Source organism: Pseudopodoces humilis, chromosome 3, assembly GCF_049639895.1.
Source record: "Pseudopodoces humilis isolate 2021_Gansu_Grassland_sample_001 chromosome 3, ASM4963989v1, whole genome shotgun sequence".
Taxonomy (NCBI): Eukaryota; Metazoa; Chordata; class Aves; order Passeriformes; family Paridae; genus Pseudopodoces; species Pseudopodoces humilis.
The window spans coordinates 54728570-54789517 of record NC_142202.1 but is presented as its reverse complement, the minus strand read 5'-3'; the positions used below and the strand labels follow the sequence as shown (position 1 = coordinate 54789517).

Below are 60948 nucleotides of genomic sequence, written 5' to 3'. Positions count from 1 at the left end.
CCTCTTGCACTTCCTCTTCCCCTCCCTGTCCTTTGACATCTTCCCAGTTACAGTGTGCTGGTTCCCAACACAGCGAAAGCCCTCATGCCGTTGACGTGGCTTAGTATTAAAAATACTAATCTATATATGTCACACATTTATGTCACATATTTATGTCACATGGATGCCTGCATCGCATTGAAAGTCAATGTGATTTAGTCTCTTAACTCAATTCCTTTTGAAATGTTACCTTTGATAATCCCATGTATTTGATGAAAAGTCCAGTTCTAAATATAATTTTGATAACCTAGACAACTAAATGTTATGATTCTCAGCAGCTGTAACATCATTTAGACACGTTAGCACATGTGGGTTTTATAGCCATATTCATCTGATCATCCTCTCCCAGCCTAACACACACTGAAATCTTACTCTTATCTATTTCAGAAAGCAAAATATCTGAACAAGAGCATCAAGGAATGCAAACAAAACATAAAGAATTTGCGAAAGCACTGGCATGGACAATGTGCCAAGTTAGTCATTTTGCTAAATGTGAAAATAACTTTCAAATACTATAGATTCATAGTCATCTTAAGAATAGTCTATGCTTTTTCCTACTCCTAAGGTGAAGGGGTCTGCTCAGTCTGGCCATGGTTTTTATGTTAATATTTTCATATTTATATTCTTCCAGACATCTGTGCACAAAAATCATTCTCCTTAAAAAAATGGCGTAGTTCACACTGTCGGTGCTGTCTTTGGGCTTTGATACTTGGATATTCAAGTCCTTTACTGAAGGCTATGTAAGACTGAGCTGACAAAAGCACCTTTTCTAGAGCTTCTACACAGGGATATACAAGGAGTAACTATGTGAAGATAATTAAAGGATGTTTTTTTGCAAAAAGCACTTTTGCAAGATAAGGTCATTCTGTATTTAAATATCTTAGATAATCTCTAGGTTTAGGGAGATTTTTACTTTAATTGTTCATTTTTTCCCTTCCCATATCACAGTTTAATCATGTGCTCCATCCTTTTAAAGTGACTGGGTGGAATTTTAAGTGGCAGCATACTAAAAAAGTAATTCAGCTGTGGAGCTGCTATAATTCTGATGGTTTGGGTTCAACCCTACATGTGAGCATTAATTAGCTTCAGTTCATGAAGCAGGCTTTCAATGACTGAATTTCTAGATTGATATTGTCTTTTAGAATAGTTTTCATTCCTCATCTTAACAGTATGCTCCAGTGCTTTGTGGTGCTGGCAGCTAGTGGAGTTGAACTTACACAGTAAGGTATGAATTGCATTTCTCCCCCTAAATTTATTTTATTAAAAAGGAATTTTGTATATGCATAGATCCCTTTCCTCTGATGAGCCTTGGATCTTTGTACACTAGTTAACACCAATCAAAAGAAATAGGATGAAATCAGCATAATAAAATGCCTTCTGTTCTATTCTTCCTATCACAACTGCAAATGTTCATAAATGTTTCCTGATTACTTCTGCAGAGGGTGAAGTGTTCAAAATCCTTCCTTCCCTAGCATTAATATAATAGGAAATACTAGAGAATAGAATGAGAAAGAATGAATTTACTCTTATAAACAGTATTATCACACACAGCTTTAATATACCTTTAAGTTGGTCAATAACCAAATACATTAGTCTGGGTGACTGTGGAGCCAGTAAGTGAAGTGATAAAGAATCACAATGAAGGCTTCGTATCTGGTTATGTTAGAATTTATTTTTAGCTGTTAATGGAGGATAGACATAAGAAATAACCCGGTACCCCTTTGCAGTCTTAGAAAATTCTCAAAGTACAGGCAAGGTGACAGAAATCAGAAAGGAAACAGATGTGGTGTTGTTTCAAATGGTCATAAAGACAGTGGGTGCATCCCAGGAAGCTGAAGCAGGACGTTGCTTATGTACCTAGCTTTATTATTTTTATTGTATGTTCTTGACAATAATTGTTTAAAGAGGAGCTTTAATACTTGAAAATTTTCTGATCTGCCCTCCCTGGAAATGAAATCTTGGCTTTCCTTACAGTGCAATGCTGTGCTGTCTAGTATTTAGTTGGATCCTGTTATGGGAGGTAACAAGCATTTTCCTGTGTTCTTTGCTCAGAGTAGGATCAGGCTTGAGTCCAGCATCAAAATCTATATTTAGATATTTAATAATATTTCTTAGTAATAACCCCAAACCTTGTTTCTTTTCTGATAAATTTTATTTTTTGTTTGTTTTAAATCTCCCATTTTAACACAGAATTCATTCATTGTCTGCCAGAGGATCTAGTTTACGTGTGCATGCCTTATATCATAGATAGGAGTAAGCAAGTATGACTCATCCTGGTCCTGAGAATCAAAACACTTGCCTTTCAAACCATGCAGCTCAATAACAATAGAACTGAAAATAATTCAAATCAGTTTTGTGTTCATTCAGAAAGCTCACAGATAATTTTAAGGGTCATGTCAAATATATGTAGTACAGTCTATAGGAGAGGGAGATTGCTGTAACACTTCAAGCTTTGTCCTGAAAGCCTGTTTAATCCTTGTCCTGACATTCCTTTGAGAGCTTGAGGCAACCACTTAGCATTTCTGTGACTCAGTTCCTCATCTAAAACTGGAATTAAAAAAAATTTCCACCTGACAATGACATTATGAGAAAACATACATTCAAAGCATTTTGAACTTAGACTTTTTTCATGGCCAATACGACAATCAGCATGTAGCAAAGCAATGGCTCTTTCATTATAAACAAGTCAGTTTAGAATTAATTTTCCTTTTCTTTGAAGTTCAGTGTTCAGTACTTGCAGTATATCATTCAGCACTGGTGTTGACTAAAATCCAAATTTTACTGTCCTAATTTTGACAAAAACTCTGGTTAATTTTGTTGTCTGGACTCCAAAGTTTTGATTCTGCAGAATCCTCTGCAGATACAGTTTCTTTTAGTTTTGCTAAAAGCTCTTTCAGTTCAGCACTTCTCAGCAGTAGACCATGTTTAAAGCATTTTCAGGCTCCTTTATGAAAGCACAGTGTTATTGAAGGATGATGGACTTGTTCAGATAGATGTAAGGTAGCCAGAATTTGTTATTATGCTTGATGTTTCTTACTATAGATACATCTTTGTAATGCCAAATACATACTAAAATAGTTGATGTACATTCCTGTCAGAGAAATTGGACTTGGGCATGTTTGTATTACACAAAGTCCAGTTCAGTCAAATCTATCTGTTCTCCCCATGATTTGTATTTGAAGTGATTTCAGTGTTGACCAGTATCACAGCATACATTTGTTTGTTTCATCCTCAAACCTTTGATACTAAATTCAAAGTCGTCCAACTGTGCCTCTTAACTATCTTCCTCTTGCCAGTGTGGTAAGGAATCTAAAAAAGAGTGATCTTAAATGGGTAACTCTGCATTGGTATGCATTCTGCATAGCCCTCTGAATTTTCTTAGCAGCACACAAACTCAGAAAATTACGTGGCTATTTTACCAATATTAATGAGCAAATAGTGGGCATTCTTCAATTTAAACATTTTTATCTAAATGTAATGTAATTGTATGATTAATGAGTGTGATATGTTGCAGGTTGGTTATGTGCCTGACACCTTTGGAATTTAAGTTTGTCTTTCATTTTTTAACCTTGATGAATTCCTAGAAACATGAGAACAAATACATTGTGCTTGTTTCAGTAAGAGGGAATTGTGTGTGTGATATCTAAAGCAGATAGGTATCTGCAAATTTCCTGTGTGCATCCATGCTGCAACTACCGTGTGTTAACTTGAGTTTGGGCACACATCCGTATCTTTGCTCACAAAGATCCCATTTAGTTCAGTTTTTTGACAGTAATGGTTTCTGCGAAGGTTTTTGTAGCCTTAGAAAGCAACAGGAGGAAAAATGTTGTTTTTGTGCAAAGAACCTGTCTCAAGCAAGGGCACAGGAGGCTCAGCATCTAAGGCATCTATCAGTGATACTGGGGAATGGTCAGCAGTACGCTGGAGATCAGGAATTCTGTCTCAGAGCTCAGGCCCTTGTCTGTTCCCTCTCCTCCTTATTTGCATAAATCCACAGAATAAAATGTTCAGATCTGCATATTCATAACATTTGGCCAAAATAAAAGAAGATAAAAGCTCTCACCAAGACCACTTTTTTTTTTTTTTTTTCCCTTAATAAGAGCTGTAAGACCATCAAAAACTAGGCCTTTTATTAGAGTGTGTAAGTGCAATCTTATCTGTGTACCTTAAGGCAAGCGTGACTGGAAGTTATCTTTCATATTCAGAATTACTGTACCAGAGGAATGGTCTCTAGACAAGTATCAAGACAGTCTGGTAGTGTAATAGCTGAATAATAGAGATCAGCCTTCAGGACCCAGCCTTGAGCCTGACATCAGTCCTCTGTGCACAAGCTTCAAAGGAAACCATATTTAGTCCTCTAGGACAGTAAGAAGATTGTTTGAAGTTACTAAAGCACATGTGTAAGTATTGGCAGGCTCAGGGCTTTTATCCTCAATGAATACAAATGTTTTACCATGTTAGAAGTCATTATTGTTTAGAAATAATGGATGCAAATATTTGAAGCAGATAGCCTTTGAAAAAATGTGCTGGTTTGAGTGGTTTGTTATACTACATAACTTTTGTTTCCTTCTGTGTATTCTGAAAGGATACTAATATATCTTTTAAAGAGTTTAGCTTTTTTTTGTCCTTTCTCGCTTTTGATAAAAAGTGTTTCCATGTCAACTAACACATTTGTTCCCATATATTAAGACCCATTGTGTAATTGAGATTTTTGTTCACTGCAAGATATGACTTGTTCAAGAACAAGTAGACTCCTGTTAAATAGACCTAACTGGTTAGAGTTTTAAAATACAAACCATCAGCCCACTCTCATTTGAACATATTCAGTAACATGTAAGTAGACATTCCTGGAAAATGTGGCTGCAGCTTTAATGAAATGGACACCCAGTTTTATTCTGCAGAAATGCAGAATTTCTCAAACAGTTAAGTGATCACACAAGAGGAGTCAGAGTTGCTGCTGCAGAATAGAGGATCTGACTGAGGTGGGAAAGCCTCAACTCAGCCAGGTTCCAGCACTAGGAACTAACTAGGTTAGGCCAGCCAGTCCTTAATAGGGTGTCCTCCACCTTGAAAGGGGTCACCAAGGTGGCTTCACGCCTGGTGCATGAATGCCTGAGAAGTGTCAGAAGATGCAATGAAATATTGCACCTTCCAGCCCATCACCTGCTATGCTGCTTTGACCCTCACAGGTCTGCATTCCTCACTGCTTGGTTGACTCTGCATGTTTCATTTAAGTTTTTTGTGTTTATAGAGAGAGATGGGTGGAAGCATTGTCAGTTTTTTCTTTTTCTTTTCTCTGTTCCTAAAGAAATTCAGGTAATTCTCCAGCAAGAAAAAAAAAAATCACTGAAATTGTTGACCAGTTGAGGTTATAAATCTACCGTATCATTTAGTTTATTACTTTTCTGAAGGCAACTAAGCTGCCTTTAAGGCAGTTCTTATGAAATCTCCTGCTAATCAGGAGTACTAAAACCTTTGAAAAGTTTGTCACTTTTTTGCAGTTAACAGTATTTCTGCTGAGGCATTTGATTATTCCTAAAAATAGGAAAGAAGCAGGAAAGTCCTTGTAATAATGTTGATATGGCACAGATATCCTATGATGGATTTTCTGTTAAGAGTGGCAGTTTCTCTTCAATATTTTAGTGTAAACTAAGGAAACAAATTTACTAAAATAATTTCTACTATGTACAATTTAGGAGAAGGGGGAGAGTGGGGAAAACCAGAACATATAAGCCCATGTATTTCAAGTTACAATTCCTAGTGAATAAACTTAAATTATCATAACAAAACTTCAATCACTATAATAGCACTCTTTTTATTGTAAGAGCCAAAGTAATTAATCTGTATATTTATGATCCTTGTCTATGATTAGTTTTCTGTCACAGGATGTGGTGAATCTGTGCTGTTATGACTATATTTTATTTAATAATATTTTCCTACACAGTGCTGAACACTTCCTGCTGAAGCAGCTGAATGGACAAATCCATGAAGATATCTTTCAATTTCCCTGACAGTGAATGATGTTTCCATATATAAACATAATAATAGAGTCGTTACATATGCACTCACATTATCATAGCTGCTGTGTGCTCAGTGTTATTCCAAACAAGGCAGGAAGCCAAATTTTCCTAGTTCCCTTTTTGATTCAAATTGTGTTTGTAATAAAGGGATTTTCATTCAGCCTAAATGCAGTTTCATCCTCATCCAACAAACCTCCCCCCTTTTTTTTTTATTATTATTATTATTTTTCCTTTATTCTAGGTCACTCAGTCTTGATGCAAGAGAAATTCTCCTCTGGTGGTGATAACAGCAGTGCTACTCAATGAACTATAACAAGGTCTCTAAATGCATCTCCTGTAGCATACCACAGTGATTTGCAAAAGTGGGAATAAATCAAAGCAGTGAAGAGATGCCATGTTGAGCCAGAAGCTAAATGTTACATCTTGTTGCATGAGGCTGGGGGGAGAACAGATCCTGTTTTTCTGGCAGCACAATATCTTTGTGCTTGTTACCTCCGATCCAACCCCATTAAGACAATCATTCAGAATCTGCAGGAAATTGTCACCTCTTTCTTTCATGCAATGGCAGCTGGTATTGGTGCCTACACACATTTCTCATTTCCTTCAAGATTTTCAACACACATAAAAAAAACAGAAGCTTAATTTATATTAGAAAATGTGTCAGCTTACCCTGAGGCTCAGCATGGGCACCAGGGGAAAAAATAAAAGATAAATGCCTCTAGGTGAACTGGCAGAGGCTCTAATTCTCTCCTCACTCTACTGCTAACACAGTATGCTCTGCATTAATCATTTCACATAGGCAGGCATTTAAAAAAAAACTTCAACTATTTTAAAACAAAGATGTGCTTCCCTAAACTTAACAATAATACAGCTGTATATTGTGGAACAATTTCAGTTCACACATACCATATCCCCTAGTAGAAGATGTATAAAATAATATTGGAGTCTTCTCTGTCATAATTTTTTATTGTTCTATTTATTTTGTCTATACAGTTATGTCCCCTCTAGTAAGCATTTTTTGTCTGTGGGTGAGGATACATATATAGTGTTGTCATCTGTTTGTCATTCAAATGCTGACATACACAGGATGTTTCCTATCTCTCATTTTTATCATGTGGCTGGATAAATGCATTATGTGATCCTAAAGAACTGTTACACCTCAGTCCAACTCAAATATGGGGCGCTTTTACTCTCTGTGCAGGGATAGAGGGAATTATTTTTTTCTCCCTTTTGTAGCTTATGGAAATGTTGTGTGATGGTGGGGAGTGGATGACCAACAATCAAATGAGGAGGTGGTGGACTTTAGCAACAAATGAAGTGTACAGGATGATGTGAACAGGAGAGATGACACAATCAAAAAAACAGGGCAGAAGGGGGCCTACTCCAAGGTATCCACACAAACTAGAAAGTGCAGAAAAGCAGGGTGGGGAAAGCTCTAACACCTCTTTTGGAAAACTCACATGACTGAATGCCTTTCTGAACTGCATGTATGCTAATACACAAGGCTTGGAGAGGACACAGGAGGAATTCAAAGCCTGGAAGTTTCCCATGCAGTGTGGTCTTAGAGAGAAGAGGGGTCCAGGGGAACTGGAGGATTTTTAAGAATCACCTTCCCTAGGTTTAAATATGATCCCTCTTGCTGTGGACTAAGCCAGTCAAAGGTAGTAGGAGATCCATATGGTTGAACAAATTCTCCTGACAGAATTGAAGCACAAAAGAAGGCTACAAGAGGTGGATGCAAGGACAGATGATGCAGGGAATATAGGGACAGTGAGTGTGCAGGGATGGGGTCAGGAAAGCCAAAGCCCATTGGGAGTTAAATCTGGTGAGGGAAGTGATGGGCAAGAAGAGCTGCTGTGCATGCATCAGTTGCAAAAGGAAAGCTAGGGAAATGTTGATTTGCTGCTGAATGGGGTGGGAAGCTTGGCATCCAAGGCAATGGAGAAAGGTAGAGGTACTCAATTCCTGTTCTGCCTCAGTCTTTACACATAAGGCTGACACTCGGAGATCCCTGGCTTCTCAGGCAAGTGGGAAGATCTGAAAAAAATCATGCATACCTTCAGTGAAGAAAGATCAGGTTAGGTATATTTTAAACAAGTCCATGGAAACTGATGGGATGCATCCACAAGTGCTGAGGGAATTTGCCATTCTATATTTTTGAATAGTTAAAGGAGGGTTCCTGAGGAATGAAAGAATGCTGATGTTGCTCCTCTTCACACAATCAGCTCTGAGCAAGAGGTTTGGAGTAGAAGCCAGTAGTGCCTTCCCACCTCAATCACTCTGTCATGAAACTTTTTTCCACAGTTGCATGTCTCATGAGATCCATTTGCTGAGTGCAAAAATTTCTGGAGTTCCCTTAGCCTATTAAACCTAAGTACATATTAGGCCATGGGACACACAGACACCATTCCCATGGAAACATCAGGTTTAAATGGTGCATAGCTTGGTAGGGCAAAACAAATTTGCTCCTCTGGAATTTGACAGAGTGTATAGAAATAGTATTGCTGTGGAACAAAAGGTAATGTGGATGTGGATGTGTGTGCAGTGGGAGTGTAAAATCAGAAAACCAGGAAGGAAATGCTTTCATGGGCATGATTTAAACAGCAGGAATGTATTGCCTGCAATCATACACAACAGCAAAGTACAGCTCCAAATGTCCATTTTACTCATGCCTTATTCTTCAAAGGTTATGGTTTGTGTATGTTTTCACACAGGTGTAGAGATATTTACAGTATCATTAAGTAAGCAATGAAAAAGCTAAGGAAAGGGTCCAGATCTTTAGCTGGCATGGGATGGCATTTTTCTACTGAAGTCAATACACCTTTTTTAATTTATACCTCTTAATATGTGGCCTGAATGCTGCAGAATGGGATGCAGAGGATAGGAGAAGATGGGGGGAAAAATACACAATCTGGTAATATCTCTTATACAGTTAAGAAGTACAGTCTAGAAACTTTCTTTGTTATAGTGAAACTGAACTCCTCTTGGATCAACTGATGAATATGAGTTGCATGTCTTCTGCAGGATCTTAGAGAGAGCCTTGGGTCCACAGAAGAATACACCAATACTGTTGCTGCAATCACAATAACAACAAAAAGCATGAGAGTAGCAGGGGAAATGGATATACTGTACTTTATTGCTGCCTCCAGCTTTGCATCTTTTCAAATCTCTTTTTGAGGAATACATTTGAAAAATCTTGTGTTACTGTATACTTTGTGTTATGTACTGTATAATTTGTGTTGCTATATGATAGTATAATAATTTTAATACTTTCATGTTTATTATGTAATTACATTATTTATTAGATTGCTGTATGAGAGGTTACAAAATATTTTAAATGGTAACTCTTTGGTTTTGATCTTCACAGCTTTTTCAATCAGAGAGGCAAACGTACAGCTTGTGCTGAAAATTTAAAGTGCTTTTTCTCCACCTGAGTTAATTTTTACCAAAAAAAAATATACAAAATTCTCAGTTACTTCTGAGTTTTCTTCTCCTCTCTCCCCCTACCCCCCCACCCCCCGTCTAACACTTTTCTGCCTACGGACAATTTTAAAATGGTTGATTTAATAACAGCAGTTGTAAATAGGTACTTCTTATAAAATAAGAACATGACGAATGTAACAAACAATTGTGTTCATATGTGTATGAGCATGTAGGGAGCTGATAACCTGGTTGCCTGCTAGAAACTGCCTAAAGGGTTTGCCTCCATGTACACTACACATATTGCTTTAAAACATATATGCAGACACAGATTCACACGTGTGCCGTGCTGCTGGGGAAAGCTCAATCTGAGAAATGCAGAGGAAGTGACAAGTGATAGCATGAGTTTAAAAAGGTTTGCTCCTGTAAAGAAGGGGCTGTAGATATGATTTTGGTTTGGTTCCCAAGCCATGGCCCCCAGTAGTTGTGTCTGTACTGCTCAAGTGCACCTGGTTTAACCTGAAGTGGTGTATTCCTGCTAATCTGCTAAAAGACACTATTGCAGCCAGGGAGAGCTCTGTCAACCCAGACACAGAGGCCCAAAATTTAGTCAGATCCTAAAAGCTGATTCTCACAGTAGAAACTCCTCTGTTTGACTCTTGAGTCTTCTATAAATCAAAACAAGAAAGAACAGGGTATTCTTTTCTCATAAGGAATCCTTATTTCATGCCAGTTTTTCTTTAAAAGGTTTAATATTGAGGATGAGCATGGGCATCTAGGTTTACAAAAAAAATTGGAGATTTTCCATCAGTTTAGGACTGGCTTTCTATGGAACTACCTCAAGATCCAGTATAGAAAGCTAACGCCCATATTCCCCTAGAGCAGCAGAAAAACATTTTTATCTCATCTGTACTTACAGTCACAAAAGTAACTAACAAAAAGTAATGTTTCAACTATAACTTTAAAAGCTCTGTTTATGTAGCAGAATCCCTATGAAAGGTCTTTCAAAAGTCATATTTTGTATTCTTGGCCTTTTCATGCTCTTAATCTTTCATATTTCCTGATTGTATTTATTTTGACCTCCATCAAGTGAATTCTCTATTACTGTTATTTTTGCAATTTTATGGTATTCTTGTAGCTTACTGTACTCTCTTTGATCTCCTCCCTTTCAGCTTTTTCTTGGGTCTTTTTCATCTTTTAAAAAAAGTTTTCTCCTTTTTCTTTTCATATCTCTGTCTCCCAAGTGCAAGCCTTTATTTTGCATTAGCAGGTAAATGTTTGGGAATCACAAAGTCTCAAAGATTCTGGAATTTTCAACTGCTGTACACAAAATATTTCACATTCTTGCTTCAAAGGCTTTCAGGAACAAAGAAGCTTTTCTCAGACCACTAGCAAATCCACCAAGTTCAAATGAACTGTCTTTGCCAGCAGAGATGAACTAATAACAGAACAGCATAGTCTTGCAAGAGCGGCCAAATATGTTAGGGGAACAAACATATCCTTGACATCATAAGAAAAAAAATCACAGTTTATCTCTTTAATAACCATCTTCAAGGGAAATTAATGCTACTTTGTCCTTTGTGCAGAACAGTAATTGGATTGTGTGTTTCAATTATATCTGGACAAAGGCCAGGATATTGAAATACTTCTAAATATTAGATTTTCTTGTCCAAAAATTAGATTTTATTGGCATTCTCTTTCCGAGATTTCTTCATTAAAATCTTCATTAAGCATAAATCTTCTTTCCACACAGCAAAAGAGAAGAAATTATTTTAAAAGGGTCATTTAGAAAGGTTTTCTCTCCCCTCCTCCCACTGTTCATGCTGAGAGAAGAGTTACCTAACAAGGTTAGAAACCAGCCTGCCTTACCTAGGATGGTTTTCAACTAGTTGCTTGAATTCATTGTCCCAGTTTGGCCTTCCATAACAGGTTTTCTGTCTCAAACCAGTAATTATATCCATCTTGTCATCACAATGTAGGGCTATGTGAGTAGCCTAAAGGCAAATTTACAAGATAACAATTATAGAGTCAAAAATACATATTCCAAGTAAGAGGCAAAAACAATAATGTTTCTTTGCTGGGAAAGATGGAATGAGGGAAGCAAAACTGTGTAATTATCAAATGAGAGGAGAGGAGGGAGAGGGAGAGGGAGAGGGAGAGGGAAGGAGATGAGTATTTGAGAATTCACAGTTCACTAGCATTGCAAAAAGCATTTCCAAAAGTACCTAAGAGCCAAGCACAGAGCATTCTGGTGCTGATGGGAAACACAGTGGATATACCAGCTCAGCAGGGGTGAAAACAGGGGTCCAGCAGAGGACCACAAAGATGATGACAGGTCAGGAGCATCTCTCTTATGAGAAGAGACTGGGAGCTGGGCCTGTTTAGTCTTGAGAAGACTGAGAGGGGATCTCATTAATGCATGTAAATATCTCAAAGACATCTGTCAGGAGGATACTGCCAGACTATTTTCTTGGTATCCAGCGGCAGGATGAAGAGCAATGGCCATTAACTAAAACTCAAGAAGTTTCATCTCAACATGAGGAAGAATTTCTTTACACTGAGGGCAGCAGAGCACTGGAAGAGGCTGCCCAAGGATGTTGTGGAGCCTCTTTCTGCACACTTGGGCAAGTCCCTGTGTAACCTGCTCTAGGTGACCCTGCCTTGTCAAGGGAGGTTGGCCTGGAGGATCTCCAGAGGTCTCTTCCCCTAACTATTCTGTGACTCTGTAAAACCCTCACTGTTTTCTCAGAGGCTTTTCTCCTCAGGTAGAGGCAGGTGCAGAAAGTGGATCACCTCAGATGAACCAAGTGAGTTTCTCAGCTCCCAAGTGCCAGGAAAAAAATCCTGGTTTTCATGGGCATTTACTGTCCTTCAGCTCCTGTACTACACCCAATACCATACTATCTGAGTGCTTCCCAGGTGCATTTAAAAACAGAAACCACTGTCACTCCTAATTGTGCTGCTCTTGTGTAGGAGTAATATACTTGTTTCTACTATGGACTATCATCATTGCTGTCACTATCAAGAAATTAACAGAGGAAAGTAAGTTTAAAAATGGACTTTGCATTTAGTCCAGGCCCTAGCATGAACCAAATATCATTAACATCTTTTGCAGAAGTAGTTGCTGAAATTTAGATTCACTTCCTAGGAATAATATATATTTCTCCTTCTAATGAGTCTTCCATGTTCTTTACCAACACATTTATTCTAGTCAAACAAAGTTGTCACAAGAGGTCCTGTTTCTAAAAGCTTCTTCTTGTTAGTTTGAACCACTGTCATGAAGGATTTGGAATAGTCTGAGAAAGAACTTTAATTGTTTGGTAAGAGTGAGGGGTAGAAAACTGCAGAATTTTTGGATTGTTTGCAGCAAAATTGTCCCATTCAGAAGATGGGCTGTTCTCATTAAGTGGAAGTTTCCCAGGATTTTTGATGTGAGCCTTTGCAATAGCTCACAGTGTTAAGGTTGTGTAGGAGTCTCAGGGGTATTGCAGGGAGCTTGTCCAAGCAGAGGCAGAGCATGTGCTTTATCTGCTTGACCATCTGTTGCCAACATGGAATCTGCAAAGAGCTCAAAGCATTGAACAAGCATGTCTGAGGAGCAGACACGTGTCAGTAAAGGAGGGTGTACTAGAAGATTTAAAATGCCCGTGCTCCTCAGGTTCAACTTCACTTGACTATTGGCCAGCTATATGGTGAGACAGGGAGAGAACACAGAGAATGTTGTTTTGGTTTTTTGCTGGGGGAGAAGTAAAATATCATTCAAATACTACTGGTGCTGAAGCTCAAATTTTGATGAGTGATGAACAGGAATTTACTAAAGATAAGTAAGTCCTGCAAGATTAGGGAGCTTTATGTGTAAATGAAGGTGATGTTACTGAGCACAGTGCCCAAGTCAGAGTGGAAGAAATAACAACTGAAGAACATTCCTCTGACAGGAATCGAGAGAGATTATGGGTTGAAGAGAGGAAGAAGTCCCTTCAGAAAAGTGCAGGGTACATGAATGAAGAGAGACAGATGCCCCAGCGAGAACAGCTATCACCCTACCTAACTTCTGGCCTAATGTTTGCCCAAGAGGGAAGTAAGATGATAGTTGAAAGATGAGGGCAACTTTGTGGTTTTTTAGGTATTTTAGGTTCCCCAATAGCTTCTTTAACAGCAGGTTTTAGGTAATACCCTGTGATATTGCTAATGCAGAGCAGTAGTTTCTATAACTGCCATATACTTCACAATGGGAGTAGATTTTCCTGAATACAGCTTTATGCACATACCTCATTACTTGACAGAAACTCTAAGGAAAGCAGAAAGAAACAATGGGGGTTTTGTATCAGCAGAGGCAGAAAAGGAAAAGCTCTATGAAATCTGTATTTTTTTCATCTCTGCTAGGTAGTCCTTCATTCAACAGAGACGGCAGGAAATAAAACAGTAGAGCAAAGACTTCCCTGTTAGAATTTTTCTGGCAGGTGCCTACCTTATCACTGCATGATCTGAGTAATCCATTAAAAAGGGAAGAGAGAGAGAGAGAGAGAGAGAGAGAGAGAGAGAGAAAATCAACATATTTGTGTTTAGATAAAGACTAAAGAGTTGAATAATGTTGACCCAGTCTAAGAATTAAGTGCCTGAGGTGGTATGATCCAATGAAATTATGAGAAGGCAAGTTTAAAGTCAATCAGAGAAAATGTCTTTTCAAACAACATGAATTAGACCATGGAGTTGGTTGCCAAAATGTTCCAAGTGCAGTACTTTTCAAAAATGCACCAGATATATATATATATATACATAAATGTGAGCAACAGAAGTTATAGTCAATAATAAGAGTAAATGAAATCTACACTTTTTAGACAGCCCTCCACATTTCAGCACAAAAATGACAGAATCTAATGAAATACTGTTCCTAAGACATAGACAAAATATCCCTTGACAAGCTCCTGAAAGCTCTGTGCACGTTGCTCTGAGACACCTGGTAACCATTTTTGCCCAAGACAAGATGCAGGACTGGAGGAATCATTGAGTTGATTTCTCCATCCCTATTTTCCTAAATGTGAGATGTAAACAGACACCTTAGTGTCTTCATATTTACAGTTCTTTGTCTCTCCACTTCACCCATCATTTATTCAGCTGTTCCTGTTCCATATGTTACCATACTGGAAAAGCAAGGTACATTAACTCTAACTTGAAACAGTTTCATTATTACCTGACTTTCATCCCAGCCAGTAAGAAATATATGATAGCTTAGAAAATCATTTTTCCATTTTTCAGCCATTTTTGTTTCCAACTGGAACAGAAGATCAGCAAACCACTCAAATGCTGATGGGTCTCGACAAATCCAGTAAAAATAAACCTGTCAAATAAAGTAAAGATATTTAACAAAAAGCAAACTTTCAATAAAACTTCCTAATTACTGGCTCAACTCATTAACCATAACCATTCTCCACTCTAAATTCATGGTAAACATAATTAAACATAATTTTGACAATTTAAAATTTTGATTTTCGTCTTAAACAAAGAGTAAATATATTAATGTGCTGGTGAAAGTAGGCAATGAACAAGCTTCCCATATATCGCTGCCAGTGAATCACTGCTTTGACTTGTAATACCTAGCTCTTCACTTCTTGCAAATAATTTGATGATTATTTGAAATTTTTGATTTGTTTAATTTCAGTTTTATTCAGGGTCAAAGCAAGGAATTCCTTTTTGTCAAGACCTTATGCCATAAGGCTAACTCTTGATATTGCCAATAGGTAGTTATGTACTTCAAGTCATATGCCCTGTATAAAACAGGTGAGAAATAGTCCCTATTCCTTTCTTAAAAATGTATTTAATATTTAAATTGGAACATCTAGTTCCTAGAGAAACCTGAAACTAAATTTACAATTGCCAAAGGGGCAAAATTAACTGCTATCCCATGACCGGTTTTCTATTGTTTGAAACCCTCCTCTCTATCAAAAATTGGCATTTAACTAGTTTCACTTTTCAACTTTTTTTGTTTGTTGTCTGTTGGGTTGGAGAGCCTGTTATCAAAGTTTCATTCCACAGATAGAAATTAGAGGGTGGGATCAAGTCATCCTATAATCGTGTCTATGGCAGACCAAATGTTCCTGGGATCTGTCACTAAGAGGCATCCTTTAATCATTCCTATGGCTTATTTTTCCTACTTTACTGCAGCAAATCAAAAACACAGCAGAGTTTGTTGTTTGTTTTTTTATTTAAAAGAAAGAAGCTAATTTGTTAATATCCTGGCATAAGGTGATGCTTGCATAGGAAAAAAGTCTTTCAGACGAATGGTTAGTCATTGTCCATATGATGATGAGTTTCTATTTCAAGAGTCCTTCCTCTGGGATCTTCTGCTGGAACAATGGGAGCCTGCAAGAACCTTTTTCTGTGCAGTTTTTACAGCCAGCTGGCCCAGCAGATCATTGGGATCTGCTGCATGTGCATGATCTCTCGTGATCTGTTGTCTTAACTGCATCTTCTAACTAATTAGCTGTTTCTAGAAGGCTGTCCTATATAACCTCTTCTGTAGGAACGGTTTCTGATGACCATTTGCCGTTACCATGTCTGTGTACAAGCTAATAAAGTTTGCAACAGGAGCTTCCTCAGGACAGATGGAATTCCCGTGTCAGGATCTTATCAATGCACTGGAACTCAGTCACTCCTAGGCCCATCAGGAACTACCTTAGGGAGTCTTTAGCACCATCATGATTTCCTAGTTGGAAATGTCCTCCAGCAATGCTGTGCTGTGTAGAGGACTGGGGCCAGTCCATCCTGCTGGTTCCATCTCAGTGCCTTGTATGAAGCCGATACAGATGTGGAGACTACTCAGCTGTGAGTTCCTGTACTACCCAGGAATGATGAGGATATGAATGTCTGAAATTCCCAGGTTGTCTGCCCAGGCACTACCCTGATAGCAGTCTGAAGCACAATTACAAGATAAATCTGATTGCAATTCTTGTTAGTCAAATTCTGTAGCTGTTGCCACACACTCTACCATTATTTTGACCAGATGGTGCCAAACCTCAAATGGGCCCTTGAAGGCTGTAATTCATAATTTATCCAAAGAAGAAATTCACAAACGTGGAGGAAGTGTAAAAATACACAGTTTCAGATGTGAAAGGAACATCAGGAAGGACAATGTATAAGCTTATAAAAACTGGATGACTGGAACTTATTTCATTGTGACTGTGATTTTTATTTTGTTGCAAAATCCCCTAGCTTCCTCCAACCCATCTCCTTTTCTGCTCACCAGCCCCTCTGTCTTTTATTGTACTGCAATATCAAAGGTGATCTGGAAGGTATGTCCCCAAGGCAATCATTGTGGTGACTCCAATGTTTTGGAAATTGTAGCCCTTTTCTACAGGATCAGGGAGATAGAAATGTGTATTGGACACTTCTGAAATGAAAAAAACAGAGAAAAAAACTGGAAGGCTGTAAAGAGATTTCCCGAAGATTTCATATACTAGGTTGTCAGACTTCTGGTAAGGTGGTGGGAGAAAAATGTGGTAATACCATGCTTCAGTGGAGATTTGGTGAAAGACACTAACAGTAATTTGAGATGTTTCCTAGATCTGAGTGTACTGTAAGGGACCATCTGTGGTTTATGTAAGAAATATAAATGATGTATGATCCCAGAAACAGAGATAAGGCATTCAGGGTTAAGTAGGGTATTTTTACAACCCAGGAATAAGACTGTCTGTGGAACTTTAGTACTAAGCATCTTGGCTGTTTGCTTTTTCCCCTTCTGTTTCAATATTTTGCCTTAAATATGACCTCATTGCTGTATGGTGGGGGGTTGCCGCTGATTTACACTGGCATGGGTTATGAGGAAAAAGCAAGCCCACTGACTTTATAGAATTTCATATTTGTGGCCAACAACAGCAGTATTTTAAATTACCAAAACTTGGTAAGATTTATAGCCTTAACCTTTATGTAGCTTTCTGGTGTCTGAGTCCTAAAGTCCTCACTTGTTCTATATACTCAGAACCTCGAAAATCAGCCCACTGAGTGCTGTCAGTCTGTATCACACCCTAGCTGTTGATTTGTAGTGAGAAATTTCTTCCCCCAGACTTTACTTGATCATCTTATTTCTCAAGTTTTTTCAGCAGTTCATTTTATGGTAATGTATATTTAGTGCATGTGTGTGGAGAGGAGATATGTATTTCTAAACGAATAAAGAATTGTTCATGGGGTAGCAACTGGGAGCATGTGGGCAGGACTGGGAGATAAGCACATTCAGGGAAGGAGGAAGAAAAGCTAGCCAATGAGTTGAGACAATACAGTCTTTGAATTCGGGAACTGGATTCCAGAACATCAGACTATGGATCTTGAAGGAATGCTTTTAGCTGTTTGAAGGCCTGGCAGTCACAGTAACAGCCAGTCCAACTGGTTGGATCAAGCCACATCTGGCCCAGTCCCCTAAGGAAAGGATGCTGCTTTCTGAAGCTGCAAAAATTCCTTAAGCTCATCCCCCGGCACCCATTGCATTGCCTCTGATTTTCATGTTAGAGGTGGTAAACATTTGGTGATGGAGAAAGACTGTCATTATTAGAAGTATTTTTGGCTGTGATTATAATCTCAGAAAGAAAAGAGATAGTGAAGAAGATGGCCTGTGGGTAAAAAGAATTAGTTTCCTTTAGATCAAAGAGGACTTCTAGTCTAATATGATGAAATAAATGGTGTTTACAAAGAAGTCTTCCTTTCTTTACACTGGCTGCCCATAGCATTGCACAACACATTTAATATATAATTAAAATACAATAAATGCACCAAAAAAATTAATCCTGATTAAAACAGTAGAATAAAGTAGCTCTAGTGCATTTCTATAATTAAAGATTATTCTGAATCCTGTTTTTTTCTTGTAAGCCTTATACTATTAACTGACTGCAATTATTTAGGACCCTTAAAAATCTGGCTTAGATTTATGTTTCATTAGTCTCCACCCACCCTACTGCCATCAATTGCATTCATCAGCTTGATGGCTTGCCCAAGTAAACTGTCTTAAATTTTCCAATTGCTTTTTGTAAATTGAGTTAGATGCAGTATTGTTATTAATCAGATCAAAGCAGGGGTTTGAATAGTTGCTTATTTCTGTAATGCTCTGCTGCCTTGCAATTCATGGATACTTATCCTTCAGTTTCCCACACCCTGAATTTTGTACAATGGACAAGAGCAAGAGCTGTGTTACCTCTTTCCAGTAAGGTGAAAGAACATTCTTTGTAAATCAGCTTCCATCATGAGGAAAGTCATTAATAATTATCTGTTGATGAGCATCCATCTGTTTCTGAAGGCAGAGTTGGAGCTGCAGCTCTGGGCAAAGCCAGCTTTTCGTTAAAGGGGTGTCCAAGGAGAACACCCCACATCCCTGACTCTTGCTGCTCCTTCTTAGGCATGAATATCCCTGCAAAAACCTCTTATACCTGCAGGTGGGCACCTCCCTGCAAGCATCCAGTCCTTCCTGCTCTTGTGTAGACTACATTACCTGTGGGCTGTAGCACATTAAAAAAAATAAAAAAAATCCGAGGTCTTCCTCTGTGTAATTAATTCAGGGAGCCACTCCAGGGGAACACTCCAGGTAAGACACAGCAGTGTCTGCAGCCTGGGTTATGCAGGAGGTGAGGGTTTGGCAGCCTACAGGAGGCACTGACCTTGAGTTAGGGTGGCAGAAAACAGCCTTTCCTATAATACATAACAAGGTTCAAAATCATATTCCTAAATTTGAAGCAAAAAGCTTAAACTGTTATCAAAAAAGATCAGAAGGACGGTTACATTTGACAGAAGAAAGAGCCCAGGTTTTTAGGTCCTCAAGACAAGAGTTTTTTGCAGAAGGACTGGGGACTGGGGCAGAGATTTACCTCAGGGGGGGAAGTCGGTCTCAAAGCAAATGGAAGAGGCTGACTGTGTTTTCCTCTAAGTATGTAGCTGAACTTACTGCCACAACACGGTATGGTTGTCTACATGGATTCAAAAAGCTATTAGACAGCCTCATGGAAGAAAAAGCCGCAGAGATATTAAAGACAGAAGTACAGCTCTTGTATCAAGGTGTTACTGAGTTACAAGTCTCTCAATGGTGAGAAAACATCCTGTAGAAACCAATCACCACCTGATTTTTCTGGTCTGTGTACTTTTCTCTAGGTGTTCATGAAGAGCCACCATTGGAGACAGGATACGGGGCTAGATGGATACTTGGTGGTACTCAGTAGGACCTTTCTTATGTCTTTTGTAGGGAAGAGAAAGTAGATATTTGCTAACACTAGAATCTGTTGGATCAGTACAATTTTATCAATTTCAGTAACAATTGATCTGAAAAATGAGACCGCTAAAACCCAATCTTATTATGCATAACTAAAGCCAGTATAAACTTTCAGCCATAACTAGTAGTACATGCGAAAAATGATGGGGAAATGAGGGTTTAAGGCTATTTAATTGTGAAAAATCAATTAGATAAATGTGTACTGCTTTTGATTTGTTGGGTTTTTTAAATTATACAGCTGCAGACATTATGGAAACTATGAGTATTTATATCTCAACCATATGTGGGCAACACTAAGAAATATTAGTTCAATAACTGTAATGATAGCTGTACTCAAATCAAAATGAAGTTGTTAAAAAAAAGAAAAACCTCTTATTTATTTCCTTAATAGACATTTCTATGGTACTCATCATGGCAGAAAGAGAGTGCTGAATACTTTGAGGAAGATTAAATTATTTGTAATTATACCACAAGTGGAAGCTTTTAACCAATGGGAAAAAAAAAATAAAATGGAACTACCCTGATATTAATCTCTCTCACTGAGATGACTGCTAAATTTCTTTAAGTAATGCTGTGAACTTCCCCATGACCTTTCATCCACACTTTCAAAATATTTTACAAGCACTGATGAAATTTAGCCTCATAACACCTGTGAAAAATAAACATCACTATTCCCACTGCACCAATAAGGAAGCCAAGATATAAGGAAAAGACAAGTAGAAATCTTGATAATTTTGTATTTCACATGAATTCAGAAAAACTGAACTCTAGAGCAGAAAACCATGGCAGAATGTATGATGCATTTATCTTTGCAGGCACACTTACCCGAAATTCTCCTTAATTCTCCCTATGAACGAGCACCCTCAAGTATACTATTGATGCATAGTTAAATTCTGTTCTTTTGTCCTTAAGATAGCACCAATGACAATAACAACAATACTTTCACTTGTATACATGTAGAATATACATAACCTTCATATATAAAATTTGTATGCCATATGCGTAACTCTCCTTACTGTGTAAAGATTGTATATCCTTGCACAATCGTAGTGTTTGCAAATACACATTTTTCCTCAAATAACATGTATTTCCATTTTTATTTCCCTCCATTTTCAGTGCTTTTTATGCCTCAAAGATCCCCCCTGGCAATTTGAACCTGTCCTCAACTCCTCAGTTTCTAAAATCCCAGATGCTTTTTCAGTGGCAGCTTGTCATTAAGATGCCAGTTTTAACACTCTTTCATTTAAAAAGATCAGCCCCTTGGTCCTGCAATCAGCTCCATATGTATTGACCCTTTCAGAGATCTGTCCCCTCCAATACAATTTCAATGTTTGTCCCTAAGTGTGAAATGTAGAACAGTTCCTGATTCAGCTTTTACACTGGAAAATGGCCTAAAAGAAGCTTACCATAATGGATATGGAAGAGAATGTTTAGTGCTGATTTTTTTCTGTGCTACTGTCTCACCCACTTCACCTATTATCTTTTCTTCAGCTATCCTCCCCAGTGCTGCCTCACCTGCCATAAGCAGAAGGTGTATAACAGGTTAGAAAATTAAGAGTATTGGTGCCACCTTTACCTTATAGATCCAACCATATTTTTTCAACAAAATAATTAAAGTGGTTTGAGGGAGTAATATGTGTCTTGATAAATGCATCTCGGTATGTGCATCTCATCCAGAGCTTAAATGCCTTTTATACTCCTGTGCTGGTTAATATCCTGACTTTGCAATGTGAGAAAAACAGCAAATGGTTGCTGAATGCAGCCTTCTGGACCAGGACATGCTGCTGAAGGACCCTCATGAAACTTGTAGCTGGACAAAGAACAAGTGCTGCCCTCCACTTCTGATTGAAATGACATTGCAGGACTTATTTTTGTTAACAAGGAGCATAAGTTTCCCCTGTAGCTTTCTAATTATGTGTCCAGCTATGAAAGACATTCCACAGTTATCTCCAGTTGCTATTGAAATTCTGATCCTTCAGCTTTTACTAAAAACACTGCAGCTGAGGCTACCTTCTTACTCAGGGAATGACAGTGAGTTCAGGAGACTTCACCCCACAGCAGTTCCTAAGGCATCTGGAAAGGGAGTGGCTGCTTCTCAGAGCGAGTTAAAACACTCAAGTGAGCCGCTAGCTTTGAGTTGCCTCTCTCTCCTGGCTAAATAGGCTCACTTGTAGAACTTTTTAATGAAGCAATAAACTTTCCCACCTACCTTCTGCAGTGCCAGTACTGTGTTAGGATTGCAGCACTTGTACCAAATGGATTTTAAAATAGAGGCAAATGGTGTGACTCCGATTCCTGCCGCAATGCACACGCTGACTCGGTAGTGGAAGATGTCTGTGGTTGCAGATCCATATGGTCCGTCCACAGCCAGTCTACAGCAACAAGACATTTAGTCAAGAGGCAACAACACATAAAGTGACAGAAAGGTTAACATTTGTTGGGCTACACATTGTCAAAACTGAATTTCTGTTAAAATAAAGGAGAAAAGACGTGTCTAAGATGGCACATAAATTGCTTATACAAATACATTTAATTTTCAGTAGGTGCCATTTAATAGCAAAGTAACTGTCTTTTCTGAAATGAGACAACGAGAGCACCCATGTGGATTTGGGGCCTGGCCATCTATTTAAGCATGCAATTGCAATTTTCTGGCTTTCTGAAATGTGATTAGTCATATAATTGCATGTCCAAATTTAGCTGTGGAATTTGCATATTTAATTATGAATTACTGAAAAGCATCCTGTTTTAGAGCTTTATTTGTTATATTGTACATATCAAAGTAAAGAGGAACAGATTATATTAATCATTTTTAGAAGTTCTGTATTTGAGTTAAAGTAATAAAAGAGAAGACAAGAAAAAAGTCATCATATGCAAAGGAACTACTATTTTCTCAGCTCTTTCTGAGAAAGCAGTATTTAAGGAGCACATTTTTGACACAATACTGTACTTAGTATCTGATGTAAAGGCAGAATGTGTAAGGAGAAATGCTTGTTGATATTACTACCTCCTGTAATCAATGTTGCTGATGCCAAGAAATTCATTTTGGTCAAAATTAGAGATGAAAAAGTTTCTTGAATAATCAGATTCATTCCTTTAGCAACATGAAATGTAAATACACCCAGTACTTTGGAGTGCTCTTTCCAGCCCTATCTATGTACAACGTAGATGCTCAGAAGATGGTTTCACCAATACCCAGTCTTCAGGAAAAAAAAAAAAAAAAAAAGTTTTTTTTCTTCCTTTTAGATTTTCTGTTGTTTTGTGCTCTTTATTTAATGAATCATCCTTAAAATTTATCCTTAAATAGTACAAACAAATAGGCACACATAATTAAGTGTTTTAACAGGAAAAGAAAGGGGGATTCCTAAGCAATTCTACACACAAATATAGGGACACAACGTATCTCAGACCTTATTGTTACATTTTTAAAAGTCTCCTAGCAAACATTTTCCCTCTTATTTCAATATTTGAAATGCCCTGCAAGTGCAATGGCAAGCAAAATAGCTACTATGGCATAACTTCTGGAAATCTGACCCTAGACATAAAGATTTTTTTTTTCCCAATATATACAGTTATTTAGATTGTTGCCCAGCACAGTATTTTTTTCACTCAAAACTTCCAGTAAAATATGGTTAATTTATGGCATATATATATATGTATATATATATATATATATATATATATATATATATATATATATATAGCTTTCAGATAAGCTTTGTATGTAGTTCAGCGTTGAGGCTGGAAGCAATTTTCATTGTTGTCAGTAGATTGAGAAAAAATTGATCTGGGAGAAATTTCAAGGATTCTCTAGTCTGTTGCTGTGCTATAAGACAGGTTCAATTATTTCTGAATCATCCCTTGAAGAGATTTGTCTTGTCAGTCTGCTCCTAAATCCTCAGGTGATAGAGATCCCATCATTGGTTTGAATGCCTTACTCAGCCATAGCTATACAGCTTAGCCAAATACAAAGCCTCAGAGACGCCGGGAGGAGAGAGGAGAAGGAGAAACTGAGATATGTAACTCATTCATTTGATCTAGGTAGAGTGGATGAAAGTAGGAAGAGAGTAAACAAAGTGACAAAAAAGATATTACATTTAAATTTGCCAAAGAGAAGAAGAAAATAGGGTTATGGACTTTCTTGCTTTGATTTGGGTGGTCCATATTCTTTGTATCCATTTCATTGGAAAATAAATTAGATTTATGGGGAAGGCAGGAGAAATCTTTAACAGAATCATTAACAGATTCTATGATTATTTTTAGAATTTAAACATTTGCTGGTCACCGTGATGAGTGTGTAGTACTCCTGACTGTAAGAGCAGTTAAATTTTGGGGCAATATATTAAACCAGCAATTAAGTCAACCAAAATCCTGAAGAGGCATAACATGATCATTTTCACATGAATAGTTTATTCTATGGTTTTAGCTCCCAAATTTTTCAGAAATCACTGCTGTCTTTGCTACCTATATATATGTATGAACATCTTACTTTAATCCTCTTTAAGTAATTAAAAACTACATATTTTATTCTCAACCCTACCTTATTATTCAGTTCCTATGTCTTTTGTCTTTTGCACAGTTTCTGCTGTATGTTATTTTTCAATATAGTCACCAATTTGATGCGTAACTTTAGATATTGAAAACTCTGAAAAAGACCTGATTTTTGCTTTATTGCTAGTTTAACTATTGAAATATTTTTTTTTAATATATTGAAAGAAAGAAACAGAAGGATATCAATAAGCACCCTAACAAGATTAAAAAGAGGAGTGTTTATATATGACAGTACTGTTAATTTCAACCCCGCATTGTGGCAAGTAACATTTGATCATTTTTTCTCTTCCTCATTTTTTACACTTGCTGTCAATCACTTTGAACAATTTTTGCTCCAGTTCTGCTGAAAAGACATACTTCTCATTCCAGTTGCCTTTAACAAAGACACTGATTTCATTTCTAATTCTTATTACCTGATACAATGCAAGGACTGGACCAGACTTTCCTGTCTGCACCCACCCTTCAATAAACCTCTGCATCTCAGTGGTGTCTGTAATCTTTCCAGGGGGAAATCAGTCCCTCCAGTCCCAGGCCCTACACACTCCACCAGAATTTAAATGACCCTGTGCTGGGCTGTTCTTTGCTAAAGATCTCCCCTATTCCTGCAAGCAGTGCAGGGGTAGAGCTACGTGGTTTGAATCCATTCTGTGTAGAGCCAGGTCCTTGGCTGCAGCAAGTCAGGCTGGCTCCTCGACTTCAGAGGATCCCCCGCTAACTTGGAACAACAGAGAATCAACTTTTTGATCATATTAAGATTCCAAAAATGCATAATTTGAATACATATAACCTTTATAAAGTGGAGCAGGGTTTGGGAAATAGAGATGAGGTCAAAGGAGACTGTCAGAAAGAAGTAAAGTTTATGCAGATGTTTCAGGAACCATGAAATATCTAAGTAACTGAAAGGGAAAAACTGGAATTTTGGATGGTAAGGGATGGGTGCCATCAGAGCATAAGCACAGAGGCACAAATCTAGCAGATGTCTTCCAGTGTCATTTATTAAACAACCATCTTCCAAAATAGGTATCTTTATGTATAGATATACGTATTAGAGATCCAGATGGTAGCAATAGAGATAAGGATATTGATATGGACTTTAAATCTTGGATTAGTCATCACATCCTCTTGGTAGCTTCTGGCCCCAGCTCATGGCTATTTGTTTGTGGTGTTTGCTAGCATAATGTATTTATGAATCCAGAACTACAATCTAATAATGTATCATTGAAAAAACACATGCAAAATTAATTAAAGTTAAAATGTTAACATTTATTTTAAAATGTAGAAATAACATTTTAAAATATATAGTCTGTTATTCAAACCTTGGTAACATCCACAATTCCTTGAAAGCTTTTTCCTCTGCTCCAAAGGCCTTGAAAAGGGCTGCAGTCCAATCCCCGATGACCCGTATGTGGACGCTGAAGTAGTCTTCCTCGGGAGCTGAGGTGAGGGTGAAAGGGTGCCACTCCAGCTGTGAGACAGATGGGCACTGTAGAAATATATATTGGCCAGCTCCCATTTTAAAGCCATGTTTCTTCATGTGGAGCTCAAGGACTCCAGAGGAATGTGTTACCACCTAAAGAACGATATAGGGACCAATTTTATTTTCATTCAGAAGGGTAAATATTTGTTTTCATTAGGTCGCAGATATCCTAACCTGCAGTGTTGTTGCCCAATGGCTTCCGAGCATGTACAGTATGTATTGTGGGATAGCTTGACTTCTGAGTGTAAGACACAGAGGAAAGGCTTTAACAATTCAACAGTTTGTTAATTTTCTTGGTATAACCTGTGCAAAAGTATTTCTTAATTGATTAGAATAATTCCTTAGTTCCTAGTTTCACTCTCATGTAGCATTGTTAACTCTGTGGGATTACAAAGAAAAAAGCACAGTGAGCTCAATCCTAATACACTTTTATAAAGAGGTAATCTCAGTTAAGCAGCAGTTTTGTATGTCGCACATAATATACTGAGATTCTCAGATCACAGCCACTCCGTGAAATCAGCAGCAAGACTTATCCAACATCCTGTCCCCCTCACACAAGCTACACCTGTTCCTGATCCCTGGCTTGATGTGTGGACTCGGCTGCTCCAATAGCGACATCCTCAGTCTATTCTGGTGTGACTTAAATAGTCCCTTGGCGCAAGGCTGGGAGAAACTGTTACAGTGATATTAGGGAAGTTTCAACTATATATGCTAACTGATCAGATGATCAGAAGCCTCCAAATTTTAAAGTAAAAACTCTGTGCTGCTACTGAAGTCAAGGTAGTCTCTGGCATTAACTGCAGTGGAACATGGTTTTAGTTCATCAAAAAGACACCACAAACAGATGTTTGTGCTATGGTGGTGTAAAGTCTGGTACTTCATTAATCAAGTTTTGTCCCATATGGAATATTCTTATGGATTTGCAATTGGAATAAATGCAAAACGTAAAATCAATACTTGGCTTGAAAACATGGTAATGATTGAAAAGTTGCTGAAGCTAGGAGTGAAAAATGAGATTCCTAATATAGAGAAGTTACCTAAAAATGATAAAAAAGCCATTGACATAATGGGTTTTTTGTGCAGATATATGAGCTATGTTACATACCTTAGTAATGATGACTTCCTGTTGAAATCTCCAAAATCTAACAATTCGTTCGCAGATGTACAACACCACAGGACTTAACACCCACTTCCAAGCCTGTAGACAATTCCATATTAAAAAACAAGGTTTATTTGAATGTCTACAAAATACTTTGCTTTTCTGGTTTAAATCAGCAGGTAGCCTAAAATTAAATTACTTGATTTTCTCTGATTTTTGGTTTGTCTTTCTCCAGAGAGTATTTGTGTTGCTGCTGTAGCTGTTCTGGCTTTCTTGTGGAATAGACATATGGGACTCCCTCACAAACACACTCCAAAAGCAGTGCTAATATCTATCTGTACTCTGGCCAAGAAGAGTCCTTTAAAATCTTTTCCTATTAAAAAGCAAATGAATAGTCTGTTTAGGTGTTGTTACATATAGATGTCATTGGATCTGAAGTTGTAGAGATGCATACAGTTATACAATATTACCCATAGCCTTAGTTGTTTTTGGTTTGTTTTTTTTTAAAGTATTTCAAAGCAGTCAGATAGGAGTAGCTGTTATTGTCAGCTGTGAGCTTTCTGATGAGGCATGAGAAAACATTAAGTCCAAAATATTCAATTAGAGAAATGGGATACATTTCCATTTAATGCATTAGTCAACTATCTATCTATCTATCTATCTATCTATCTATCTATCTATCTATCTATATTTTTTTTATCTGGATACTGAGTTGGTCATACTTTAAGTATAGCAGATGATTGCTGTGCTTGCACTTGGTAATTGTATGTACTGATCACTGTAACAATCAGAGATACTGGGCTACCCAGGAATATGAGCTGATCATTTCACTGAGTTGCACTGATAGCTAAGATAATTAGATATAATTGAATCTTCATGATTTAAAAAGAATCCTATTTTTTTTTATTTTCCCCCACCCTGGAAGAGATACTGGTTTGTTTCCACTTTTTAATTACACTGACTACTCCACAATCATGTGGCTTTTAAAATCGCCGAAGAGTAACTTTACTTGCTGAAACGCAGCTCCACAAGCTGGGTAACAGGGGTTATAAAGTAACTTTTATGAGAAGCAGGACTTAAAATTATGTGGCTGCCTTAGAAAGTGCTAAGAGGATGGAGTGGCAACTTCCCAAGGTTAAGTCTTGAAAATTAAATTTAAAAAAACAAAACAAAGGAGCATGATTTTATTATGGGAAGAAACCAGCATAAGCCAGAAGATTGTCAGCTAAAGCAGAAACTCAACACATCCGTTGTCCCTAAATACTACAGGTGTCTCTGCGCAGTGGGTAATCTCATGTCTTGAATGCATTTGCATATATCAAGTCACAATAATGATGAGATCTGTTTTTCCTCCCTTCCATTTGTGCTACCTGTAAATAAAAGCATGTGACAGGAATGATAAGGTTGCAGGCTACCCTGTGCGAGAGCTCAGCTGGGATTTTAGATGTGCCATCACTCCAGGGCAATGGAGCATTCAATCCAAAATATCTCTTGGCTGGGTTGGGACAACGGGGCATCCACCAGGAGAGATGGGCTCCTAAGCTGCACGGCTCTTGGCTGGCTAATCAGGGCATCGGTATTCTTGCCCAAGTAGTGTTTCCTCCTGTAATGAGAATGGACTGAGATGGGGTGGTGGTGGCTCAGGCGAGGCTGTGAGGACAAAAGTCCGGACACCTCGGGTGGAGAAGTGCTCCATTGTCCTCAGAAGGAGCCCGGCTGGGCTGCTTCCTACCTGCTGAAATACAGAGCAGGGGAGCTGTGTGGCGTGACTGAGACAGGGGCTCTGTCGTGGTGGCCTCCCCAGGAGCTGTGGCCAGCGTGGTGTGCTCTCTGGTCACTTCACCATGTCCCAACCATGCACAGGGCTGTCCCCTCCCTGCTCCAAGGCTGTGCCACCTGCACCAGCCCCTGCCAGTGCTGCACAAACCTCACCGTGGCTTTTCAGCCTCTGAGTGAATCTGTGCTATTTGTCTGCGGTGTCTAGCAGGTATCACACTGTATCACATTACACATCCAGCAAGGCGCTGTTCCTATAGATGATCTATATGCCATATGGTATTATCACAATTCTTTTAAAGTAATGTGACTTTGCAAGTATGGCCCTGGGTAGGCAGGAATGTGTGACAAAATAGGTTTAACACAGAGAAGTGGAAGTTCTTTCCAGTTGGTTTTATGATAATGAATGTCAGGAAGCAAGCTTGTGTCTGTATTCATGGTGCGTAGCCACGTATTGATTTTTATGGTGACATTGTAGCTGAAATTTTTAGAGAGGCATTCATTTTCTCATTAATATGCAGGCTGGATAGTGGCTAACAATAGTTTAGTTTAAGAAAAATCTATGTCAGCCATTAAAAGAGCTACCAGCCACTGAATGCTAATTTTTCTCCTTTACTTTAGGATTTCCTTTGGTATGTTTTTTTTTTTTCTTTTTGGAAGAAACAACAGAAACTTGCATATGAGCAACCTAAATCTTGAGCTGAAAATGTTAAATGATTTTGTTTGTATGCAAGACATCTGACATACTATACAAGTCTGCTACTTAATTACCCCCTGTGGATTTGCAATCTTGTTCTAGCAAAACCACCCTTCCATGGGACATTTTTCCTGCCTTTTGCCTTTCCCTTTCATAATTCATTGTTTCAAATTCTCTCCTTTTTACCTAACTTAAGACATCAAGACTGGACACTATGAAGTGTGTGCCCCAAAGCAAGGACATGATTTTCTTTACAGTTCTGTTGTATTTTCTGTATCTCTACCCTCATAAGGTTTTCACTTGGAGGCTATATTTGTGCAATGAACACATCAAGGATATTTGTGATACTGAAATATTCAAAATAAATGTATACAACAGATCAGAGAGAGTATAATTTTGATATTCATACCCTTCAAAGAGAGTGTTAGTTAGTGTTCTCTAACTAAAGGATCTTCTAGAAATAAAAATTGCTGTTAATGACACCAAAATTGTATACAATACTCTTCACTTTTGCGTGCTGTACTGGTTACAGAGGAGGCTGGGATCACGGAACAGGAATGTGAAACTACTCTCCAAACATGACACTAAGTGCCAGTCACTGGCATATGATCCAGCCCCCTGCTCCCTAAGATATTTGGCCCCCCAAGAAAGGACATTAAGTTAAAAACAGAAGACAAACATTGCTCTTACCACAGGTTTGTTGCCAGAAAACTGTGGCAAAGGGCACTGAGTGGCGTTCTCCCATTCCCAGTAGTGATCTTTACAGTAAGTGACATTGTGGAGCAGCAGACTCTGGGGTGTCTGACCTCGGACAAACTGACTTAAAACAAAAATGTTCATCAATTATATGCTTTTTTCCAAGGTTTCTCTGTCTCTCTAGGTTTTGCAGTAGTAACTGAATGCCAGTTCTGAGATAAATGAAAGTCTGAGAACTGACCATTTCAAACCTGTTCTGCTCTCCTGTTCAAATTACCCTTCTGTTAGTTTTGCAGTGAATTTTTGACCAAAGGCGAGAAGTGTGTATTGGTATCCATCAGTGCAGCTGAAATGGAGAGAGCCCTTGCATAGAAAATGTACCTTTTGAAAATGTATGTGGCAAAATTTGATTTCCAGGTTCTTTGGAGTAGGCTCTTTGACCTCCTCAGTATTTGAGCATCTGGTAGTGTTTAGTAAAGTGATAAAATTTAATAGTGACAGACCTTCTCTTTCCTTTACTGCTTTCTAAATGTATTTTTAAAAGCTACTAATAAAGTTGGAGGAGTGTAATTAGATGTATACACTCTAAACATACTAAATTCTAGCTTCCTTACTTCAGAGAATATTAATGACGTGAATTTTTAAAAATATATCAATCCTTACTCTTCAGTTTAAATATGTTTCATCTGGTGTTGATTATGGGCAGAGAAGAAAGATTTTTATGGGAAAACCCTGTTTGCTTCATATTGTTTCTCTGAATTTTCCTTTGCATACTTAATTTGGCTCTGACGCCTGTTCAGACAGAAAGAAAAGGAGTTAGTTTTGGGTGAGGTTTGTTCAGCCACCCGGGAAGGAGGAAGAAGGGGGAGGTGAATGGAACCTTGGGGTTTGACTCTTTTTCATTAGCAGGGTGGTGGTAGGGTTGTTTTGGGGCAGGAGGAAGCTCTGTTGCAGTGCACTCCCAGCCTGGAGCCAGCAGAGTGCTCACTGAATGGTATTGATAGGGCTCTTCAGCTAGTGCCCCAGTTTCAGGGCAGTCTCTGGCTCAGTAGTGCTGGTCAGATGGCTAGACAGAGGGAGCTTACAAAGCTGAAGGTTTTAAAGGGTTCATTATAGTCGTTTGAAGTTAGATTCTAAAAGTTTTGCCAGAGAGGGAGGAGAGGGGGGCATTTTAATCTGGCCAGCATAAAGTTTATAGCATTTGCTTGCAACTCTGCCTCTGTAAAATGGGACTAATTAATTAAGCCAGCTTCAGGAACACTCAAAGCCAAACTGGATGTGGCATCTCTCAAACCACAAGGAAAGAGGTGGGGAAAGTAAAACACCACACACCATTGTACTGGCCTATTCCCTGCCTTATATTGACTCCATCCGTGTTGCTCCAGAGAACAGGCACATGGACATGCTGCTGTGGGCTAGGAAGTTCCACTCTGTCAAAGAATCGTGGTCTGTACATACATTAGTGGTGGGCAATAGGATCTGAATATTTTATGAAATAGAAATAGAAAGTCTATTATGGTCACAAGGACAGGCTGACAGGGTTTTTAGCAACACGGTCTAGTTGGAGGTGTCCCTTCCCATGGGAGACGGGTTGGAACTAGATGGTCATTAATGCTTTTTCCAACACAAACCGTGACTCTGTGATTCTGTGGTTCTGTGAACACCAAATGACTGTCCTTGGATCTGAAAAGCTTAACTATGTTTTGCAGCCATGTGCACACAAAGCTAGCCAGCAGGAAAAGATCTATGGAGCAAAGCTATCTTTGCTGAGGGCTCCTCACTGGACATGATTGAGGGCTACCTAGGGCTTAGGACTAGGTCTGGCTTGGTCCTGTGAATGGATCACTTGTTAGCTCTTGGAACACAGCAATGAGCTCCTGTCAGCGTATTTCCACCCCAAACACTGGGCTATGCAGCCCAGGGATTGTACCATGGTGTGAACAAAGTCCAGGGGGTGAGAAAGACCATGAGAATTATGTCAAAATTGTGCTCCCTGAATTAAAATGTAAATGTAAATTAACATCAATGCTACCACACAGAAATGGTAAAAGGAAGTGGAGGATAGCACACAAGGGAGAAACGGATGATGCCAGTGGAGCTGGAAACAGAAGATGAAATGTTTTCAACTCTAAGCACATTCCTGCTCTCATTCTTCATTGACAGAGGATTTATCAGTCGCTGAGCTTCTCAAGGAAGACCCCATGCATCTGCTGTCCCTCACTGTAAGAACCAGAATCCCCTACTGAGAGGACAGATCTTTCTTTTGTGCAGAGGAACAGAACAACAAACAGCAACCAGGCAGTCATCTCTGTCCATAAAAGCCCTCTGACTGGGCTAGTCATAAGCCTGAGTTGTTTGTTACTATAGTCATTTAAACCTGGTTTGTAGTATGGTACCTAGCACTACTACACAATATGTCTGTATGGTGAAGAAATTTGAGATTCTGATCCTTGCAGCGAAAGGTCAGAATCACTTTATATTTATGAAGGCAGAGGAGAATGGCCACAGAGATGCCTGCCATAGGGTAGATGACAGGCTGCAAGCTTCTCAAGCTTTTAAAAGGCATCCTCATGCAAAATGCCTTCCAAGTGCTAAGAGTGTAAGGCCTATCCCTTTCTAATTTGAACCCACAAAGGTTTGATTCCTGATCTGTAATGTCCTGTTCCCAAGCATGGAAGTTCAATCATTGATAGGGTACAGGTTGTAAGATGGTAGAAGAGTGGCTGAATAAACTGAAGGATGCTTTCATTCCTCAGAACAGTGATGTATTTTAATTTCAGAATGTTTTCATTTAGTTATCTCACCAATGATCCAGCAGTTTGTTAGTAGAAAAGCATGGCATTGTAGATTTGGATGGTGTTTCATCTCAAACTGTGTACATATATCCTGTAGAGTTTACACAAATACTTACCCCATACCATGGATTATTAAACCAGTGAAGAAAACCACAAAGAGGTGATGGGTGTACCAGAAAACCTCATAGCATGACCTTCTGATGAGTTCAGTGGATGAAGTCATGATCAGAATTAAAGCCACAGTTATCATAACTCCAGTTATTCCAGCTATTGTGGTTAGTACTTGTCCTGTTGTGTTCTAGAATAAGAAAACAGTAGTAGTAGTAGTAGTAGTAGTAGTAGTAGTAGTAGTAGTAGTAGTAGTTGTTGTTGTTGTTGTTGTTGTTGTTGTTATAACTGTTATTTTTATTACTATTTATGTTACTTTTATTATTGTTACTGTGGCTGCTATTACAGGTAAAGCCAAAATCTTCAGCATAGGAACAAAACCAGAACAAGACATGGAGGCGAGGGAATCCTCCATTTTACCACAGAACAGCATTGAAAGACATCCCTCTGCTCCATTTCTACTCAGGCTTATTCCAAACAGATATTTAAATATTTTCTGCCACTTGTTTCAGGAATTGAAAGGAGGAAATTAGACAGTCTCATTCGTTTGTGTATCAGTTTTAATTGCTTACACATTTAATGGAAATGTGTCATAAGTAAAGCAAAATTATTGGAGAAATGAGAAGATTAAACCTAGAAGTCTAATAAAGAAAACAGCACTAGAAACCAGTTTATGTGAGGGTGATAAAGTGTGGTGCTAAGACACCTGCAACCGTAAAGATGTGTAACTATTTTGTGCTTACTTTACTTCACTTCAAAGTTTGTGGGGCTGTAGCAGCCCTGGAATGGTACACAAAGCTGGCATACTCTCATTTGCCTAAAAAACATTTCTTGTTTACCTGTTCCTTACATTTATCTGGAGATGCACAGCATAAGGGTTTCTTTTTTAAATACATATTTATGTTAACATTTTTATACTTGTCAATGATGGAACATTAATATCCTGGGCTGGAAGATGTTCCTTCTTGTTCATGACTCACAGATGTCAGCACAGGTCTGGTATATCTGTCTGAACCCACCAAAATAAACTGAAGTGAGAGTGAAGATGTATTTTGAACACAACTGTCAGATGTTGATTGCACTTATAAAGCGCAAATCGTGAAGAACGACAGTAAAAATCTCACACACAAGATGAGAATCAAGCTAAATATGCCATCAGAGTGTAAATGAAGTCCCCATTTGGCCTACAAAGCATGTATGTATGTTTTTCCAGTGGTGATGCACAGGAATGAAGGAGCATAGCATATCTTCTGGATCCTGATTTGGTTACACAATTTAATACACTAGGAGAAAAAAAACCCCAACCCTCTATTATATTTGTAAAGTGCACTCATTTGATATGGAAATCCTAGAGGTGATAAAATTCCACAATGCCCTTTTTACAGTCACTTTTTACAGTATACTCATTCTTTCAAATACACTTGACAGCACACAGTACATTTTCAAATTGATACCTGTGAAGAGTGTGTTCAGATCCTATTACATATTAACAGGATTGATCTAGGTGATATTTTGAACATTTCCACTACAGTGGCTAGTTTGGATGTTGAGATGAAAAAAGGCAAAATGTCAAAGACACTTAGTACATTGCTTCAATGGCAGTAGGGGGAAACTGAAAAGAATGCCGGAATTGTTGATCTCAGAACTTTCTTCTCTGAAGTTAGAAACAATCTTTTGTTTGCTTCTCTTCATAATTTATTAATTCTGAGTTTAGGTACTGAGACATAAGCGAGTGATAAAAAAATATAAATATTAGAGGTTAGATTAAAACCTAGGCTATAAATTGTGGAGTGTATTGTTGTGAGAAATCTGATAAAGAATCTCAAAATATTCTAGCCTTCCTCCTCAAGGGTATTTAGGATCTTAATGCTAATTAGAGGCCTACCTCACAATTATATCACTATGGGAATGCTTAGTGGAGAAAAAAAAATGCTTACTGAAAGATGGTAAGCTCCTGTCCATATCTGGGAGCTTTGTTCTGCTCCTGCAGAGCACCTCACGGACATGAACGTGGTCTTTTGGTGTACTGAAAGACTGGGAAGCTTGGCTTGCTGTCCTGTTCTGATAAACCTGACTGCTTTGTCAATGCTAATGTGAAGACTTGCATTCATAGCACTGACTACATCAATTTGCTTGATTTTCTTCAAATTTGAAATTGTTTATTTGTTTATTTTGAAAGGTGAAAACCCTGTGCTATCTAAACTGAAAAGGAACTAAGGAAGAGCAGGACAAGCCTCTCAGCTTAAAAGCTCTGTTGAATCCTATCAGTGGTTGTCCAGACATCTTCTCACTTGGTTTCTTGTTTCAGTGGAGCACATCACTGTTCAAAGAGCACCAACTCATGGTGTTCAGGCAGTCCTTATTTCATGCTGACTGTGTGGGCATTTTCTAAAGAGCAGAACCATATGCATGGGAGTCTCACCGGGGCCATTTCAACCCTGGAATATGTAACTACAAAACAGGATACACAAGGAAACTTATGGCATTAATGTGATGTGTGCTATAATGGAATATGGGGAAAAAAAGCTGATTTTCCATGGTTTACATGCAACACAAAGAAAAACATGCTCAGCTTTTCTTTATGTTATGAAAATGATAAAGGAGAGCTTATGATGCTGTTGTGGGTTATCCGAGAAAGTGAGGCACAAGCCACTTTTTTCCAATTTATGGAAACATTTATGGGTTGAGGATCCTGTAGCTCTGCTAGGCTCTGAAGAGCACACAGCAGCTCTAGCTTCGCCCTGCACTGCTTCCTGTGTGCAGCAGCCCTCTGGGTAGTTTTGAAGGTGCTCTTGCCTGAGCAGCCACACTTCACATATAACGAGGCAGAATCAGTCCCCGGATTGGGAAGGTGCTGCACCACCGTGGGGAGAGACAAACAGCAAATGTGAAAGAAATATTGTGAAGTGCTACTGCTGTTTGGTTATTTTTCTTTCTGAAAATAAGTTGTTCCATGTATTGATAGTTTAGGTTTGGGGTTTTTAAAAATTCTTTGCAGGTTTATTTAATTGCCTACTCTTCACAACACTCCTTATCCTCCCCCCACCAGCTGTCTCCTGACAAACTAATTAAAATACTATAGACATTTCTTTGAGCTTAGTAACCTGAAAAATGCAGCTCTGAGTAAGTGTTTTCAGCTGAAATTGAGGTTAACCTTTGGCAGCACCTTCTCGCTCTGGTTAAAAGGCTTTGAAATACAGTTTTACTGACAATAGAATCCACAGAGGAAAACTTTTTAGATGAGGAAACCTAAAAAGTGACACCTTACTGTTTCATAGGTCCTGATGGGGTTCAAGTAGCTTTCATTTGGGCTCTTGCCAAGACCAGAAAGTTTATTCCGTAGCTCCCCAGCTTCTTTTGACTGGCTGGAATGATACCGCTCAATGTTGATGGAGTGGGCAACAATATGGATGGCTGCAGGAGAGAAAGAGTGGTGTGAAATTACAGGCACACTTGTATGTGTCCACAGTGCCAGAAGGAACTTCATTATGCACACTGTGAACTATTTGAAAAGCTCGGGCATAAATTGAGAGTTTTGCATGGATTAAGATGACGGTAAAAAGAGAATTTTATCAACTGCATGTCTAATATGAAGAGACTGCTTCACAGTGGAGAGGATAGGAACAGCTTCAGGGTCACCTCCCAGGTTTACAGTCAAGTGCCCTGCAGTCTCCAACGTCATTAAAGGAGGACCTCTTGAGAACTGATATAAAAGTGTACACCTCTGACTTTAAATTGTTCAAAAATAGGTAAACTGATTAAAATTCACATTTTAAATTAATATACTAGGATGTGCCATGCCCTTGCTACACAGGACACTGAGTTGACTGATTTAGGCATGGACCAGTTTGCAACTTGCACTAGAGATGCTTTCAAAATCTGTCCCCTAATAACAAGTGTCTGTAGCATTATTTTATGCAGGTGGAGCCTGAGGAAGCCACAGGAACTATGATTTAAGGGGAGAAGAGCAAATTGCAGGGTTAGATCTGATTTGTCCTGAGTATCATATATCACCTCTACTTCTGGCCTGTTCCCAAAAGGTATATGAAATGGTCAGTTTTGAAAAGTGCCTTAGATTGAAGTAAAAACTCCCCTGTAATTATTTTCTTGTGGGGAAAGAATATAATTTCAAGAGTGGAAAAGGAAGGACTTTGTTTTATTATTGGCTAACGTAGATAAAGTTGTAATCAAGCTAGGTGCACAGTTTCATTTTTCAATATGAGAGATTCTAAAATCCATTACATGGAAGTTGTAATTAATGCAAGATATTAAATGCCAAAGGATGAAAAAATGACAATGAAAGATAATTATATGTTTACAGCACAGTTATTTCTAGTTTTTATAATTAGCTTCCTGTTAGCATCTCTCCTTCAGTGGTTATCTGTTTCTGTCCCTGACCATTTAAAAAACCTTTCTAAAAGGTATTGTTTGTCATAAACCAAATATGATCTTCTTCCCTGAACAATATTCTCAAAAAAAATTTTTTTCTCCTCTCCTCTCCTCTCCTCTCCTCTCCTCTCCTCTCCTCTCCTCTCCTCTCCTCTCCTCTCCTCTCCTCTCCTCTCCTCTCCTCTCCTCTCCTCTCCTCTCCTCTCCTCTCCTCTCCTCTCCTCTCCTCTCCTCTCCTCTCCTCTCCTCTCCTCGAGTCTCCTCGAGTCTCCTCGAGTCTCCTCGAGTCTCCTCTCCTCTCCTCGAGTCTCCTCTCCTCTCCTCGAGTCTCCTCGAGTCTCCTCTCCTCGAGTCTCCTCTCCTCTCCTCGAGTCTCCTCTCCTCGAGTCTCCTCGAGTCTCCTCTCCTCGAGTCTCCTCGAGTCTCCTCTCCTCTCCTCTCCTCGAGTCTCCTCTCCTCGAGTCTCCTCTCCTCTCCTCGAGTCTCCTCTCCTCTCCTCGAGTCTCCTCTCCTCGAGTCTCCTCTCCTCTCCTCTCCTCGAGTCTCCTCGAGTCTCCTCGAGTCTCCTCTCCTCGAGTCTCCTCTCCTCGAGTCTCCTCTCCTCGAGTCTCCTCTCCTCGAGTCTCCTCTCCTCTCCTCGAGTCTCCTCTCCTCTCCTCGAGTCTCCTCGAGTCTCCTCTCCTCGAGTCTCCTCGAGTCTCCTCTCCTCGAGTCTCCTCGAGTCTCCTCTCCTCTCCTCTCCTCTCCTCTCCTCTCCTCTCCTCTCCTCTCCACTCCTCTCCTCTCCTCTCCTATTCTCTACTCTCCTCTCCACTCGTCTCCTCTCCTCTCCTCTCCTCTTCTCTCCTCTCCTCTCCTCTCCTCTCCTCTCCTCTCCTCTCCTCTCCTCTCCTCTCCTCTCCTCTCCTCGAGTCTCCTCGAGTCTCCTCGAGTCTCCTCTCCTCGAGTCTCCTCTCCTCTCCTCTCCTCTCCTCTCCTCTCCTCTTCTCTCCTCCCCTCTCCTCTCCTCTCCTCTCCTCTCCTCTCCTCTCCTCTCCTCTCCTCTCCTCTCCTCTCCTCTCCTCTCCTCTCCTCTCCTCTCCTCTCCTCTCCTCTCCTCTCCTCTCCTCTCCTCTCCTCTCCTCTCCTCTCCTCTCCTCTCCTCTCCTCTCCTCTCCTCGAGTCTCCTCGAGTCTCCTCGAGTCTCCTCGAGTCTCCTCGAGTCTCCTCTCCTCGAGTCTCCTCTCCTCGAGTCTCCTCTCCTCGAGTCTCCTCTCCTCTCCTCTCCTCTCCTCTCCTCTCCTCTCCTCTCCTCTCCTCTCCTCTCCTCTCCTCTCCTCTCCTCTCCTCTCCTCTCCTCTCCTCTCCTCTCCTCTCCTCTCCTCTCCTCTCCTCTCCTCTCCTCTCCTCTCCTCTCCTCTCCTCTCCTCTCCTCGAGTCTCCTCGAGTCTCCTCTCCTCTCCTCTCCTCTCCTCGAGTCTCCTCGAGTCTCCTCGAGTCTCCTCTCCTCGAGTCTCCTCTCCTCGAGTCTCCTCTCCTCGAGTCTCCTCTCCTCTCCTCGAGTCTCCTCTCCTCGAGTCTCCTCGAGTCTCCTCTCCTCGAGTCTCCTCGAGTCTCCTCTCCTCGAGTCTCCTCTCCTCGAGTCTCCTCTCCTCTCCTCGAGTCTCCTCTCCTCGAGTCTCCTCTCCTCTCCTCTCCTCTCCTCGAGTCTCCTCTCCTCTCCTCTCCTCTCCTCTCCTCTCCTCGAGTCTCCTCTCCTCGAGTCTCCTCTCCTCGAGTCTCCTCGAGTCTCCTCTCCTCGAGTCTCCTCGAGTCTCCTCTCCTCGAGTCTCCTCTCCTTTATTGCCTTTTTCTCCCCTTTTTTTTTAACTGTGACTATGTGGATGAAAGTAATGTCTTACTATACAAGTCACTGTTTAATCATAGATGTAAACACAGGATTAAATGCGTAAGGACCTTGGTATTGCTGGTCTTTTATGTGCCTACCCCCTTAGTGGGCTCCCTCACTCCACATGCTGGAGTCCAGCTCCTCTTCAGCTCCTGGGGACAGCTGTGTCCATGGGAACAAGAGTTGAGGTGATCCTTCTAGAGCAGTAGATGTGCTGTGGTTGGTTGATTGTTCACTCAAAATGTAATGTTAACTTAGGGACTCCCCCCGCCACTCCTTGACACCTGCTTCACCTCATTGCCTCACGCTTAGAAATTCACTGGGAGATGAAAGATATATTTTAAAATCCTTTTTACACTAAATTTAAAGTAAGGCTTTAAACCAAATCACATGTCCTAGTCACTGGGTTGACTGGTTATTCTCTTTTCAGCTGTCTCCTGATGAAGCCCTTAATAAAAATAATCCAATATTTATTGACATAGGCATCCCAAGTGAATATCCTGAGCACCCAAACTGCAAAATCAACCTCCCATTTCTCCTGAATCTTTGGCCCAGCAAATAATAAATTATTTATACAAGCTGGAATAGCTTCAGCAGGATGGAGACTGAATCCAAATGGGTATGAACTGCAGAGAGATAAAATGAGCCCGGAAATTAGAAGACAGATTCAAGCCGTCAAAGGAATGAGACTCTAAAATAACCTTTCTATAAATGGGGTAATGGGATCAAGCAATCTAAGCAGCTTTCAGCCAAAGGTTGGTCATTTTGTGAAATGGTGTGCATGACATGATTGTGAGCATCAGAGGGTACTGATGGTACAGTGGCCTTCCATGTCCTGCACGTGTTGTTGTGGATTAGGTGCTGCATGTGAAACAACTTTGCCAGCATCAGGTGAGAGATGCTTCCTGGAGCCTGTGCATGACAGTGTGCTCCCAGCAGCCCGGCAGTGCTGGGACACTGGAAGTGAGGTGACACCGGACCACAAGCAGTGAATGAGTTGTGTGGATTTAGACCGTCAAAACCCAAGAGCCCAAGAAGCTCTGAGCTGCATGGTTTAGGTGGCAGCTGTGTGGGGGCTGTGGCAATCTGTTCCCCAGTGCACAACTGATGTATAAGCAGTATATAAACACTGTTTATGTATTTAAGTGTAACAGCACATTTAAGTGCTGAGTGGGAGGGGGGAAATGTTCCTACAAGGGGCTTCTTTCAGAGCAGATGTGTTGGTCTGGTAAGGATGTCATCTGATCCAGCTGGAATGGAACCAAGTCACTGCTCGATGAGGACCTGATTTTTTTGACATCTGAAAGAGGTCGCTCGTAGCACAGGAGTGTGGGGTAACAGATTGCCATCTTCAGTAAGTCGTGGAGTTACATGCTGCACATTGCCTGGTATGGGCTAAGGGAAGGAGGAAAGAGGAAAGAAAACTTTCAGAGGATGGAAAGCCCTGACAATGAGTCTCTAAGTGGACTTCTAGTAAGCAGTTTTATTTTGGCACCTACTGGTGATTACTGTGATGTGGGCCTCTTGCCCTCTATACCCACAGGATGCTTTTTATAACTCTGGCATGATAGTCCCCATAGCCTAGGGACCAAGAGAGTTTCACTCAGTTAGGATCCATAGTGCTGTTTTACCAGAGCTTGCTTGCAGTCTGTCAGCTGCAGGTTTTGGATATCTTTGCTCATTTAGAATTGTGACATTGACTAATTGTGGAGGTTTGAATCTGTGTTCATAGCAAAAAACACTTTCTCCCTTTCACCTTCAAAACAGTAGATTTGTTTAAAGTGGTACTGCAGACTATAAAATATTCACAGAAAATGAAGACATTTCTGCTGTTTAGAAACCTACAAAATCTTATGCTTTCCCTAAAGTGCAGGATTCTACATGATTTGCACGAATTCTAGTCATGGCAGCAGTGACAGGATATATAATGCTATCTGGAAAATGCTGAGTGTTGAGAGTTAAATGGGGTGCTAGTTTTCTCCAACAGACAGAGGTCCACGTTCCCTAACAGAGTATTTCTAGTCTTGGACAGAAAAAAAATGGGTTGCATGGATATAGTTTTCCAAGAAGGTCTTGAGACTATAGTTGATGAGGAGTACTCATATTGCAACTTTCCCCTGGAAGAGGAGCTCCACTTCTGACAACCTAGCCTAGTAAGATTTGTCTGCAGGCTATTAGGGGACACTGACATTTCCATTTGCACATTGCTCTGCTCCCCCGCGTTTCTGTCAATGGAAACATCATCATACCTTCTTCTTTGAGATCTACCACACCTTCCCTTCTGGGTGACATTCTCTCCAGCTGTCATCTGACAGGTAGAGGATATTACAAGTGTAGAAGACTTCCAGAATGAACAGGAGGGTAGCTGTTGTTTTTCTTTTCTGCTGGCTAGGCTGTGGTAGTTGTTAATGTAAAGAGCATAATGATACATTGAAAAACATTACATTCAAACTAACGTTGTACTGAATATGTTGGTTTACCTGAGTCTCCCATGATCTTCTCTATTGCCTGGAGTGTTATTAGATTAATACTTCTGAGACCTAATTCCATTTTCAGTGTGGTTCATTTAATGTATAATAGTTGTAGCAGAATAAAAGGTCTGGCTGAACACATTGCCATTAACTAAAATATTTTACAGCCCTAAACTGCATTTTCTGAAGGCCTTTGCATCTGCAGTGCATAGAATTTACTAAGCAATTCCAAAATTAATATGCAGATTTCTGAAATCGCAGCTTACCACAGTTGGTAGTTCTTTCCTCCCACTTTTCTGAGTTAACCACAAGGACAAAGTTTAAGGAACTATGTCTCAGAATTTTTGGTTCAATTTTTTCCTCATTCTGCATGTGCAGAAATAACGTATGGAATAAATCACCCAATCTTAAACAAAGTTCTTTTTATAACAGTTCATGAAGACTGAAGGATTTTTGTTGTTTTTAATGACATCTGGAACCTCTGAAGCACTTAACTTACATTAATTTGTATTTGACCCTAAGATGTTCTATCTAGTCCACCTCTGAGATCAAATAAAAGGCTTTATTGGGAGGAGAGAGGGAGGAAAAGGATGGCTATTAGATCACGGTGTTTACTGTACATATCCTTAAATACAAAGAGATATAATTAAATTATCTTGAAAGTATGGTCAATTTAGCTACTCTTATTCAGCCAATTGTGCCTTCAGTGAAGCATGCACAGCTCTCATTGAACTAAACAGAAATTTCATGTGTTTATCTGAGGACAAGATTTCACTTTTTCTGCATGCCTGTACAGGATAATAATCAAATTGGAGCTTGCTGCTAGCAGTTAAACATTTTGATTAACCAGCCAATAATGATAAAGCCAAAGGGTCAAATCCTGGCCTTTCAGCCCACAATAAATAGAACAACTTTGCAGGCAGAGAACCCAGCCGTGGAGAATTCTGCCCCTGATCAAGGCTGGGATTCTTTTTTCCACCCACTGTCTTGTGCCATTCCTAGTTATTCAGACCCTCTAATTCAACTTCATGATGTCTTGTGGACTAAAAAGGCACAGGTTGTATAAGAATTAAAACAGTGACCACACATGTGCTTGCATTGTATTTTGTTTTTCAGAATGGTTATAAACATCAAAGAACATGACTTGGACCATTTTTATCTTAGCTGGAAGCACATGTTCTTCAATTTAAAATTGTTTCCTTCCTAGTACTTGCTCTAAGTCTGGATTTAAACAATCTGACTGAAAAAAACAAAACAAAACGTTTAATGGAAGTGTGATTTTCTGTGATTTTTGGAAGTAGAAAACTGAGGTATCAGCTAAACTTATTTTGAAGATAAGCATCTGCTTCCCTGAAAATTTAATCGCTTACACAAAATTGTGACTCAGGTCACCAAAGCCAATCACATAGTTTACCAAAAAGTGGTTGAAAATGGAAAGGTTTCCTAGTATTTTTAGCCATAGATTTTTCAGTGCTTGTCAGAAGCCAAGCATACCTGGCATCACCATACTTCCTTCTGCACTTTGCATGTTTTTAAAGAAGAACATATTGCTGGGATTTTTAAGGAGCAGGAATCACCATTTCAAGCAGCCTAACTCCAAACAACCTTGCTGTTCTTTCCCTAGTTTCCCTTACTTGCTTAAACTGTATTAATATCATAATTCAAAGACTGATGGAGCAAAATATCCATATGACCTTTCTGCAAACACCAAAACAATTCAAGTAGTTTCATCTTTAAGATAAGGCAAGCATATTAAAGTAAAAAAAAAAAAAAAGTCCCCCCAACACTCCCCACTTCAGAAAATGTATGAATGTGCTTTCTTGAGAGGGTAAAACCAGTAAAGTAAGAAGCAGGTTTTGTAGAAAATATTATTGCTATCTCTTGTAGTGTCTTTATGTTTCAGGCCACTGTGTCTCAACTAAATAGTCTCTTTTCCATTACAAAGCCAAGAATTATTTGCATTGATCAAACTGAGAGTGCATGAAACTCTGATTTTATTCTAGCAGAGTTACGGGTCTATAAGGAAGATTTATTAGTGGCTGAATAACTCCCAGACAGCTCTTATCACAGACAGGCATGCAGAACACAGGAAGCCCAACTAAGCAGAATTCCCTTTACTGAATTTTCAATGATGCCCTTGATTATAGATAGCATTGTTTACTCTCTCTCTTTCCTCCAACTTCCCTCTTCCACTAGTCTCTAATTATATCCCTTTATGGCCTGACCAATTAAAGCTTGCTTTTGAATTTGTATTAGAGCTGATGAAAAATTAAAGGTACAGATGTACTTTTTCCAAGGCCAGGCACACCTCAGCTGAGCTAGCTGCCTGTTAGAAGCCAGACAATACTAATGTTCCACTGACTATTTTTAGCACACTATTAAATAAATATGCTGGAATAACATCACCTGGCAAGCCAAGATGAATACATGTTACTTTAATAATAAAGGAGTTTACAATTTTATATTGTGAGGCTAAGCTTACTGATCTGATCTTCAAATTGGTTTAACTTCTTGCTGCCAGATTTAGTCTATTGATCATACAAGGGTGAGCATCCATTCAACTAACAATTACTAAATTGCAATAGACTAACAGGAGTTGACTGTGGTTTTGTGTAATAAAAGGCATTATAGGTAGTACTAGGATAAATAATGTGTCAGTTGAGAGGAAAATGGCATCTATTTACACATCATTTTAGCACTGTTAGATTTTATTAAAAAGGATTCAGTGTACTTGTGGCTATCACTCTGAAATGTTGCTTTTCTGTCACAATGTGTTCTGTAGATTTTTTTTTCTATGAACTTTAAATTGAATTTCAGGCAATTGAGTTTCTGGCCATTCTTTACGCAAGTCTGACTATACAGTGATGTAGTGTTTTTCCAAATATGATAAATGTTTCTCACTTGACTGTTAAGGAAGCAGGAATTCATAGGTTGTCACGCTTTGTTTATTAGACTTCCCAGTGTTGTGTTTTCTTTCTCAAATATCAACTATTTTTCCATTTTATATTTTAGAAAACAAAATCAACCAACCTAAATAACAACCCAAAAATGAACCCCTGATTTCTCCCTAAAGAGTGATTTAAATAAGAATTATATGATCATACTTTCTGTCATTTCACATTGGCTTGTGTGTTCTTTTCCTTGAAATTCATGAAACCATTAAAGTAATCACTCTTCTGATAGACTTGCACTTCACAGACTGTCCACATTAATGCACTAGCAAACATTTTAATATTAATGTAAAAACCAAAACCACAAAAGATTTGACTGTGCAGTTTTGGTTTCTTTTTGGATCATGACTTATTATACACCAAGTAAAGTTGGTTAATTTATATTCCTGGGTTGATTTATTAATTAAAGAAGCAATGTTGCACTCTGTAGGAACCTGTTCTGTGGCAAAACTGAACTCTGATGAATGAGTGGACATGACAGATAAGTAATTCATCATAATACACTGTAAGATGAATGTTTGCATCCTGTAGCCCTCCCCTCTGAATTCTTTAGCATGACATACAGGAGACAAACTTTAGCTATTGGTTCCTGTAGGCAATCCTGACTTTGCATTCTTGTCTCGCTGCATGAGGACATTAACAGCCTGTACACACAAAAGCAGCTCCCTCAAGCAGGCTGGAAAAGATACTGGGACCAGAATCTGCTCTGACAGCCTGGGGGTAGAACAGTTACCCTGCAATGTCTCATGCTTGCAAATAGTCCTGATTAATTCCTCTGTCTCCTTCCCATTTTCTAAGAGAACTATCCATCTGTCTGTCTATCTATCTATCTATCTATCTATCTATCTATCTATCTATCTATCTATCTATCTATCTATCTATCTACCTATCTATCATCTAATCTCAGATACCTCTCCATCTCTGTTTGCTCATGTCCTTCTTCACACTGGATTTTGTTCATTCCTCTCTGTACATCCTTTTTTCCTCAAGCTATCTCCTGTTCCCCTTGGGTCCTCTGAATTCCTACAAACTTCAGTCTTGTCCAGGTCCTTTTACTACTTAGAGTAGTAAAAGAACTTAGAGAACAGGAAGGTGCGATGTCTTTTTCCCAGCCACATGAATGAACAGCTCCATAAGTCACTAGGACCAACAGAATAGATAAATTTTGATCTCAAGTTGCTGTTTTTCCTTCAAGGGGGCTGTTAGTTTCTGGATCAGTCACCTACTCCAAATAAATATCTAGAAATACATTGTTTTTGAGACACCTGGCTCTCTCAAATTCAGATTAAACTTATTACCTGGTTGAAAAATTAGTGAAGATGTATTGGTGGGCAGATGTGTGGTGTGACTCATAAGCATGATTTCCTTACAGAATCAGACAGAAATGCTACGTCATCTCCCCAGACATCCCCAGGGATTCAATAAAAGTTATTTGCACTAAATTTTAAGAGCACACAAGCTGGTCAGATTAACTAAGTGACAACTGGTGTTTACTATTCAGATTGAAAGTTTATTTCCTTAACAGTCAAACTCTTCTCAAGCAAAAAAGATTACAAATGGTTAATCAGATGGGACTCCTACACACATTTAAAGCTGCAGTCAACAAATTATTGCACTAAAATATCACATCTCAGAGCTGATGGGGATTACAGCATTAGGCAGAATCACTGTGAAATTCGAAACAGTTCCAGGGCAAAGAAGAAGAAAATAAAACCAAAAAAGCTTACTTGCATTTAACGCTATTCCATAGGCAACCATCTTGTGAAATGTGATGTTTTTGTCAAGCTGTCTCCTCAGTGCTCCTCCACAGCACTTGGTGAAAAAGCAGAACTTGTTTTATATCATTCCTATTGGTGTTTACAACTCACATTTTGGAGAAGAGTTCAGTACATTTGAGAATGGAAAGCTGAAGGAATTCAGTGGAAGTTTTGCATTAGTTTTAGGACTCAGGTAACTTTCCTGAGTGGCACTCCAGGGTTTCTGAAGCTATTCATCCTATACAGGGGCTCAAAAAAGGGTTTGATAAAGCTCTGCTACACTTAACTGTGATTTGTGAGTGGTTTATCTGAGCTGACATTAACTCATTTGCTGGTATAGGGACACCAGGCTGGGCCACCACTGCTTTGTGAGCTTAGCACAGCAAAGCTGAAGCACTGGCAAAGCCAGCGTGCAATGAAAACATTTTCTCTGCTTTCAGGAAATGCACACCCCAGGAGGGTGAGGCTGTCTAGACCTCAGGTGGCTGCATGCTGATGTGTTACTGAGCCGTGCTGCCATTATTGGAAGGGCTTGGCAGTGGTGTGCTCGCAGCCAGCTGGGTGCCCCTGCGCAGAGCCAGCCTGGGGCCGGGGGCTGGCTGCACTGAGCCAAAACTAACACGCTCTGCTGTGACCCAGACAGCACTCACCGACAGAACTCAGCCTCTGAGTGGTGGTGTGGGTGTCTGGATTGCTCACACGACCTGGCATGGCACCATGCCAAAGATCCTGGCGTGTATCCATGTTGTTTGCCAGCTAATAAGTCTTCCAAAAATCTGGAGAACCACGGGGTGTGATGTCAATACACAGCCCCTCCTTGGAGAGGCACTGGATCCAGCCTGGTGCTGGCCATGCTGGAGAAGTCTTGTTGCTCTGTAGCAAGCTCCTCAAGAGCAGAATATTGTCCAGAACAAAATATTATCTGTGAGAAGAGCTCCAGTTCTCTGAGTTCTTAACATCTAAGTGGGCATGCATATATTCTGTGCTAATTCACAAAGTGATTCAGAAGGCCAGGACAACTTTTCTATTTTTTTTTTTGGTAAATGTTCAGCTCCTGAACTCAAACAATTACATAAGTTGATTCCCAGCCTAAATAATGCTTAACATCTGAGCCTAACAATCACGGAAAGAAAAATGGCAGAATTGAAATAAGAACCAGCTTATTATAAAATAACTGTATCTTACCATTTCTAAATTCCTGTTTTTCCTGGAGTCATGAGGTGATCAGTGATTTTTTTTACCCAAAGATGTGGCATTGGGATTGCTCTGACTATAATAATTCAGTGCAAGTTGAAGTTATACTTAATAGAGCTAAAGCCTTAAGTACTTCCTGTGCTGATTCCAAGGTTAATGTGAACGCCTCTGTTACAAAAACGCATTTACCACAAATGAGGACCTATATAGCAGCCACTCAGACAGAAGTGTTTAAACATGTTCATAACTATCCTTAGAACATTTTTATCTATCTGAACATTTTATTTCTCCAATTTTCACTTTGCAGCTACAGAGAATACACATGATGGATATGAATTTTCTCCATTTGGCCAAATGGCATTATTATGTCCTTTTTTTGTAGCTTCTCACTTTTCTCTTCATGACACCATGCTATGCAGCAGCTGCCAAAATCAGTGTTGCATTTAAAGCACTGTGTTAAACAAGTCATTTGTTTCCCTTCAGTCATGAATACTGACAATTTAAATGGTAATAACTAGGCAATAGTGTACAGGCTTCTCTATCAAAAATTAAAATTCCTTGGAAAATGTTTGATATGGATAATACTGCTGAACTACAGAAATAAAAAAGAGATGATAATATGGCTATTTGAGAAATGGTACTTACAATGCTTGCTCCTCTTAAGAATGAAATAAGGTTTCTACAGACTGGTAACAGGATTAGCATGCAGTTAAAATTAAGGCACGATGCAGAAGCTCTTGCCCAAGCCAGGGTTGACTGTACATAGAACAGCATAAAGAAATTAAATTACAAGCTTGGTATAGGAAGAGCAAAAGAAAGAAAATACTATATTAATATAATACTCTTATATGGGAAAATTACTGTTGAAGCATCAAAAGTTTTATGAAGGATGTAAATAAAATCAGACTACAAATGCATTCTTCTTGTGAAGCCCTTTAACAATCAAACTCATACTTACTCCCAACATAATCCGTGTATAAATGTAAGCATTGTCATCTTCATACCAGTGGAAGGTATCAATAAACAAATAGAAGTTCAGTCCCAGCCACACCAGCTACAAAGCAGAGAGGCTATGAATTAGTGATATTTACAGTATTTTTAAATGTATAAAAAACTGGTTATGGTTATAGTTTTAAGAGAAAATGAGAGATGTTCCAAAATCAGTGTGCAATGCACTTCTTGATCACAGATGATAGAAATCAAAAATGCCTGCTGGAATGAGGCTATATTTTGGCAAATTCAGGTTTACAGTCCTATCTCCAGATCCCCAGTAAAGGATATAAATGATGTTTACTGTGTCATGGTAAACTCACTTTTAAGCACAGGTCTTAACCTGGTCTCTAAAAAGGAAATGAATGCTAAAATTAAAAAATCACAGAAACGGAGGGAATTAAGAGCTAAGGAAATTCCTTTCTCTGCTCCCCATACACAGTTCATGAAATTGTTTGAAAATAAATCAGAATATAATTTCGATTAGAATTGCAAACCCCAGCTCCCTTTATCTGACGACTAAAGTACATTGACTTAAAAATAATTAAAAACACTAAGACTCTAAATTGTTTTTAAGACTAGTTATAAAAAGGCTGCTGAATATTTTATAGCAAGTTTTACATTAAGCTTGGGAGTATTACTGTAAGCAAACCATAAAATGTCTTTTAAACAAGCTTAAAATATTTATATATATCCAATTAGGTTTTTTAATGCTAAAAATACTCACTAATAACAGCACTGAGAGTTTTTCATTCAAAATCCAGCATGCCATCCTGAGTGTCTCTCCCTATGCTAGCAGCAGCTGACTCTTGCCTTTCAGTGTAACCTGAGTTCTCTGTCCATTCCTTGGGCTTTTCTACCAACTCCTTTTGTCTTTAGTTTTTAATAAGCACCTAGTGGGAGCATGAGTTCCCTCTAGGAATTTTCTAATTAAAGACTGCCTGACAAGAACAGATCACCTGAGTGACATGTCTCCTGATCGGTGTAAAAAAAATGCAGGTCATTGTCCAGTCCGTTTTCTCTGCAGAGTTATTTCTCAGCAAACGAGAGATGCTGTCATTAAATTGTCCTCTTGTACTAACATGTATTTGGGTGGGGTTTTTTTTTCCTTTTTTTTTGTGTCTTTTGAACTGGGCGCAACACTTCTTTATGATTCATATTTTAATTCAGTAGCAAACAGCAGCATCCCCACTGTGTAGGCAATAAGGGAGTGTGTCCTGGTGAGGGCGCTGCCTTTAGCCTTGGCTCCCCTTGCCAGAAGCTGTGCAAATTCTGCCTGTAGTTATCTCGTTCTTTCTCTGGTAAAACCATTTCCTTAAGGCTTTCCTGTATTGCCTGTGAAGGAGACCTTTCTGTGGCTAAATTACTGAAAATTTCTGGAAGTTGAAATGCTATCAAGCTCAGCTACTTTTTAAACCAGTGCTAATGGCCGTTAATATGAGTTAGCGGAACCGTGAGAATGTCGTTATGAATGCTTTGAATGCGAACATTTACAAGGGATTTGCTTTGAGCTTTATTTTTATTGGGTGGTTAAAATTAAATATTATTTAACAAACTTTATGACAAGCCATGTGCAGTAATTGGCCACTGTCCATTATGAAACTTGATACAGGCTGTCCCCACAACAGCCCCCTTTATAGTTGCTTTGGTAGTGCAGGGGCTAACATGATAGTGAGTCTTGCTGTATTTTTCAGAGGTCAAAAGATGAGGAAATAAGGGAGAAGGGAAAAGAATGTGCAGATGGTAAGGAGAAATACTAGTAAGGTCAGATGCCAATTTTAACTACTTAAAAAAAAAAAAAAGGAGGGAGAGAAAATCCACTATCTGGATTAGCTGTACTTCAAAGAGAAATGCAGCACTGCGATGTTCGGCTTTGAAGTTCAGCCGATCCAGACAGCAATTTTCTAAACTGAGTTAAAACTGGCATCTGAAATAGATTTTTTTTCAGAGTACAGCAGATTCATATGCTGGGGTAGGCTCCAAAATTTGTCTGGATCAGCAGCTGTACTTCAAAGCAGCACATCTCAGTACAGCATTTGACTTTGAAGTGCATGTGGTCCAGATGCCAGTCCTCTTAAAGGAGCCAATGAATCAACTGCACTTTAACTTTTGTCTGTTGAAACAGCTATGCTTTTTCTCATATATAATGGTAATGTGTGTGGTCTCGAGTGTGGCATCTATCAATAAAAACATAAAGTTAACAGAAAAGCTCTTTATTGCTTCATTTTGTACAAAGGAACCGGTAAACATCATTTTATTATACTGATTTGCAGTTCTCTCTGCCAACTCCTAACACAAACTATTCAGACGAGACTCAAGAAAGGACATTTTATTGATTAAAGATGTAATGGTATTCCATTTTGTTATTGTTTTATCATTATCATGAGCTACAACTGTCCTAAAGAAAGACATACAGAAGGATTAAAAGGGGTTCATTTGAGCAGTTGGGTAGAAAGCAGTACTGGCCATGCTGAGTTCCTATGCATGAGACAAGCAATTCTGTCATTAGCTTAAAAGGTCAGTTTTTGCATGGAAAGAGGTTTACGAGGTGCTGAATTCTTCCATGTAAGTATCTCAGCATTAATGTCAATGTTTGTATCAATTACTGCTACAGACCTCCATCACAGTTAGTTCTATTCTGTTTGACAGCAGCCTCTATCTGAGGTTGTTAGTAATTTTTTTAAAGTACTTTGAACAGTGCTTACCCTTTGCAAGACTAATTATTAGCATGAGTCTGCATACACATACCAATGCATATTTCATTTTGCTAGGCTATCCTGTTTTTACTATGCCTGCCTTGTTTCTCAAAGGCAAAATCATTTCAGTTGGCTCTGAACTCTGCCCTAGCCCCTTCATAGTTTTCCTGTGTTTTTGACTTTATGTCTGTTAGTAACCTGGATTAACTTTATAAGCTTCACTGTGCTACGTACAGAGATGGGTATAGGTAAACAAGTGATCCTGAGAGCCAGAGTGCTGTAAGTTTGCAGACCAGCTGAAGTCATGTAATTGCTGACTGTATCAGAGAATATGCCTTTGTATTAGACTCTGGAAAGTGGTGGCACTGCTGTGTTCTCTAATTTTTACATTATCTTGGCTTAATATTTCCCAAAAATGTTCAAGAAGCAGAAGGTAGATTTGTCTCTGATGGACGAGGAAGATGAGCAATATATTGGATAAACCATTCATTTTTGTGAATAGAGAAACTGTTGAACTTAATTACAGTTCAAGCCCTTTCTCTTTTTTTTTTTTTTGTGTGCAGGGGGTTTGTTTTTCCCTATGAAGACAACTTTGAGGAAACAGAGGCCAAGGTTCATCTTTGGTTATTTTGTATGCTCTGATTCTAGCTTTACAAAAGAACACTGAGTTTCCATAAACAGTGGCTGAGTGACTAGTAGCATTAAAAAACAGCTATATAATTTTTAGAGATTTTCTCATAGTGGGGCTTTATTTTTTATATTTAACTGCCTCATTAATGTAAATGGATTTTTTTTTTTCTTTTATGAACTACAGCCACATTATGGATGGGGGAACTGTTTTGCAGTTTGAGAACATTCATAAAGTCCCCAAAGCTCTAAAAGACTAATGTAATTCCAGCCTTGTCAGTGCCAAAGACTCAAAAATCATCAGATTGTTCTAAAATGGAAGTGAAAAATAGAAAGTGTGCAGTTTGGGGGACATTACTGAGACTTCAAGGGCATCTGTCTTCCCATTTACAGCTTTTTGTCAGTAACAGTGTATTTATTTTTTCATAAAATATTAAAAATCTTGGCCCTAAACATGGGCTTGAGCATCAACAAAAAATGCAGTTACCAAAACACTTGTGATGCAGCTGGCAGAATTAGCAAGGGTATAGCAAGTATTGACTATATTGACAAACAGTCATTTTTTGCAAGGCACAAAATTAAGAGAAGATCTTCTGTTTCTATCCAGAAAAGCAGAACAAAGTTTCAAAACCCCATTAAAAAGAAGAAGAAAAGAGTTCTGTTTGTAGATACACCTCCTCTTGAACTCCATGAGCCAGTGCAATTAAACAGTTGCTGTCCCTCTGTTAGCAGATCTGATACTGGTCTTAGGGATGTCTCAACTGATGGGCAGTGCCAGGATCTGGAATCACAGTGTATGCCAGGGATGCCTGCAGAGCCAGGAGCAGGAGTCAATAGCATGGAAAAATGCAAAAGTTCTGGGATCAAAATCCAAAATCATCTTGGAGGCTAAAAGGGAGTTTGTCACTGACCAGTGTGGGAACAACTATTGTTTCTGCCTTAAACAGGGCTCAGCACCCAGTTTGCAGTTTCTTCGAGCCAATAGAAATCTTTATCAATGAGAAACCTAACAGCTCTGTCTTGGGAGATAACCAGTTCCCAGCCAAATAATATTAATATTTGAATCCAGATATTTTCTCTCTCAAGGGACTCTTTTATTGCCATGCTCACACTCTAATCAAAATATATTCAGGAGCAATTTCAGATGTTAAAAAGCTATTTGTTTCAGTAAGTGAGAAAATCTCCCAGCTCTTGGCTCTGCATCTCCAAAAATAAAGTATCATACCTTCCTAATTACATGTGCAAAATTCTAGTTTTCCCACAAGAGCTGTTTTACACCTTAATAAAAGGAAACAATCCTTCAAAGCAGCTGAAATCTCGTACAAATAGATATGTCCACAGCTTGCTCAGAAGAATTTTCCTCTTAGCTATTTTGTAGGCAGCAAACTGTGGAAAACATTTTGAGGATGAGTGGAGAAAAGGGAAGAACAAGGAGCAGGAGGAAAAAGGGATGAATAGCATTCATAATTCACCTCCCCCAGAGCCAGGGCATCACCAACACAATGGAGAAATTATTGAAAGAGATTCCATATGGGCATAAAAGGGTTACTCAGATTCCACATCAGTGCACAACCAATTCCTTAATACTACTGCACATATCTAATGCTCTCCATGCTCTCTAGTGCTCTTCAGATTAAGGATGAGACCTAGTGACAAAGGACATGGAAAAACCAAGGAGATCAGATCCTTTTTCACTTTTGTTTTTACTTGTAAAGCTGACTTTCAATTATTCCAGGCCCCTGAGGCAAGATGGAAAGTTTAGAATATAAAAGGTATACTTTTGGTGAAGGAGAAGTAGGTTAGGGAACATTTGAGCCAACTGGGCATATGCAAGTCTTTAGAACCTAATAGAACACACTCAAGAGTGCTGACCTGGCTGGTGTCACTGTGAGAACAGTCTCAATCATCTCTGAAAGGTCAAAGCCACTGGGTGAGCTCCTGAGGGCTGGAAGAGAGCAAGTGTCACTTCTGTCTTCAAGAAGGGCAAGAAAGATCATCTGGGGAACCTGAAGTGGTCAGCCTCAGCCCAGTCCTGAGGAAGATGATAGACCAAATCTGCCTGGAAACCATCTTGAGACAAGATGGGAACAGTCAGCATGACTGCAACGAGCTGGGCTGCCCAATGTGTGAAAGATGTGTACTTACTGGAATGAGTCCACCCAGGGCCACAAAGATTATTAAAGGCCTGGAGCATCCTTCATGAGGGGAAAAGCTGAGAAACTGCTCAGCCTGGAGAAAGAACAGTGACTCAGGGGGATCTTGTTACTGTGTATAATAAATACCTGATGGGAGGGTTCAAACAGAATGAAGGCAGACTTTTCCCGGCAATGTTCAGGATCAGAGGCAATGGGCTCAAACTGGAACACAGGAGGTTTTGTCTGAACGTCAGGAAACTCTTGCTGTGATGGTAATTGGCACAGATTGCCCAAAGAGGTTATGGAGTTGCCCTCCTTGGAGATACTCAAAACCCATCTGAACACAGCCCCAAGCAACCTGGTGTAGAGGTGTAGAGGTCCCAGCTCTGAACTCTGAGAATGGAGGCTGAGCAGGGAGATTTCCAGTGGTCCCTTCCAATGTCAGACATTTTGGACGTCTGAACTTTCCATTTAGTTTACCAAATGTCCTGGGGTGAATTTATGACACTGGTAAGGGAACACACAAAGGGAAAGGAGCGTTCTGAAGCTTCTTACCCTAGACTATGTGCATATTTAATTTAATTAAATTAATTTGTCTTTTGTTAAAATTTTCATGAAGAAGTTATTAGATTAGTCTGATTTTATTTCTGGCTCTAATTCAGAACTTTGTGATCTCATTAGCAGCCCGTTCGTATGAGGAGGATATGTTTTGGAGTGCTAGATTGAGTGTTTTCAGTGGAATATTTTATAGTATTTTTGGTTGATGCAGTGTTTAATTTTTCACTGGACACACCAAAAATAGTAAGAAGGACACATAGGTATTTAAGAGACTCATATTCCCTTAAAATGAATAGCAATGGCACAGATAAAGACTTCAACTTTATTATATTAATAAATTAATATATAGACTTGTGTATAGGTATATTTTTATGACTGTGTGCTACAAATAATTTTTTCAAAAATACATCATCATGCAAATTCCTTATTTGCATAGTAGTAAAATTACAGAGTTGATAAAACGGTATGTTATCTGAATGGTTTTCAGTGAATGATTTCTCCTCATTTAGACTTTATATTCTTTCCTAAATTCATTCTGAGATTATTATTAAACCCTATTTCATATTAAATTAAAAATGAAATACAGTTTGCCCAGCATAGGAGCATTAAAAGGTCACTCCTATGTACTCCTTGGTGTCAGTAATCATATGCACATGCAGGAAGAGTAATAATACGTACAACCTTTCCAGATGGCTGTTCACAAGTGTGCACAGAACCGAGGTCAAGAGCTAAGAGTTCACCCAGTTGAAAGCATTTTTCTAGGATGTTCAAAGTGGAAATTGTATTTTAAAGTAATTACAGCCCATCATTTTTAACACTGAAGTATAGCAATATATAAAGGCATAAGCTGTAAGTGTTCTGGACTTATTTCTCTGCCACTAAAATGTTATTTGCTTCTATTACCTGAAATTCAAATAAGTCAGTGGCACTGTCTATAAAGTATCTCTCTGTTGAGGGAAGAAGCTGTGAAGAGGCATAGGCAGGGGTGAGCAATGAGGATTGAATACATGAAGAAGAGGTGAAGGAATAATGAAGACAAAACGGGAAGATGACATATTTGAAAAGTATTTTTTTACTTTAAGCAACAGGGCTCTTGCAAGCCAAGGTTTCCAATTGTTCCTTCTTTCAACACTTTCTCCCCACATATTTCTTCCCTATCCTAAATCTATTCTAAAAGCAGTTTTTGCAGCTAAGAGTAGTTAGTCCTGTGCCAGACTTCTTCAATATCTCATGCCAATGGGCAAAGTAGGTAAGAAGCCTTGCAATTTGTGGCACATTTGATTTAACTTGCTGTGGACAAAGGAATGAATGAAGTTTTAGGATAAAAGCCTTAGTAGCTGCAAGTGTTTAAATCATCTCATTATTTGGTCCTTGCATTTAAATTGTGAGTGGTTCCTTCTAGTAAGACCCTGATTTCATTCATTTGCACCTGAAATGGAGTAATTCCTAATCAGTAGGGGTGTAAGACTAAGTATGGAAAAGGAAGCAGCAGACCAGCTCAGGCTCTTTTTTCACCTCCCTTCTCCTTTGGGTGTTGGGGTGGGGTTTTCTTCCTCCAACCCACAACATACGCAGGCTGGCGCTCTGCCATGCTTTATTGAGAGAGCAACACAAAAATGTCAGCTCCCATCTCCTCCGGGCAGCCAGTGACCAGCAGTGTCCCTGCAGATGTAGCACCTCCACAACATCACCCCACTGCCCTGGCCCCACTGCCCTGGCCCCCCCACACCTGTTCTCCACGGGCATCGCCCACCGCCAGGATTCCGGGAAGTCAGCCCTTGCATCATTTTGCTCCAAATTTAGATTAACACTGCAAGTTCTTCAAGGCTTTGAGATGCCTGCAATTTCTGTGGAACTGTAAATTTGCCTTATTCTAAGTATGAGCATAAAGATAATGGCAAGGATGTGGTGATTATAGTATTTAATGTATGCCTGTTTATATTGTAGTTACAACTTAAGCTAATGAATTCAATTTCTTTGAAAGCTTTCCCAATATAGTGCTTTAAACCAGAAGAGATTAAAGTTGGTTTATATTCAGATATTGCTCATTTCAGATCTTGTAAAGGTTCTAACAACTGCCTATGGTTTGAGAATAAAGAAACTAAAGGACACTTAAAGGACTATAAGTACACTGCTATTAATTTAAAAGTTGAGCAACATTTTTATAATGTATTTCATAGAAATATAACCTTGAGGGAAGTTTATTTACAAATCAGCTTTTGTGAACAAATTTTTAAATTGTTTTAACAATAGTTCAGTTCAAATGTTCTATTTACTTCAATATTTACTTCATTGTATTTGAATTGTATGTACTTTATTGTAACATTTTTATATCTTTTATACTTTTTATATTTTTATAAATTTTGTACTGTATTATAAAATTTTAAAATTCTATAATAATTTTTATTATATAATGTACTTTTCATTCAAAACATACACTCATTTTCTGGAGCTCTTGCCATGCTAAAAGTTCTATTCAAATATTTCTATTTAGTCTTAATATCAAACTCTGTAAGACAAAGATGAGTTGTTATTATTAAAAGAAAAATCAGAAGGAGAGATTAAGTGTCTTGTCAAAGAGTCATAGCAACTATGAACAGGTTGTGGCTCATAATCAGTTCATAAGATTTGTACTATTTGTATGTTGTTTTGAAAAAAGCTGAAACATTCTCCATATAAGACACTAAAACTCCACTCTCAATTGTTATTACAGTAAAGAAAATGGTAATATCTGGTAATCACTAGACCCAAACTTTTTTAATGTAATTAGAACACTTGAGAGAATGGCAGCAAGCAACAAAAAGGAAGATTACAAGAGATTTATTGTTAAATTTATTATTTTTCTTCTAGAGATTTTTCAGCCCATGTATTATTAATACTTTTTTAATGGGAAACTGCTACCATAGCTTGTGAGACCTCCTCCAGCATCCATGTCCTGACATTATGGCTGGTACTGGCTTTGGAGAATGGGGATGTTCCCTGGAACAGGACCTGCTGTGTAGGGAGCATGTCCATCCCCTGCCCAGCCTGGGGAGGAAATGCCAGACACATTCACATGCTGTTCCATCCAGGCCCCTGCAGCCTGGGACATCTCAAACAAAATGCACTCTGAATATCTGTTCATATATGTAAGAATAAAATTGTAGGCACAGTGTGAAGCTTTGTTTCCTGGCATGCAGCGACCAGAAATGCTCATGGTTTTGAGCAGAAATCTGACTCATTCTGAATTGCTATACAGTGGGCGAGACAATGGCTAAATGGTTGTGGGAGTTCTGAGCAGGGGTAGGAATATGGCATGGCTTGCAGCATTGGCAAAATCAGTAGAGGAAAATGCACCAGAACCAGTAGTCAAAAATTACATAGAAAAATTGATAACAATAGTGAAAGTGGCCACAAAGATCAGGGCTGAAGATAATACCATCCTTTGAAAAACTTCTGCACACACTCAGTTCTAAATATTTTTCACCTGTTCCCCAGGAACAGTGTTCAAGAATGTCAGCTTTCAGTTGACAAATAAATGAACCATATCCTAGACCTTGTTGTGGTGACAGCCTTGAGAATATAAATCAGGAGTAAACTGATCTAGCTATGTTTTCCAGACCTTAAGGACATCATGGGATGACTACTGGGGAACATGAAGTGTCCTACACATATGAAATGAACTATTAAACCTACAAATGACAGTACACTGAAAACTGAATCTGCATGGACAGTAGGCAATAAATGTGATTTCAGACACACCATATATATCATGCTGTGCACAACAGCATGTACATGCTGTATTTAATCAAATAAAATAATCCTTGAAAATAAAAGTTTGACATAAAATTCTTTCTCTATTTCTAAAATCATAAGTAGCTTTCCTTGGATCATGCTTCCAAGACAGATTAATCGGGGCTGTGGTAAAGTGAGTGAATCTTCCATCAAATCTGGACTAAGTTTAGTGACATCACAAAGAGTGGCAGGCTGTAAACTGAGCCTGTCAGAGAAGGGGCGTATTTATTAAAACATGTAATTTATCCCTGAATGTAGGTGCTGAACCAGACTGGTGTAAATTGAATGAGATGGGGCAGAAGAGCTCACAAGAGAAAAGCAATGATGAGGGTAGATAATTAAAGTTCTAAAGGAACAGATTTTAACTTACACCATCCCATAATTTGCTTTTCTTTTAATGACTTCCCTCTGTCTCCTATACATGTAAATTACACTATCTGAATGTCCACTGAATGCTAAATTGTACATTTTTTTATCCACTTCATTCTCTTTCATCTGAAATCTGGTTCTCAAAGCCATTAGAAAATTTATTGATTTTCAATTTTCTACCACAGAATAATATTTGGTCCAGTCTGTATTGGTCAAAATTATGGCATTACATCTGGCAATATTTGTTCACATGGTTAATTTATATTCAAAACAAACTTATGTTTTATATTTTTTGAATTTTCCATTTTTACTTTTCTCTTTGAAAAAAAACCTATCAGGAATTGCATTAAATAGTTAAACCCAGATGCTTACATTTTGTATAATTAAAGTAGTTTAACTGTCTTAAGAAGCTTCAGAGATGAGTTTCATGAAAATTGTTTCCTCACACCATTTTGAATATAAAACATTTCACAACCTGAATTTTTTTTTTTTGCAATGCTGTTTATGTACAAAGAAAACTGATCATCTGATATTTTTGATAGATGTGATACCTCTCACTAAAACTGTGTGGCACCTACAGCCATCTGCCTGATAAAGATTTCATAATTGTAACTCTATTTTTGTTTATTAGTTTTAGCTTTTATCCATGAATTTTAAAAAGATTTGATAATTTTTTAATGTGAAAAATACACGCAAGAAGTCAAGATAGGTTGATTATTTGCCTGTTGATATTGAACTGATCTTAGAATTTCTGCCTAAAATTTTCATCATTTTAAAAGAATAGGCTAAGGGTGAGCTGGTTTGTACTTTATCTACTCCTTGCCTAGCTGGCAGTGAAGGATGCAAATCTGACCTCACTCTGGCCTGATTCATGTCCTGCTTGGGACAATGGTTTAAGGAACCTGTCTATATTGTGTTCTGGTTTTGGCTGGGATGGAGTTGATTTTCTTCCCAGTAGCTGGCACAGTGCTATGTTTTGGATTTAGGGTGAGGTTAACACACTGATGTTTTAGCTGGTGCTGAGCAGTGCTTATACTAAGTCTGGGACTTCCCAGCTTCTCATAAGTGCCTTGCCTGCAATTAGGCTGCAGGTGCACAAGAAGCTGGGAGGGGACACAGCCAGGACAGCTGACCACAGCTGACCATCAGGATGGATATTCCACAGCATATTGTGCCATGCTGAATAATTAAACTGGAAGGGAGCTGGCTGTGGGGGTTGGAAAGCTACTGCTCATGGGCTAGCTGGACATCAGTAAGCAGGTGGTGAGCAATTGCACAACTTGTTTTGTATATTCTTTCAATATTATTATTTTCCCTTCCTTTTTCTGTCCTATTAAACTGTCTTTATCTCTACTCACTGGTTTTACTTTTCTTCAGTTCTCTTCCCTGTCCTACTGAGAGGGAGTGATCATACAGCTGTGTGGTGTTTAGCTGCCTGCAGGGATAACCTGCAACAACAGTTTAGGAGTTAAGGCTGATGCTAAGAATTTTTCAATGTATTTACTTGAACATAAAGCCAGTTTTCTGTCCTGAAGAATTAAGATCAGAAAGATACAGCCACTCTGTACCTAGGCTGAGAGCTGTTTGTCTGCACAGGTCCTCTATGAGCCAAAATGTCATTGTGAGAGGAGGAGTTCAATTTTTATGAATTATTATTACTGTCCTTCTTACCCCGCACCTACCTGCTGTAGGACAATGCGGGATGGAGTCAGGCTGCAGGGGAAGTGGACTGTGAAGTGGCACAGGAAAAGTGCTTGTGTAAAGGAGGAACACTTCCACTTTCATTTCTATATATAATTATTTTGACTTCTATTATTCTTTGGCCAGAGAGGGTTGCCTTAGGTTCAAGATTGCCTTGTAATTGAGCAAAACAGCATGCAGCTGATAGGCCTAAATCTGTTGAGCAAATGAACACACCTATCTGAATATCCACCATGAGCTGAGTGCTCCATCAAGCCTTCAAGAAAACTGGACACATCTAATTGACTCCCTTTGATGGAAGAAAGTCTGTTTGTATCTGGCCAGAAAGGGTGCCTCAAAGGGATAGGGTTGAATTAAATGCAATACTTTAAAAAATATTCTCAAGGTGATGGAGGAGTAAGTTGGAGAACAGGCTGTGGAGGAAGAGTTTGACCTTTGGTTTTTTGGTTTTTTTTGTATTAAGATGCAGCGCTCTTCAAAGACAGGGCAGAAAAGCCATGAATTTCTTGCATGTATTTTTAAACATGAATAGATAAATTGGGAAGACTAAA

The 60948-nt window shown here is 39.0% G+C and overlaps 1 protein-coding gene across 1 annotated transcript; it reads right to left on the bottom strand.

The window, feature by feature from the left end:
• Window positions 1–9005: 9005 nt before the first annotated feature.
• NOX3 (NADPH oxidase 3) lies at window positions 9006–49309 on the bottom strand. The gene is made up of 13 exons (XM_005518421.2): window positions 49265–49309; window positions 48506–48601; window positions 48193–48303; window positions 46324–46408; window positions 36187–36332; window positions 32927–33108; window positions 30010–30139; window positions 26853–26945; window positions 25587–25840; window positions 21932–22094; window positions 14671–14817; window positions 11349–11473; window positions 9006–9132 (listed from the first exon to the last, which is right to left on the bottom strand). Exons 1-13 carry the CDS (start codon window positions 49307–49309, stop codon window positions 9006–9008), a joined length of 1704 nt encoding a protein of 567 aa, XP_005518478.1.
• Window positions 49310–60948: the final 11639 nt, after the last annotated feature.

Bases quoted from the DNA above. Each gene is read 5' to 3' on its own strand.
- NOX3 (XM_005518421.2), bottom strand. From the start codon at position 49,309: ATGGCATGCTGGATTTTGAATGAAAAACTCTCAGTGCTGTTATTA. The intron at 48,602-49,264 runs GTGAGTATTTTT...TCTGCTTTGTAG, and splicing joins AACTCTCAGTGCTGTTATTA to CTGGTGTGGCTGGGACTGAA. The intron at 36,333-46,323 runs GTAAGCTTTTTT...TCTCTCCTGCAG, and splicing joins TGGAATAGCGTTAAATGCAA to CCATCCATATTGTTGCCCAC.